Below are 72,089 nucleotides of genomic sequence, written 5' to 3'. Positions count from 1 at the left end.
GTTTAATAAACTGTAATCTTAAATTAAACTTGAAAGGGGTTTTAATCTCAAGCGAATATATTCGATGGTACGTCAGTAACAATATAAAAAAATTGATCTTAACGTAAACGCGTAGTTTTGCACGTTGAAGTGCACTGGTTAAATCAAGAGGCCACAATCATCGCAGAATCACTTCCGCTTTTTCAAAAACAAATTATTCACTGAGGTATTTTATTACTCGTAAATATAAGCTCATAAAAGATGTTTTCGAAGGTAGATCATACCGTTGCTGTACAGCATGTTAATGTTTAAATGTGGAATGAAATGTTAACGTAAATATTCATCATTAATACACCCATTATATAAAACAATAAAAATTCATTTCTATACCAGTAATAAATAGGCATTTCTTAAGAAAGTTGCATTTGTTCTCTTGTTTTGATCCCGTTTTCTATTGCACGTTAGCCTTATTCATCCTTAACGCGTATACTTGCTGACATTTATCTAACTTCTACATGTATCATCTACGCGCATTTTTACACATACGTCCGTGCCGTAAGCGCAGTATTTTACCAGATTCTGTGCAAAAGAATGACACAAATACAAAATTGGACAAATCACATTTGAAGTGTCAACAAACGCCGCCATTTTATAACTGGAAGATGTTAAATTTGTTGACGCTATCCCATTGGTTTAACATTACGTTGTGCGATTTTTTAACCAATTGATACCGCTATTATCGTATTTCAATGGTTAATACATTGCACATTTAGGGAATAAAATATGTATGGAATAAAGATATCTTTATATACACCAAAGTAAAAAAGAAAGGTATATAATACATGCTGTAAACTCTAAATATAGAAGAGATCCTTGCATTTTATCACAATACTATTGAAAGTTTGAATAATGAATTTCTGTTTATTTAACCTTTTTTATACGTATACAACCATACATATTGAAGTCAAATCAGAATACTCACAAGTTACAAAGTTACAAGTTGTGAGAATTTACATCTTTTATTAACAGGAATAAATGTGATTGCGATATTTTGATTTAATAAGTTATAGTTTCCTTTTTAAAAGCAATTATGGCCAGATAAGTTAATACTTAATTATTACATTAAACAGTAGAGAATAGAAATAACTTCTAAGCTGATATTTTTTCCGAAGATTCATCATGCTTATATCGGAAAGGCAACAAAGACACGCGCGCGCATACACACACATTCACACGCACAAACGCGCACACACACATACTCACACACATACACACGCACGCACATTCACAAAATATTGGCAACACGGTAACCATAACTTTGAAAATATAAATCCGTAATATTACAATAAAAAATACGTAATTATAATACCTTCGGAACTTGAACTCCCAGGACCTGGGTTTGGTTCTACGCCGGAAATCATTAAGAGTATAAGAATGCATCTTCGCGGCAACATGTTTGCGGATTTGAGCGCAAGGTCCAGCTCGCTAAAGCCTTAAACAAGAATACATATATACGGATTTAAAGTGGGATGTAAAGGGAAATCATCGCAAATAGGTTGCATGCTAGCAATGCTGTCATTAAATGCATTAACTTGATAGATTTACCAAAATTTACGGATTTTTTAAGACACACAAGGATTCAAATCGCGGTCGTCAGTATAACAAAAATATATGCCGTTTCATCTCGACCATTTCGATAGCTTTAATGTGTAATGGGTATTTAAGTTTATGTAAGCGATCTAGGTTACGTGTTCAAACAATGCAACGAAAAGAACAGAAACAGTCCAAATTATTCATTCGTTTCTAACGTGTGTAACGCTTTATAATTTGATCCATTCCGAATTTTGATTTCCTTTAAATGAACATGTATTTTCAGTAAATGATTATTACTGTAGTTTTATTTGCTCCGTAATGAACACGTTTTTGTGTTTAATATGTCACTCAAATATTTTAAATTTAGCAATTCGTCAATATGTGCTCATTTATTAGTATATGGGGTTACTCATCAATGTAAAACTCACAATTGAAAAAAGAGAATTTTCCATTCGTTGCATACTTTGTGTTATGATATACACAAAACTCAACACATATCCTTTGTATTGTATCACCAGAGGGAGGAAATTATTAAAACTTCATACAGTCACTTTTTTCATATTTCGGCCACAGGCCTTCTTCAGTAAACGAATATCCAGAAATTGTTACACAGCGTCAACAACAAGGAAACGCTATGTTACAATTTCTGGATATTCGTTTACTGAAGAAGGCATGTGGCCGAAATATTTAAAAGAGTGACTGTATGAAGTTCCAACACATATCACCTGTCATGAGAACTAGAAAACGATTTCAATACAACAAAGCGTAAAATTGCAGTTAAGCACTACTGCGCTTCGGAACGGAAGGTCTTCACAAAGGACCATCGACGTCTTATATATATTGTATGTTGTAATATAAAATGCTGTTTTATATTTATGTTTTTGTTTGTTTTTATTTCATGATTTCTTTACACAAATTGCTTTCTTGCTTGCTAAACGAACAAAAACGTATCATAAAATGTTTTCACATTGACGATGTTTGCGTACACGAGTCAATGGTTATAGAAACGCATTCATTTACTTATCCACAGGACAATTATTTATTGCTTGTTGATGCTTGTTGAGGTATAACCAGGGCTGCCATGTGTTTGAATCTGTTTGACCAGAGAAGGCACAAGGCATAATTTAACAATTACAAAACGGTAAAGGCGTGACAAGTTTAAAACAAAACTGTAAACGCACATGCTTGTTCTGAAAAGGATTAATGATGTATTTTTTGTATATATATTTATTCCGAAATGCCAACGTAGTTCGCGTGGACACTGGAAATGGAATAAACGATGGCGGACATGACAACCCTGAGCCAGTACCATTGAAACATTGTCGAACAGTTACCATGGCTTAATAGAGCTGTGCGGACGATAGATTGTCAACTGCAAATGAAAAAAGGGGTTATCTCAAATAAATCGATTTGTGTTGACATAATGTGTTTCACGCAGTTTTTAAGCAGGAGTTTCTCGCCGATGATAGGTAAATCGATGATATAAAACAGCCAGGAGCCTAATAGCAATATGTAACTGGGCATAGACTTGCGCTTCATGTTTTGTTAAACCCTTTATACACATCTGCGTTACAACAACTGAAACACAATTACAATTTTGTATGATTGCGAAATACATCACACGTTAATCATCATATAAAGAAGTGAAACTCCAGCTGCTGGAGCAGAATTGAATTCTTACTATATACAATTAGTTGGTCCGTTATTTTAGGCAAGTGACCGATTGCCAAAACAGTACAAAACAGCACAAAACAGCACAATACAAAACAACATAAGCACATATAATAATTAAGCTGGGGTCAGCCCCTTAAACGGTCAATGCAAAGCATTGGGGGTTAAAACCGGTTTTAGAGCGCTCAACCTCACACTTGGCCCAGCAATATTCATGACACATTTAAGTGTAAATAAAATTTAACCTCATAGCATTGTAACTCAAATTAAACAATAATAAAAGGGAATTAAAACGTATTCAATTTAATTACCATTTAATTACTCAATAGTAAGAAAGATACCAGAGTAAGGGAGTAACAACTTTTTGAGGAACGATGAAATGAAACTACGAACAAGTGTCAACTATATTCCTTCTTTATAGAACAAGATTTAAGAATATAGCGTCATGAAGTTAATATTTCAGCTCATCATCGCGCAAATACAGGAAGAAGCAGCAATAATGGGCGTAAAAGATCCATATTACATACCTTGGTTGTTTATGTGACTTCTAAAAAATAAATTAAACAAGAAACGCCTGTCAGAAAGAAGACACAATAAAAATTGAACGCTTTAAACTCAATGACCTATGCATTTAGATTAAAATAGTTAAAGAATGAAGCGATGACGTCACAAACATCTTTGTAGCCACGAACAGTGCATGTTTTTTATTGATTCGAAACACACATTAAAGATAGCAAACCTTCCGAAGGCCTATGGCAACCGTGTGCTAGCGTACAGCGTACCTCGTTCAAGAAAACCCTACACTATTTACTACTTAAAAAATCGCGTAAACATTTGAAGAGAGTTTTTAACACTTGTTAAGACGACAGTAACTAAAAAGTATTTTGTTGCGTTAGCAATGAAGTTAAATAAATGCATCTGTCTTAGTACGTGTATATTTTCGGAGAATAAAAAACACATGTATATCATAGCTTACTATTCATGTTCACGATATCTTATCGTCCACACTTTCCTAATACGACCGAAGAAGAATCATAGCCGTGTGAATGTAAATGTTAATGTTCCTGGTTTAAAACATAACATATCTGCTCTATTCAATCCAAAATAATGGTTTCCCGTTTAAATAAAAATAGGTTTAAAGAGTTTTAAAAATAGAATAAAAAAATCCAACTTTAATCTATTTTTAAGAGTTTAAAAATAGAATAAAAAATCCAACTTTATCTATGTTTTACCTGGTATTTCCACTCATTTTTAGTCAAAAATCACAGTAATGATCTTGTATGTTTACATATGCGAACGACCGTATCAAAACATGATCATTGATAATATAATATTTGTATACTCAATTTTCGGTTAACGGTACGTGTTCATCGAAAGAAAAATTGACAAAATTCAAAAAACAAACATGTTTTAGATGTGCACATTTAGGAATTTGTTGTTAATTGCGATGAAACAATGCTATAAAAATCAATTATATGAATCTTGTGATGCTTTGAAACCTGAAAAGTATAAAGCATTACAAACGCTTTTTTATTTCCACGGAATCCCAGCTCATATACACACTAATATATAGTATTATTTTTTTGTTAATTAGGTCATGTTTGTTGTTGATATACTTGGTTAAAATAATAATAGCATAACAAAACAGTGAAAAGCTTGTTACTTATTGATTTATTATTAAAAAAAACACAACAAAAAATTACTTCAAGAATGTGAAGTGAACAAGCTAATTAACACTATAACATGTTAACTAAATCCCATCAATCGAACATTATTCATCTTTAAAACCGAATCATCATATATTATTACATGCAAATACACCATGATGCCATCATATAGACGGCATAATCTAAATAAGCATGTATTAATGTATTTTTAAACAAAATATTAAGCATTCCCATATCAAATTTATTTCAAGAAACTCAGTGAAACATTTTGTATTAATTGCCTACGCGGGACAATACGTAGTTCTTGTAGTAAAATTATGCACGAAATGTACATGAAGTTCCACGCTTTACTTCACGACACTTTAGTTTAGTATAAACTTCATAGAAGTATGCGAGGTTTTATGAAAAGTTGGAATATGCATTGTTCGAATACATGTCTTTACTTCAGAGAATTGTCCCTTTTATGGGAGAAATACCGTCCGCCCCTTTAAAAGTTCTGACAAAAGAACAATACAAATAAATAATGAATTATAAAATCGTGCCCTTTTTATTGTGTATACAAAGGTAAATTGGCATAACGCTATTATTAATTACACTATAATGCAAGTAATTAAGAATAGATCTTAAATAAAGCAAGCATCACTAACGATTAAAAATCGTAAGAACCATTTCTCCATTTGAATGTTGCTGATATGCTTCAAATAAAGTCAAGAGCTATGTAAACAAAATAATGATATTGACTGCTTTCTGTGAAAAAAGAACTGGACATCACTAAAAACGTACGATTCAAACACATGTAGTTCAAATTTCACCACCATATTCCTCTTCCTGGAACACATCTTTTTAGTTCCCAGTTAGATTTGGATATCTAGCACGGATTACCTTCTTACAACCAGCAGGTACAGTTCTTATTCTGGTTCCCGTCGTACTATAATATTTTGGTACGTCAGGCAATAGTGGAAAATTGCGGCGCACTACGTATGTATTAATTATCGAAACATATTAAAGAATGGAGTAAGTGATACACCTTCAAGCTTTTGTTAAGGTTTAGTAATAGGTATTGATCAGTCTATTGATTTTTTCGAATCACTTATGATTTATATATAAAAATGATATTTTGGCATGTTTACCTAATTCGCAAACAGCGTCTTTCGGATGATGAATGTGTACACAATCGAACACGAGAATATCTGTTCAATGTACGTAATGTATATGATGTTTATTTTTTATGGTCAAATAAATAATAAATTGCAATAGCATTCCAATGCTAATTTGTACCTAGAATACTATAAAATGGTTTTATATTGCAGGCAATTAACGTGTATCTTGGTGATAGATTGGGGATATTTTCTAACTTGGTCAATTTGTATGGTTGCAAATGTCAGATAAAGCAAGAAATCAGGTCGCATGACATTTTATGCTAGTGTTAATTGTTGATTGATATTATGTAATCATTTTAATACAATAAAGATCAATAGTTTTATAAAAAAGTTTGTCAAATATCTCATACTTTGCAGTTCTTTCACACAGCATTACAGTGTGACTTTAATTGGTTGTGTCATTTCTTTCCAAATGTATGTAATACAATCATTGCAATACAATTGAGGTAAGCAGTTGCGTTGCTGTGCACCTGACCGTATTTTAAATTAGTATATGTAGAAACTGATGGGAGGGTAAAAATGCTTGGTTTAACACATGCATCAGTGCATGTCAATTGCAGGTAAGTTTGGATATTCGGGTTCAGATCTCTACTCAGGTGCACAGAGCAAAACATTAAGCAAATGTCTAACATTTTGTATAAAATCTTACACACCTGGCATATTTTAAGAAATATTTGCATCCTTTAATATTCTTTTAAAAAATATATAGCCGCAGTGATTTCTATTGTAGCAGAATTCTGCGTTTTGATGCAACCAAAGTGCATTTTTAAGGCATCATTTTGACACATTTCTTTACCATAATCCAAGTTTAAAAAGGACAAGAAATGTTATTTTATGCTATAAATAATGCTATTTTTAACCATTATTGTGATGATAAAGCTATTAAAAACATAAAACATGCATTAAAGAATAAATGTCAAGTTTCTTGAATAATTTAACCATAACCATTTTCATTTTGACCCTTCATATTTTGAACCTTTGGGTCATTTTTACTCCTGGTTTTTGAAATCTACTGAATTCCCTGTAATTAGCTATAGTGTAACATTTTTAATTATTTATATTTCATCTTCTGTCAGGATAAATCAAAGATCTCGGATGCCTTGGTGTCATATAAAAAGACGTTTGGCCTGAAAAAAGACTCTTTAAAGCAGCTGCAGAGGTTATTCAAATACTCACAAGTAGGAAAGTCTAGATCTGTTTTATTCCAACAGGCTATGGAAAACCTTTCACATGTGAACAATTGCAATTCATTGAACCTGACTTGTACCACTCAATTCCATTATTGACCAACAGTTGAAAAAAACTTGCTGATATGGCCATGAGGTTGAAGTCAGACCAACACCAATTAAAAATGGACAGATAAAATATATTTTTGTCATTCTGAAGACATATTGAGTAACAGAAACTTCAATTACAATTTCCCATCAGAAAGTTTCAGAAAAATATAAATAATGTGTACCTTGTCATTGATAAAGCACATTGCATTTTGGAGTGGAGTGAAGAATTAAGACCAGAGTTTAAATAACTTGTACAAATAAGGTCGCATTAAGAAAATCGAAATATCCTTACAAGAATATTGTATTAAATGGTGCAGGAAGGAAAATGCTGAAATTACTGCACTAAAATCTAAATTCGTCATAGTTCCTGCTGATAAGGCTGCTAATAACGTTATAATAATATGACGAGTGTTTTATGTTCAAACTATTTCACAAGAACTTTCAGAAACTACATCATATTGTGATTACAATAAGCAACCTAATGAAATGATAACTGACCATATTGCCGAATGCAATAAATTAAATGTTATAGTTAGCATTACTGATAAGAAATTGCCATCACTTTACTGGATACCTAAATTACACGCCATATAAAAGTCGTTTTATCGCTAATTCAGTATATTGTACCACCAAGCATTTATCAGTGTATCTTACACTGCATTGAGTGCTATTAGATATCATATAGCTAAATAGTGTAATACCGTTAATATAAATAGTAATATTAACCTATTTTGGTCAATAAAAAACTCCTTAGAAGTAATTGATAAAATTGAAAAGAAAAAAATATAAGGTAGCACAAAAAAGCACTAATGATTATTCTACACTATATACAACGCTTCCTCACACTTTAATAAAATCCAAAATTGTTTCTTTGATTGAAAACAAATTTGCTTGAGAGAAATGTACATATATGGCTTTAAACACTAAAACAGCTTTTTTTACTAATCAGATATTAGATATTACATCATTTGGACTTGTCTTGACTTTTGTGCAGCACTTGATTTTCTTCTGGATAACTTGTTTGTTGAATTTAATGCTAAAATATTTAAACAAATTTATCGGCGTTCCTATGGGTACTAATTGTGCGCCACTTATAGCTGATCTTTCTTTTATATTGTTATGAAAGCGAATTTATGTTAGATTTATCTAAAACTAAACAACTAGATTTGATTCAATGTTTAACCTTACTAGTAGGTACATTGATGACATACTTAATTCAGATAATCCATTATTTGAACAATATATTCACAAAGTCTACCCAAACGAACTAGTCTTGAATAGATCGTGTCACAATACAGACGCTGCGTATTTAGACTTGCATCTTACTATTAATAATAATATGATTAAAACTAGTTTTTACGACAAACGGGACAACTTTAAATTTGAAATTGTGAATTTTCCGTTCCTCAATGGTAACATCCCTAAAGGTTCGACCTATGGTATTTACATTTCGCAGTTGGTACGTTTTGCCAGAACATGTTCATGTATTAAAGATTTTATCTTATATAAAAGAAAAAATTGCTAAAACAAGGTTTTTGTATCATAACCTAAGAAGTAAATTTGCTAAATTTCACTCAAAGTATGGTGATTTAATTTCAAAATATAATGTTTCTTTAAAATGGCATTTAACTAATGGAGTTTCCCATCCATCATTTTATGGAGATGTTTTGAAACGTATTCGCAAATTAATATATGTTAAAGAAAATGTTTATCTTAAACTTTTCAATTTAAGAAACTCGTTTTTAACAAAAGGATATGATGCTAACGTACTTAAAAACAGGTGTTTGTTGGTTTTCGATTCACTATATCTTTCTTTTCTTAAAATTTGGAATCATTAAAGTGATATTATGGGCATTTTTTACTGTTGAACATAAATTTGTCTTTGTATCGTATGAACAAATCTGCATGAAAACTACATTTAGACTCACATCGTACATCGAATCATGAATTTCGCGGACGTCTGTCTATAACACAATTTTTAATATGCGTAAATAAATAAAAACAAACAATAAAACGACACATAACTATAAAAACAGGACTGAATGCCAAAAAGTTAACCTCAATTTTTACAATTTCATCGATAGCATAAACACCGCGGGCGCCAGTATAAAGCACATGGCATACCTCAGCGTGAAGTTGTTTCCTGTGGCTGCAGGTTTTTACAAGACAATGGTTCTATTGTGCATTTACACTGAATAATCGTTTACTCATATCTGTATACACCCCTTAAGAAGTCATACGACCAACTTTAACAGTTGTAATCTACATGCAAAGGTCATTGGGTTTATAGCGTTCTATTTTCATTTTATTTTCTCTCTGACTGGCGTTTCTTGTTTTATTTATTTAATTTTTTTTTTGCAGTCACATAAACAACCAAGCAATGTATAATGGAACTTTTACACCCATTATTGCTGCTTCTTCCTGTATTTGCGCGATGATGATCTGAATTATTAACGTATGATGCTATATTCCTAAATCTTTTTCTATAAAGAAGGAATGTAGTTGACACTTGTTCGTAGTATCTTTTCATCGTTCCTCAAAAAGTTGTAGCTCTGTTGCTCTGGTCTCTTTCCTACCATTGAGTAATTAATTGGTAATTAAATTGAATGCGTCTTAAATCCCTTTTATTATTGTTTAATTTGAGTTACAATGCTATGAGGTTAAATTTTATTTAAACTTAAATGTATCATGTATATTGCTGGACCAAGTGTGAGGTTCAGCGCTCTAAAACCGGTTTAAACCCCCAATGCTTTGCATTGACCTTTCCAAGGCGGTGATCCCATCTTTATTAATGTATGTGTTTTGTGCTGTTTTGTGCTGTTTGGGCAATTGGTTACTTGCCTTGCCTTAAATAAAGGACCAAGTAATTGTGTATAATGAGAATTCAATACTGCTCCAGCAGCTGGAGTTTCACTTCTTTATACTGTTATGAAGTGCCGATTCATCGCTCTGTCAGCAGCTGTAACTGAACGTGGACAAAAGGAGATCAGTGATATCCTGTTGATGACAGACTTTCAATATATAGGTGCTAGCCCAGCCAAGGAAAACATTACTCTGATATTTTCCAGAAGGCCATATCCTAAATTAAAAGGGAACTGTTCTGAAACAACATACAGTTACATTTTCAGTCCAGTATTAGAGGGGCTGTTCAAGGAACAAGAATTTCCATATTACAATTATTTATTGCACATCATTGCAGTGGATTGGCTATGGCTATCAAATAGCCAGACAAACACTGGGTAGTTATTTTTTTGCTGAGGAGAGTGATGAACCTGAAAACGCACGAGTCATCATGTTCCATTCTTCTATGGACAAGGATTCTGGAAAGGTTAGTTTCAATAGTTTTACTTCTTAGTATTGCAATTTTGGAGGCTGAAGTTGAACGACAACAACAGTGGAGATAGCAGAACTGTTAACATGATTTTTTATTCGATAAGTGCGGTTAGTTAAAACCTATTAATTTTAGTCGGTTGCATTGACAACCTTAAGTTTATATAGACACACTCGAATCGGTTTCCTGGGAAGAACCGGTACTTGGTGATATGCAGGAGATGATGAGAACGCTCCCCTAGTAGGGATCGAACCCACGAACCCCTTATCGCTAGGCGGACACCACATCCACTACACCACCACAACCTTTAAGTGCGGTTAGTCAGTTATGATGCAGACAACCATAATTTACAAGGTTGTTTAAATAATATTACAATGATATAATAAAAACTTAAAAATGTAAAGTTTGTTGTATTTTTAGCTGAAGGATGTCATTCTCTTCAGTTTTCAAAAGCCGATTTCAGAATGCCCCATTCGACTCATATTTTCAACACTGGCCCTATGCATTGGAGCGGATCTAAAACATATTGAAAAGGTTTTTCATGCTGGTCCACTCACGCCACTGGAAAGTATGTTTTATTTCAACATTAAGCAATAAAAGGAATTCATCACATTTAAGTCATTACTTGTTAATTAACAAGTTATTTTAATGTGACCTTGGATTATACTTATATTACATTTTATTAAAACATCTTCTAGATTATCAGTTACATGACATAAATTTGCTCTGCACTTATCCAGGATCATGTACTGTTTCATTCCTTATTTGAGAAACATAATAATTATTATTATAAGAACTGGATTTGCGCTGTTGTATTATAGATTCTTACTGATTGGTCACCACTAGCAAATCCAAGTTCTTCTCCAACAATTTCTTTAAAAGTACTTTTTACATAACATTACAATAAATTGTTAAAATTATGATATGTGCTTTATCTAGTGACTTTACAAATAGAAATATGATTTTTTAAAAGCACTTCTGATTCAACGTTGTAGTTAAACAAATGTGCATGAATAAAACATTTGTTTTGTGTAATGTCAAATAAATAACACAATTTACAACTGCTAACAACTTAACACAAAGTATCAAATTGTCTTATTTTGTTTCAGCACATGTCCAAGAAATTGGACGAGCTGGAAGAACGAGCACAGATGCACAGGCCATCCTGTACTTCAACCAAGAAGACTTGGCGTCAACAGCAATAGGGAAAGACATGAATGAATACTGTTTAAACAATTCAATGTGCAAACGTGAAATAATAAATTCTTTCTTCGGGTTCAACACAACGGTTAAACCATTTGCCTGTTGCAGCGTTTGTAATTCTGATCTGGAACTGGAATGGCAGTTTGGAAATCTAAGAGTTGTTTGAACAATGTACTGCAGTTCTCTACTGAATGGATACGCTTAAGTGTGCCCAAAAGGATATTTTCTTTAAAAAAAACTGAAGACTTCTTAAGAATGATTATTTGTTAACGATGCTGTTATTTCATATTATGATATATAATGAATTTAATATTTCCTCCTTAAATATTGACCTTGACTTTCCGGTCCTGGGGACCGTCTCATCAAATATCATGCGACAGATTTAGAATACGATGCATATTTCAAATAAACATTATTGGTAAACACGAAATCAAAGTATTGCTAATTTCGGTAAATTAATGCATATCATACTTTTTTTTACCCATGGTGCATATTTTGAGTGCATGTTGTTTAACAGTTTTTATATTTTCATTTTTTTTGTTTTAATTGTATATTTGATTTGTGGTACGACCTTTGATGAAACGGTCCCCAGCATCTTTAAAGTGTTTGCTTCATTATGATATACCGAGGAAATATGAACCAACTTTTTTCTTAAATTACTTGCTATAACAAGAAAAAAAGATTTATCAATATTTCTTTCTGATCAATTCCAGGTAAACATAGCCATGTAAGCAATTAATATGTAAAACAAGACTCTAAAATAATACGTTGTATCCTATGTGATACCTTTAAAGTACATAAAATTACACCAAGCGAAAATTAAGTCTACAATTCATATAAAATGTTCATTTGTGATTCTCGATTCAATTGATGAATTCCTCCAAACTAAGTTTTGTCATGGGATTTCTTGGAGTCTTCTTCATTGGCGCCACTTGTCTACCTGCAGTTACAAGAAAGGGTCTTATTGCTCTTAAGCTGCTGATTATTTTCTTTTCATCTGCAAAAGCTGACAGTCTCTTGTGTCTTTGTGCCCGTTTTATGGTACATGTTTCCTGGTAAAAGTGATCTGATATCTCATTTAACCCAAAGAAAGACCTACTGCGTTTAACCAAAAAGTTTTCTGTAACATTGGAGCACATTGACCTTAAATGTCATTTGGTAAGTCTGACTTATATTCTATTTGTAAGTCAGCTGGTATAATTGACTTTCCGGTATGTTCAGATCTTTCACTCAGCAGTGCAAACTGGTGAGATAACAACCTAAGTATTTCAAGTGCATACTTTGAGCGATTGGTGTGACCCTTCAACATAATCATTAAATTCGTCATTATCTGAAGGCAGCTATCTCTGTTTGGATTGTTTTACAATGTTAATCAATCCTAACTCTATCACAATGTTGCCGTAATTATACACAAGATCAGCATTGTCTTCTTGCATGTATGTGCTATTCAATGCATTTCTTGTTGATTGCGTTACCTTCTGTATAATTGGCGAGACTTGCTCAATAAGCCAACTTCTGATCTCTTCAGCCTTCATTTGGAAAGAATTAGGAATGTTTTCAGGGATAACATCTGTATTTGGAAGTCCAATGTGTTCACAAGCTTCCTCAATAACATAGGCTATGATAAAAGACTCTGCGAGATCTTCACAACTGCCTTTGACTTAAAGGTTGTATAGAGCCTGGAAGTGTGAACATATTTTAAACACATGAACATGTTTTATCAAATACATGTTTTCACATTAACAACTAAATGTCAAACAATATAGAGCCTGAAAGTATGAAAATATTTTTAACACATGAAAATGTTTATTAAAATATTCACATTAACAAATTAATGTCAAACTTAATGTCAAACTTAAATCCGGCTAAATGTATATATGTCTTTGTATTGAGATTAGACGCAAAAATACAAGAAAAATCAATATCGTCATAATATTAATTATAATAAAACGTACCGATTATCATAAATTGAACTCTTTGATCAGAAAACAAATTAATTATCCATTTCAAAGAATAAAATGGTTACCGCCATGAATCATGTGTGCCTGACCCAACACAAAGTAACAGGGGCAGGTTATCCAGACTAGTTCAGTTCTGCGACCATCCCGTTAAGGGCCTCGATTTATCCAAATTACGTAGTGTAAAAGGCAGCATGTAGCATCGAGCTATTCGTGTGTCCTCCACATATACAGACTGATGCGCGAACTTATCGTTCCGAAACGTTTGTTGGGTGTGGAGGAGTAGAAGATCAGCCAATTCTTATCCCATTTCCTGAAAAATATAACCATATAAAAATAACAAAACATCATTAATTAATCTAGATATATATTAGTGCTATTGCCCACTTTTTTAGAATGCGGTGACATATTTGACATTGTTCGTACACCAAATAAGCTAACTTTTGTCAACTTTATTTTTTCCAAGTTCATACAAATTCGTGGGTAGTTTTCACATTTTTTGACAATGATATTACACAATTCAATATACACTTAATACAATGTTGGATCATTATTCAAAATCGGGGTCATTTAAATTATAACTGTAATAATCATGTTTGTATTTGCTCATGAAGCGACACAAACTGTTTATCCACATTTGCTCTAAAGCATCGTCCCCTCACTGTATTTCTTCATTTTTTCCTTGCTCAATACAACCGATTTTTTTAGATTAAGTGTTACAAAACAACAACTTTAGAATCGTTGTTACAAAACTTTACAGAAAGACAAGTTTTAACTGGCTTTTTTATCATAAACTACGTCACTCGCAAAACGAAATAAATTACGTAATGAGTTGAGTGAGACAGTCAGAACCGATTGCGAGTTTGGTAGTTACTTTCAATAAATATAATGCGACAATATGTATTATTAAAGAGTATTTATATACATATAACATTCAACAGTATAATTATGTGTTCGTTTTTTACAAGAACACAATAAACGTTTATGGACCATATAAACTTGTTTTCATCCAAATTTTATAGGAGCCTTTTATTTAAATGCAATTGCGAATTTCAATGTAAAACAACGATACGCATTTCAATCACAAAATAAGCAGAAGCTGTGTTTGTGAAACACAATGCCCCCGACTGCACTTTATTGCAGCTCAAAAGCTGTATGCCAATTAAAAACATATTGAAAAAGTCGCTGTTTTTCGGTATTTGACAAAGTAAGGGCCTTGGACATGTACAATTTCTCTAAAATCTCCGTTGTCTGTCCTTTATTAAGGGAATGAATACAGCCTCCCTAGAAGTTCTAGGTACAGACCGTGCAACTGAATCTATCTCTATATGAATATTGACTACTGCCTCTTTGATTGCATTTTGTCTTCCTTTTGGTGGGGCTAGAAGTTTTATGAACGGAAGTCAAAAAATCAAGCTCACCCTTGTTCTGTAATCAACTGACACATTTTTCGGAGACATGCATGCAAAATAGTTTCGTCAGTATCATTGAAAGTCAGTTTATCAACGTCTGCCATAGATTTGTTTTATAAAAATATATTACAAGATGTGCACGCATATTCAGGAAACTGAAAGATGTTGTTCGTGAATGTGTTGAAAACACATTCAGCAGATGGTGTTGGTTTGTGCTTTTGTCTTTTATTTTGCTCTAGTGCTCTCTTTTGTCTAGCTCTCTGAAGATTTTCTGCTCTGTGTTTACGCCCGACCTCTGCTTGTTCTTGTGATTTTCTAAGTCTAGCATGTTCAAGATTAATTATTTAATATTTCTCTTTTATCTTGGTCTCTACGTTTCTTCGCTTTAGTCTAGCTTTAACAAGATTAATTATATAATGTTTCTGTCTTATCTTAGTCTGTATGTTTTTTCGTTTCAGTCTAGCATTTTCAAGATAAATTCTATAATGTTTCTCTCTTATCTTGGTCTGAACGATTCCTCGCTTCAGTCTATCATTTTCAAGATTAATTCTATAATGTTTCTCTCTTATTTTGGTCTGTACGTTTCTTCGCTTCAGTCTAGCATAATCAATATTAATTCAATTATGTTTCTCTCTTATCTTGATCTCTACGTTTCTTCGCTTCAGTGCAGCATTTTCAAGATTAATTCTATAATATCTCTCTCTTATCTTGGTCCGAAGGTTTCCTCGCTTCAGTGTAGGTATGTATATTTCTGCGATTCAGTGTAGCGTTCTCAAGATTAATTATATAATGTCTTTCTCTTATCTTGGTCTGTACGTTTCCTCGCCTTTTTCTAGCTTTCTCAATATTAATTCTATAATGTTTTTCTCTTATCTTGGTCTGAACGTTTTTTTGGCTTCAGTCTAGCATTCTCATATATTAATTATATAATGTCTCTCTCTTATTTTGGTCTTTACGTTTTTTCGCTTCAGTCTAGCATTCTCAAAATTCATTCTATAATGTTTTCTCTTATCTTTGTCTGTACGTTTCTTCGCTAAAGTCTAGCGTTTTCAAGATTCATTCTATAATGTTTCTGTGTTATCTTGGCCTGTACATTTCCTCGCTTCAGTCTAGCATTCTCAAGATTAATCCTATAATGTTTCACTCTTATCTTGGTCTGAACGTTTCCTCGCTTTAGTGTATTATTCTCAAGATTAACTTTATAATGTGTCTCTATTATCTTGGTCTGTTCAATTCTTCGCTGCATTCTAGCATTCTCAAGATTAATTCTATAATGTTTCTCTCTTATCTTGGTCTAAACGTTTCCTCGCTTAGTGTATCATTCTCAAGATTAACTTTATAATGTGTCTCTATTATCTTGGTCTGCACGTTTCTTTGCTTCAGTCTAACATTCTCAACATTATTTCTATAATGTTTCACTCTTATCTTGGTCTGAACGTTTCCTCGCTTCAGAGTAGCATTTTCAAGATGTATTCTATTATGTTTCTCTCTTATCTTGGCCTGTACCTTTCTCTCTTTAGTCTCGCATTCTCAATATTAATTCTATAATGTTTCTCTTTTATCTTGGTATCTACGTTTCTTCGCTTCAGTATAGCATTTTCAAGATTAATTTTATAATGTTTCTATCTTATCTTGGTCGCTACGTTTCTTCGCTTCAATGTAGCATTCTCAAGATTAATTCTTTAATGTTTCTCTCTTATCTTGGTATGAACGATTCCTCGCTTCAGTATAGCATTTTGATATTTTCATTTCGATGTTTGTCTCTTATCTAGGCATGTTCGTTTCTTCGCTTCAGTCCAGCATTTTCAAATTGCTCTTTTCGATGCTTCTCTTTTATCTTGGCCTGTTCGTTTCTTCGCTTTAGCCTAGCATCTTCAGTTTTTTTAAGAACAATCACAATATGTAAATACACAAGCAAACAAGTGTAAATTGTTTTGTTACAGCGAATGTGAGCATAATTTTGATATGAGCCTCCATCATCTGATATTCTTTTGTTAATTAACTGTTAATCAACTGGCCTCTTAGTCTAACCATGACCAGACAGATTTAACTATTGTATTTCGGTTGCACGCGACATACCCTTAAGTCATATAATGACCAAGTCCAATACATCTGTCAATGTATCAGTCGTCATGGTGGAGTTGTTGCTGAATTAACAATGGAAATTGTTCGAGAAAAATGTATCTAAGAACAATCAGGCCGATCGGTCAACCCACTCACGAGTTGTCAATCGGACATGACTTTCACATTCAATGTCACAGTGACTTTGATCATTGACCAAAATTTCAAGGGATTATCTACTGTTCAAGGGCAATGCATCTGCGGAGTATGGGCAGGCAAATAAAGCAAAAATTTGCCAATTACAAGGAAAATGTTCAATCTTAAAGTTTCTTATTATCGAAAAGTCAAAAGTCATTTGCAGAAAAGAAACGACGAACAAAAACAATACTACAATCAAATTGCCTGAAATTTGCCTACTTTAAGTATAGGGGATCCCATCAGACTCAGGGAGGATAACACCTGGCAGCCAGCCACTGTCGTGGGAAAGTACAGCGACAGATCTTAAATGGTACAGACACCCGATAGGCAAAGTACTGTAGGAATAGAAAGCACTCAATGAAAAAATAATGATCAGCCTTCAACCTCCAATGACACAAATGTTGAGCAAGAGTTAAACTTATCAGACACACCACTTAGTACAAATGATAACAGCTTATTACCTTCGGAAACTCAGACCAACACAAATGAATGCAAATTAGCCTTCATCAACCAGTGCTGATAAGCCAGCAATTTCTAGTGAAAGGCAATGCGATCATAAGTTCAATATCACCCGTGCTGGTCGTGTTTCAAAACCACCAACACGTGGGTCTTTGTGAAATAAATGTGTTCTGTTAACCTGTTTCAGTTTCAGCGGCAGACCTTCGGAACAGAGATAAAACAGACACTACAATGAAAATGGGACAGTGAAATTCTCTGTTTATAATCACATGCAGTATCATGTTAAGATAAACATGTTCTGATGAATATTTGTTAAAGTGTTAAAGCGTTTATAAACTGTTTTCATGGTACATTTTAATAATGCTGATATTTGATTTATGTTTCATAACTCATTATCTCTATGATTGTTATAAGGATAATACAATTTATAATTTAATAAAAAGGAAGATGTCATGATATTAAGATGATTAACTCTTGATCCATTTGCTCATGTCATATGTCTACCATGTAGTAGTTAATTCCCTTGATATATTTGATAATGATTGTTTTAATGTATGTTTGTTTCACTTCACATGTAGCCATCGAACCAGTACCGCGCAATACAAGTATATTTAAACTTATGGAGTTCTTATGATTGATGAACACATTATTATAATGACCAACATCATGGCAATTTATCTGTATCGTAAAGAAATCTATTACATATCACCCATGTTTGAACCAGTCCAATACAACCTTACTACATTAGTTTATCGTAATACAATTAAGGCTATATTTGATCAACTTCATGTTAATATAAAATTAGATTTGCATAATGGTTGCATTTTTTATTTTATTGATCTTCCTGAAATTGCATATGCATTATAAACAGAATAATATACTGAAATTGTATTTATATTTATCAGTTATGCATTATGAATACACTACATTATGCATTATGAATACACTACCGCCAGAAGCTATGGCGCATATAGAATGTAAATGCATCTATGGGTCCGAGAAGTTACATTTATCGTAGTCCTATTGTATTTTATTTATAGCATAATATCACAGTTTTAACATTACATCGCCCATTGTTTTTGTATACATCAATTATTTGTTGCCTGAAGAAATCTGTCAACCATTTGTGTCGAGACCTCTTGTGATCAACTTTATAAAGTTGTTTAAGTGATGGACGTATGCGTCATTTCGTGCGTCCATGTTTCAGAGCGTGCCCGGACTATTAGTAGATAGAGATACCGTTTTATTCTCACCATATGGAGGCTGGTGTGACGCGTGAAAGACCGTTGGCCTTAGCTCAAAGTTCTAAGGTCAAACACCTGATATCAAATTTGTCCTTAATATAACTCGCCGTACTGTACATTCATCATTCACCATGATGTTAAAAATCACAAGTATTCACCATGTGGAGACAGCGTTTTGCGTGTAGGAACTGTTTTCTGAGCTCTAAGGTAAAGGTAACAACCAAACGTTAAAGATCAAATATAGGCATATTACACTTTGTCCGAACTGTAACCACAACCTTCTTCAGGCCATTTTGAACGAGTATACCATAAATGTTCCCCATGTCATGGCGGCATTGGGTGTGTAAGACCCACTGTCAATGCGGCATTGGCTGTGTAAGACCCACGCCTCAGCTCAGATATCAAAGTTTAAAATATGACATACTCTCCAGATAGTAACAGCACCATGCATCACGCAATTTTTAAATAGCATTCAATAATTGGTCACAGTGTTTAAATGACATGTCGCGTGTAACACGCATGTATAAACCACGCCTGGGGCGAAAGGTCAAATGTGTATATTTATATAGCTTGCCCGGAATAAAGGTTCTTTATTTATCAGATAATTCAATATTACATGACAATAATATTCCTGTAATCCGAGGTTGTTTTGCTATGCCCTTAGTTACAATGTCAAGGTTGCAATTAGAGACTGAACGTCATTAAAAAAAAATTACAGGGCTTAATCATTTGTCATGAAAGTCGACAATAATTGCCCACAAATGTTCACCACGGGCAGACCGTTTCGTGCAGTGTCATTAAAAAAGTGTAGCCCTAGCTCAAAGTTAAATGCTAAAATATACCATACAGATTGTTTAGACTGTTTCTTCATCATTCGGCGGAATATTTTCAAATAGTTTTTAACAAGTGTTTATCAATTGGTAAGGACGTGTTGTGTTCCTAATTTATTGTGAATGCACTGCTTATGCTCAGAATATTAGCGTGCTACAATGTGTTCATATGGTAATTTTATCATAACCTACAATTTAAAATAGCATGCCTCACATGTTAACCCTATTCAGAGAGCGTGTAGTGCACATTGCCTGTGCCCAGAGCTCAAAAATCAAAACCACATTTTTGTTTAAATAATTACTTTTTGAATTTTACCTTAAAGATCAAGGTCACACTTATTGGTCAGAGGTCAAATTTAGCCATACAACAGCTTGACAATTCCTCCTGCCTCAGCCATATATTGATGTGTTTTAACAGCAGAAATGCACACCATAATAGGACGACGTGTCGCGTGTAACACCTGTCTTCCTCTCTCAAAGATCCAGGTCTCACTTAGATACCAAAGGTCAAAGTTAGCCATACAAAGGATGGGAAATACCAGTATCATCCATATTTTAGCCATATATTCATGAAATATAAAATAAATAACTTGGCACACGTGTTAACCATCATAAGATGACGTGTCGCGTGTAACACTTATGTCGCGTCCTTAAAGGAAATAAAACACCTTCTCTGGACTCAACTTAGTCATGTATCATGTAAATTTTAAACAACTAACCACCAATGACCATCATGAAGCAGATTGTCGCCTGTTTCACCAGTCTCTCTACCACTTAGGGTTAAAAATAATCACATTTAGCCATAAAACAGATTACTGTTCACATTAGTGGAGTTTGGAGGGAAAGGTGGATTGTAGCAGAATCCATGCTCTATGGTCAAGTGTATTGATTTCTTATAAATGCAATCGCAAATGCTTACAGTACTCTTCTTAATAATGCAGCCGTGGCAGTGATACACAGTATGTCTTAGCTTCTTGTCATTTTAACATGAATTAATAAAATGGCAAAAAGTGCAAAGTGTTACTGTAACAGTTTGATGTAATCCAGGTGTGGGCCTTCAAAATCTAGTCAAAGTTATATGAGTAAAACCAGGGTTCAAGTGGGATCAAGTCCTAGACAAACCTTAAAATTTAACTTCCAAAGTTCCTGTGAACATCAAATACGTCGCTGGAAAGTGTACAATTTCGTTCACAAAATAGGCTATATAAAAACTAAATTGCATGAACAATAAATTCATTTACTTGTTTGAATACATTTCCATCGAAAAATGTTTGATTTCGGCAGCTATTTACCGTGGTGCTCGTGATATTTCGATCAATCGATTGCCTCCATTAAAATTGCCGTGATTTTACAGACAAAACACACTTTTCTTATTAATGATCTTGGAATGTAACATGTTGTTTTCAAATTCTTCAATCATTACTCAAAGGTCATTGCATACATTTGAAAATATATATTCAGGGTTTGTATCGATTGTATGAGAAAAACTTGTCCAATATTAGGTTTTCATGAACAAATAAATATTTATAAAAATGAATATAATAATCAATCAAAATGAAAATTTAAACGTCCTTATGATAACACAATGAATAAAACGAAATAATCTTTTACACATTTACAGGTTAGGTACGCTCTCAAACCATTTCGCATAATGTCAGATTATAAACATTTACTCATTCATTGTCATACATTTCCAATGATCACACACCATTGAAGGTAAGGTGTTAAATATATTAGTTTTCAAAACATTAGATCAATTTTAAATCTCTGTGCTTAACGTTCGTTTTAATCAAGTTTATGTTATGATTTAACTTCTGCTTATTGATCTGGAACGTGAGCGTATATTGTAAAACGTATTAATTATTTTCACGTTTAAATCAATGGAATCCCATTGATACCGCACTTTCATATCGGACGTTGAACCTTCAACATATTCGGAAATAGAACACAAATGAAGTTTCAATTTCTGTAAAGCAATAGGTTATTTTTTTAAAACTAAGTGACAAATCATCCTTAAGGAAACGTTATCCAGTTTTGGTTTAATAGTAACAAAGCCTGATTTGTAATTCGTTTTGAGATCCTTTTCAAATGATCATAATTATAGATTGGTGTTTTGAAATTTCAACGAAGCCTCATTGTTTGCAATATGTAGGATCACAATTAAAAGGAGAGCAAAGTACAATGAACTAATGCATACATATTAGTTCACCCGGATTTCACACTATCGACCTGGGTTCCATTCCCCACACAGGCTCAACATGTTTCCTTTCAACAGTTACTGTGTTGAACATATTCTTTGTATGGAATATAATTATCATGTATATTCATATTTTAGGCATTAAAGAAATAATGCAATGAACAAATGTTAATCAACCAAATTATATGTACATTATAATCTCACCTTTTGGCAAGCTATTGCAATTTAATGTCGTTTTTGACATTCCATGCATTGTTTATATATGACCTTAATTACAAAAACCCAACCACAAACCGCAAAATTACATCTTAAGACAGGCATTTCCTAATCAGTCGCCAGGTGCGATATTTCTGTATAGTAATAATACAATTGCGTATTGAATCATAAACTGCATTTGATGAATAGCGTATTGTTTAAATAACAAAGCATGTATGGTCTGCCTTATTTGTATATTGACCCGTACGGCTATCTCAGTTGGTAAAGATCTGGACTTACTGGGGATAATGTGTTCGACACAACGTTATGACTTGAGTGGTGACTGCAAATAGAAACCCAATTATTGCAAATTCCCCTACCTCCGATTCAAATGGGCAGTTGAAAACGGCGATAAACCCAAACAACAAACACACACATACCACAAACACTTTGTGGCGATGCAGCTTTAAATAACCAGTTACATCAAACATAGACAATGATCTTCGTTGTGTATTCCTTAAATGTCTAAACAATACGACTATACAGATAACATGTTAGGTATGCGTATTTGTCGAAATAAATGTTTCAGTTTCAGCGGCAGACCTTCGGAACAGAGATAAAACAGACACTACAATGAAAATGGGACAGTGAAATTCTCTGTTTATAATCACATGCAGTATCATGTTAAGATAAACATGTTCTGCTGAATATTTGTTAAAGTGTTAAAGCGTTTATAAACTGTTTTCATGGTACATTTTAATAATGCTGATATTTGATATATGTTTCATAACTCATTATCTCTATGATTGTTATAAGGATAATACAATTTATAATTTAATAAAAAGGAAGATGTCATGATATTAAGATGATTAACTCTTGATCCATTTGCTCATGTCATATGTCTACCATGTAGTAGTTAATTCCCTTGATATATTTGATAATGATTGTTTTAATGTATGTTTGTTTCACTTCACATGTAGCCATCGAACCAGTACCGCGCAATACAAGTATATTTAAACTTATGGAGTTCTTATGATTGATGAACACATTATTATAATGACCAACATCATGGCAATTTATCTGTATCGTAAAGAAATATATCACATATCACCCATGTTTGAACCAGTCCAATACAACCTTACTACATTAGTTTATCGTAATACAATTAAGGCTATATTTGATCAACTTCATGTTAATATAAAATTAGATTTGCATAATGGTTGCATTTTTTATTTTATTGATCTTCCTGAAATTGCATATGCATTATAAAAAGAATAATATACTGAAATTGTATTTATATTTATCAGTTATGCATTATGAATACACTACATTATGCATTATGAATACACTACCGCCAGAAGCTATGGCGCATATAGAATGTAAATGCATCTATGGGTCCGAGAAGTTACATTTATCGTAGTCCTATTGTATTTTATTTATAGCATAATATCACAGTTTTAACATTACATCGCCCATTGTTTTTGTATACATCAATTACTTGTTGCCTGAAGAAATCTGTCAACCATTTGTGTCGAGACCTCTTGTGATCAACTTTATAAAGTTGTTTAAGTGATGGACGTATGCGTCATTTCGTGCGTCCATGTTTCAGAGCGTGCCCGGACTATTAGTAGATAGAGATACCGTTTTATTCCCACCATATGGAGGCTGGTGTGACGCGTGAAAGACCGTTGGCCTTAGCTCAAAGTTCTAAGGTCAAACACCTGATATCAAATTTGTCCTTAATATAACTCGCCGTACTGTACATTCATCATTCACCATGATGTTAAAAATCACAAGTATTCAACATGTGGAGACAGCGTTTTGCGTGTAGGAACTGTTTTCTGAGCTCTAAGGTAAAGGTAACAATCAAACGTTAAAGATCAAATATAGGCATATTACACTTTGTCCGAACTGTAACCACAACCTTCTTCAGGCCATTTTGAACGAGTATACCATAAATGTTCCCCATGTCATGGCGGCATTGGGTGTGTAAGACCCACTGTCAATGCGGCATTGGCTGTGTAAGACCCACGCCTTAGCTCAGATATCAAAGTTTAAAATATGACATACTCTCCAGATAGTAACAGCGACATATTAAATAGCATTCAATAATTGGTCACAGTGTTTAAATGACATGTCGCGTGTAACACGCATGTATAAACCACGCCTGGGGCGAAAGGTCAAATGTGTATATTTATATAGCTTGCCCGGAATAAAGGTTCTTTATTTATCAGATAATTCAATATTACATGACAATAATATTCCTGTAATCCGAGGTTGTTTTGCTATGCCCTTAGTTACAATGTCAAGGTTGCAATTAGAGACTGAACGTCATTAAAAAAAAATTACAGGGCTTAATCATTTGTCATGAAAGTCGACAATAATTGCCCACAAATGTTCACCACGGGCAGACCGTTTCGTGCAGTGTCATTAAAAAAGTGTAGCCCTAGCTCAAAGTTAAATGCTAAAATATACCATACAGATTGTTTAGACTGTTTCTTCATCATTCGGCGGAATATTTTCAAATAGTTTTTAACAAGTGTTTATATATTGGTAAGGACGTGTTGTGTTCCTAATTTATTGTGAATGCACTGCTTATGCTCAGAATATTAGCGTGCTACAATGTGTTCATATGGTAATTTTATCATAACCTACAATTTAAAATAGCATGCCTCACATGTTAACCCTATTCAGAGAGCGTGTAGCGCACATTGCCTGTGCCCAGAGCTCAAAAATCAAAACCACATTTTTGTTTAAATAATTACTTTTTGAATTTTACCTTAAAGATCAAGGTCACACTTATTAGTCAGAGGTCAAATTTAGCCATACAACAGCTTGACAATTCCTCCTGCCTCAGCCATATATTGATGTGTTTTAACAGCAGAAATGCACACCATAATAGGACGACGTGTCGCGTGTAACACCTGTCTTCCTCTCTCAAAGATCCAGGTCTCACTTAGATACCAAAGGTCAAAGTTAGCCATACAAAGGATGGGAAATACCAGTATCATCCATATTTTAGCCATATATTCATGAAATATAAAATAAATAACTTGGCACACGTGTTAACCATCATAAGATGACGTGTCGCGTGTAACACTTATGTCGCGTCCTTAAAGGAAATAAAACACCTTCTCTGGACTCAACTTAGTCATGTATCATGTAAATTTTAAACAACTAACCACCAATGACCATCATGAAGCAGATTGTCGCCTGTTTCACCAGTCTCTCTACCACTTAGGGTTAAAAATAATCACATTTAGCCATAAAACAGATTACTGTTCACATTAGTGGAGTTTGGAGGGAAAGGTGGATTGTAGCAGAATCCATGCTCTATGGTCAAGTGTATTGATTTCTTATAAATGCAATCGCAAATGCTTACAGTACTCTTCTTAATAATGCAGCCGTGGCAGTGATACACAGTATGTCTTAGCTTCTTGTCATTTTAACATGAATTAATAAAATGGCAAAAAGTGCAAAGTGTTACTGTAACAGTTTGATGTAATCCAGGTGTGGGCCTTCAAAATCTAGTCAAAGTTATATGAGTAAAACCAGGTTTCAAGTGGGATCAAGTCCTAGACAAACCTTATAATTTAACTTCCAAAGTTCCGGTGAACATCAAATACGTCGCTGGAAAGCGTACAATTTCGTTCACAAAATAGGCTATATAAAAACTTTATTGCATGAACAATAAATTCATTTACTTGTTTGAATGCATTTCCATCGAAAAATGTTTGATTTCGGCAGCTATTTACCGTGGTGCTCGTGATATTTCGATCAATCGATTGCCTCCATTAAAATTGCCGTGATTTTACAGACAAAACACACTTTTCTTATTAATGATCTTGGAATGTAACATGTTGTTTTCAAATTCTTCAATCATTACTCAAAGGTCATTGCATACATTTGAAAATATATATTCAGGGTTTGTATCGATTGTATGAGAAAAACTTGTCCAATATTAGGTTTTCATGAACAAATAAATATTTATAAAAATGAATATAATAATCAATCACAATGAAAATTTAAACGTCCTTATGATAAAACAATGAATAAAACGTAATAATCTTTTACACATTTACAGGTTAGGTACGCTCTCAAACCACTTCGCATAATTTCAGATTATAAACATTTACTCATGCATTGTCATACATTTCCAATGATCACACACCATTGAAGGAAAGGTGTTAAATATATTAGTTTTCAAAACATTAGATCAATTTTAAATCTCTGTGCTTAACGTTCGTTTTAATCAAGTTTATGTTATAATTTAACTTCTGCTTATTGATCTGGAACGTGAGCGTATATTGTAAAACGTATTAATTATTTTCACGTTTAAATCAATGGAATCCCATTGATACCGCACTTTCATATCGGACGTTGAACCTTCAACATATTCGGAAATAGAACACAAATGAAGTTTCAATTTCTGTAAAGCAAAAGGTTATTTTTTAAAAACTAAGTGACATATCATCCTTAAGGAAACGTTATCCAGTTTTGGTTTAATAGTAACAAAGCCTGATTTGTAATTCGTTTTGAGATCCTTTTCAAATAATAATAATTATAGATTGGTGTTTTGAAATTTCAACGAAGCCTCATTGTTTGCAATATGTAGGATCACAATTAAAAGGAGAGCAAAGTACAATGAACTAATGCATACATATTAGTTCACCCAGATTTCACACTATCGACGTGGGTTCCATTCCCCACACAGGCTTAACATGTTTCCTTTCAACAGTTACTGTGTTGAACATATTCTTTGTATGGAATATAATTATCATGTATATTCATATTTTAGGCATTAAAGAAATAATGCAATGAACAAATTTTAATCAACCAAATTATATGTACATTATAATTTCACCTTTTGGCAAGATATTGCAATTAAATGTCGTTTTTGACATTCCATGCATTGTTTATATATGACCTTAATTACAAAAACCCAACCACAAACCGCAAAATTACATCTTAAGAAAGGCATTTCCTAATCAGTCGCCAGGTGCGATATTTCTGTATAGTAATAATACAATTGCGTATTGATTCATTAACTGCATTTGATGAATAGCGTATTGTTTAAATAACAAAGCATGTATGGTCTGCCTTATTTGTATATTGACCCGTACGGCTATCTCAGTTGGTAAAGATCTGGACTTACTGGGGATAATGTGTTCGACACAACGTTATGACTTGAGTGGTGACTGCAAATAGAAACCCAATTATTGCAAATTCCCCTACCTCCGATTCAAATGGGCAGTTGAAAACGGCGATAAACCAAAACAACAAACACACACATACCACAAACACTTTGTGGCGATGCAGCTTTAAATAACCAGTTATATCAAACATAGACAATGATCTTCGTTGTGTATTCCTTAAATGTATAAACAATACGACTATACAGATAACATGTTAGGTATGCGTATTTGTCGAAATAAATGTTTCACATTCCCAAGGGATGCGTAATAGCCAAATAACTGTGTTCACAGTCATATGTTGCTATGAAGATTGAAAAACATTATCGCGTTTAAATCACATTACATTGAAATGAACCATTATGGTAAGTTTAACAGCCAAAGTATTTGTTACTGAGAGCGCTTCAAACATATTACAATGTATCCCATTACTAAGCTGAGTTTATATTTCTTATCTTTGCTCAATCATGCTGTTTTAAAATATTGATTACACCATTTGATGATTGTTCAATATATTCCATAGTTTGGCTTAAACTATTAACATATTTGGTAACCAATTTAGCCTTTGCGTATCATTAAATAAAACAAATATCAGGACATTTTGGAATGTTTTGTACTGTTTAATGACAGTAATTCCGAATAAAACAGTAAGCTGGCTTCCCAATTGTTACGACGTAGAGTATTCTGTTTTACGCAGTGTTCATCCAACTTAAGTCCTTCACGTAATTAGATGTTCGACAAATCCTTAAATTACATCCCAGCGCAGTTTTTTCTTCATGAAGGTGTGGGCGCTATGTGAATACGCATGTCATTAAGTCTCCGAATATGTTTTTGTCAGTGTCTTGTGTGTTGTCACTTTTCTAGATAAGCAGAGCATCACGCAAATAAGGAGACTAAAAAATTATTTTTAAACAATGATAAGCTGAAAACGTTCTTATTTAATGTACCCATATAACCTTCCAAAATGGTTTTACTTAATTGAATTTGTTTTAAAACATAATTATGACAAAACTGGTAAGCCGTATTGTGATATTCAAAGCGACACACGATGCGGCAAGCGTCATTTTAAACGAAACGCGATATTATATCGCGTAATAATCATGCAATTGTCGACTGTTGACCCATGGAGCGCGATTCACGATATTCTAAGCAACGCGCGATATTTCAATCCATGCGCGACATCATTGTCGAGTATGTATTGTGCGTCGCTTTGATTGTCGTTTGTCTACCTCGAAGGTTAACAAGCGACATTCAATATTGCCCTAGACAGATTTCATAGCTAAGCAAACACACACATCTTGTCGTTTTATGTTAGACACACAATCGCTGAATAATATTCAAGAAAGACAGACAGGCAGATAATGTATTAATATCTGTACATAAATTGTTTATATGCTTCAAACATGAGTCATTTAATAAAATATAAGAAAAGATAGTTTAGTCAAAATAATTACAATAACATGTACAAAACCACTCAATTTGAGTAACAAGAGACTATGGGCAGATTTACCGTGATATAAACACCATTAAAACATTTAAAAAGGTACAGATAGATACAAGTGTAAAAGTATCATAAATATAAACAGTTTTTACGATGTATTAAAATGTCATTGCAGGCTTTGTCGGTGTATTTAACAAAGGATCCATAAGACATTAGCTGACAAAATTGTTATGATGTATCTAACGATAAGAGAACAGGTTCAATATTCATAATATTATCAAACGTATCTTTAACGCATTAACACATGTTCTTCATTTTTATATATGTGAGGCAATGAAGTATGTTCATATTCGGATACTCCCTCGTATCTGCCTGTTTCTATTATAACACAATACATTAATAACTTATACTATATAAGACTGTTGTATTAACATCTTGTCTGTCATTTACATAAATATATTTTCAACAATAAAATTCTGTTTTTATTTGGGTAGTCAGTCAACTAGAAACATCTTCAATCTATGGCAAATAGAATTATCTAGCGTTCGACATGAATATTTGTTAAAATAACTTTTGCATAAACTGTAAATTCGAAATATCAACAGGGGAAATCAATCACAAATATATACAAACGATACAAAAAATTCACTAACAACATTCAGAGATAAACAGCTTTAAAATATGACAATAATGATTATATGGTTCAGTTGCATTAGCACAGAACAGTGTGTTTTGAAAGGTAATACACTAACATCTCCATATGCATTCTTGTATAATATACATGTTTGAGTCGAGAACATACCAACAATACAATATATGGCGTGTTCGTTTTTAACCGTACGTTGTTAGTTTGCGTTATATTTTTGATTTGAGGAGATGATTATTACATCAAAGACAAACATCTACTATGCTTTAATGATAATACAAATACGGTGTACCAAGAGATTACCATTGGTATGCAAATATGGCACAAGTATTTTCAAAATATAGTATCAAACTAACTTTTATAAACGGTTATAACTACAATGTTATGCAATACATGTTATCGAACCAATATAAAACTGTATTTCCACAAACGAATTCAGAGCATAGAAAGTGCTAGTCTTCGAATACGATTGTATGTGGCTTTACCTCGGCGGTTTGTTAACCATTACCCAAAGACAGTCTGATATATCACGTACTACTTTATACTTCTTTTACAAATCAAAGCTTGCATTATGGCTACAGCTTCAGTAAGTTACCATGTGTTTAAAGAGTCTACATACTAAGATAAAAAGTGATGTAATAAAATAAATCCCATCAATAATATCACAGAATGATAACCGTTTAGTACACATAATGTTCATGGCAATATTATATAGATATTTACTTCATTACTGGTGAGAGTGCGTTGTGTACCACCAGTTTTTATCAACTTTCAACATGTATCACAGTGTATAAACCAATTCAACTTTCTACCAGCTTTTGCGAATACGTCCTGGATCGATAACAAATAAATTGTATCATCCACTTTCTAGTTCGCAAATTAAACAAATAAAGATCATATAATGGTAATGGCGAGAAAAGTCAAACAAACCACACGTTGCTATGTTACGGGTACTTTTTATCACATTTAGATGTAGTAGTTCAAATAAATTTAAGGTGTAATCTGGATCTCCACAACTTTAGAAATACCAATCTAATCCTTTGGTACAAAACATTGCATTGAATAAGCTTGCTTCGTTCTCCAAGAATTGTATTTTTCAAATGTCATTTTCAAACCCAAGCTCCAATTTTCGAAATAACACGTTTTAATTGACCGTTCAAATGTGGTGATCCTTAGCTAGTGTTTATCATTTTATGTTTATAGTTTATGTGCTAATATAAAGTAGTTGATAAGGAAATACTTTCTCTCCTAATAGAGTTTCTGGAGTTTAATAGTTTTGAAAATGTTAAAGAAGCCAAGGTTGACGATATAGAAAGGATCACTGAAGTATCTGTCATTGTAGCATAAGTGTTGTTTCATATTTTTACTTATAGCTCACCTATGCCCAACGCGCTCAGTGTTAGCTGCGTGATCGCATGTTGTCCTTCTTACGTGGTGTGGCGTCGGTAAACTTTTCATACCAACGACATCTCCTAAACCGCTGCGCAGATTAAGTTACCTTAACAATATATTTGGTAAATCCTCTTTCAATGTTTGTTAAAATCGTTCCGGTCTGCTTCATCTTTGGGTCAACAGAGCCCAAAATATACTTTCAAATGTAAGCTTTTTAAATTCCTTTATGAGACCACACGGGTCAGGGATTTAATATTGTGTTTAGTCCTGTATAAAGTTTGTACAAATCATCAAAACTTGTCACGTCACATAATACAACATATTATATTGTCTTGTATCAGTTTTTTTTTCAAAATATGGGTTCTAAATGGCCACGCTTTCCTTATATGTATATAGTGAAAACTCATTAAACCGCAAGGTTAAGAAGTTCGGTATGTGGTGTTTGGTATCATAGTTTAGTATACGTTCAGTGAAATCTTGCAATTGGGGTCAAATCACTCCCAGAAATCAAATTATGTATAAAGCCTTAGGTAAAAAAAGCAAAGGAAACGGATTCAATATTTTGTTTGTAATATTGTTACGTGGTTTTCATTCCAAGTTTGTTCCAAACCCTGGGGTCCAATATGCAGCAATTCTTCAGATACGCGTTTTGTGCATGTTAGACTATCACTGAATACATACATTTGTTGTATTGCAAAATATGTTGCTCTTAATTTAGATATTATATATAAATGGCATTTATTCTGTTGCTATATGCAAATCGATGTTTAATTACAGAACTTCGTAAACCATACCCTCTAACCTACGAAAACAAAGTGTCATTTGAGATCGGCAATTGGATAACGTTATAGAATTTCGAAAAAAAATCTAACTTTACAAGTTCCGGCATGTTTACGATACAATTTGAATAGTTCAATCTCTTAAACAAAAAAGGTTTCGAAAATGTATCCATACTCCTTGCTAAAAGTATTCCAAATGTGGTTGATAAGGTTGTTAAGAGCGTATACACTTTACAAGTCGTTATATCTGCAAAATAATTGCAATCCTATTAGCGTCGTACCTACCAATACTGTTTAAGGCTTTTATAGTTGGCGTTACCTATGCATGCAGTATCGTATTTATTTATTTTTTAAATGTTTATCGATATCAACGTGAGCGATCGTTTGTGAATAACAGAAACTGTAACGTATACTAAGTAAACGTGCTTAAATGTCACTGGACAAACACAAATGAGAAGAGCAGAGAAGGTCTTATCAGCCAATGTGTGTGCTTTGTGTTTTTTTCCTATTTGAAATACAATCGTTATGATTTGTCACATTAATTTTACAACAACGGGAATCTAGTTACATAGTATTCTTTATAATAAATTTCAAAAACATTTATTGTATGCATTTAGAAATGCTCAATATAAATTACTAAATATGTATCGTTTCCTTCAAAACGCAATATGTCAATATGTGTTCATTTGTTACAATGTTAAGTTACCAATTTTTATTCTGGAAACTTTCAAAATTATCGAGAAAAAGAAACAATGGTTTGTAGTGTGGGTTAAATATCAGACGACAATTTCTCTTCTAAATATAATCTTCTAAATAGAGTATTATAAACTTCAAGATCAATATTCTTACACTTTAAAACTAGATGTTTGTGAGATACATACGTTAAAAAAGATGTAATTATAATTCTGGATATTTATATATACATTTTATACAAGTGTACAGCTTGACGAATCTGAACTTAAGATTACAAAACATGTAAGATTCGAAACTTATATTTTAACACCAAGAGTTTAATCAATATGAGGACTATGTACAAAACTATACTGTAAAAATACAAAATACGCGTTGAATATGCATAAGGCGAATATACTTTTCAAATATCTGTATACTAATTATGCTTTTTACCATGAATATTTTCTAGCAAACCATAATAGGTTACATGTAGCACATTTATTATATATTTTTTTGTGTTTGTTTTTGTTGGATTGATAAAATGATATACATTTAATATTATAATACAACTAACGGTAAAAAAACGAATACAAACTATTTACAAAGATCTTGGTGCTAAAATATGAAATCATTTCAAACAAGTATAGTCAAACGGTAAATGTGTCTACACTGTATGTAATATATTGATTAAATGTAAAACTGCATGTGAATATTGTGTATGATTCAAATATAAATTGATGGTTTAAAATTACAATTAAACTACATAAACTAAAGGTATATTCTTTACACCGTACCTTTTATATGTTTATTGCTAAAATAAAGATAATTGCACTCATTATCACAGAACCACTAAACATGTTTTTATAAAACAGTCCGTATGTTAAAGTTCATGATCATAATGTGATGTTTTAAAAATGGCAGAGTACATCAGAAGCCGATATGCATTAGTTAACTAAAGCCTAAAATAGTTAATACTGACAATACATACATCATCTATATTGCAAAATCATACTTTACAAATCAAGTTGTAATTTACTTTCGATCGATTATTAAGCCATACATCCTACTTTTAAGCTTTGTTTCAATACGTCACCTATTCTACACGTTATTTTAAACGATAGCGAATTCTAGAAAAAAGTTATTCACTGCGTTATTGTTTATTCACGAATAATGTACATATATCGCTCACATTAATCGTTCAAATATGTTTCAATTAGTTCATGATTAGTACTCCAGTTGGTAAATGTCTTCACATACATTAATATTATACACTTGCATATGTATGCTCTTCTGTCAAGATTCCAATATGCATTATTTATTTGTGTATTTACTACACTAAGTTGATTGCAAAAAGTTTACACAAACTTTCTCTGTAGTTTAAAACGTTGATTGAAGCGTCAGGGCGTGTAAGTCAGATGTTTGCAATCATCTTTCTAATAAACAGTTCTGCGTTCGTGTCATTTGCGCACAGCGAAGCATAGTTCCTTTGCTCAAACCACGTTCTACAGCTCAGAATTTCTACTTTGGTCAGCACAACGATTACCGTGAAGGGCAGTTAATTGCAAACTTATGTTGGCGATGATACGCGGCTGTTCCAGTTTGAACGATGATTGTCATATTGTCTATATGCGTTGATCTGTAATCATTACAAACGTTTGACAGCTCTATTTTTATCAACGGACGCGTTGAGTATCACACCCATACACTCCGATAAACATTCCAGTTTCCTAATCAACATAATACAGCGTGGTATGATTCTCTGAGAAATACTTATGTACAGCCTGTTCATTGGACGGCACAGGAAAACTCCCTTTACGGATGAGTTTATGTTTGTTTCCTTCTTGTGTGGATAACAGTAATAAATAATTACCAAACGCGTATGAATTATAACAATTATGCACACATTATCATTACGCCACACTTTACACAATAACATTATCACTATCCATTTCTAAGAAATCGATTCTACGATTACCTTATACGATATATACGGCTAATGCAAAGCCAATTTAAGCACAAAAGATATATACATTCGGCGTTTAGTCGAATATTTTTGTTTACAAATGTATCATTTTGGTATTGGCAAAGCATTAACACACGTGTAGCTCAAGAGCGTTGCATGCGTATTCCTTGCTAACTGTAGGAAAATATAACCAACACATTAAGGTATTTTTCGAATCCAGCAGATGTATGTGTTGTTCATAGACTCCTTAAAACCTGACATGTATTGTGTTTATATGACACTGCTCACATGATTACGAATACGCTTTACACTATTGTAGAAATAACAAGTAGACGTTTGAATATGATAATTAATAAGGTGTTGAATGCGCATCAAACAAAGCAACATAACTGACTGATAAGAAGACTACTTGACTACATCAACTTACCTGTAGCGACCCAATAACAGAGGAATTCAGTCCGAATAATCAATATGTTTTAGTAAGAGTTTTTCGTAGTAATGAGTTTCGTTTAGTTTTATCAACTTTGGTATTTAATTCCGGGAGTGCAATCACTTTGTGAACAAATCGATACGGATTAAGAACCGATCCAGGGACCACGTTCATGTTGATCTGTCTCGTTAATGCCGATCTCTTAAACTAGCATAGATGTCGCACAATCCAGTACTGAGGTTTTTTTCTCCTGAGTTTAATATGGAGAAAATGAAGAACCAGAAGAATAGTAATCTTATTATATTCCGATGTTCTTCATTTATGGAAAGCGAGCAATTGCCCAAGAGTCTGTCTTGGAAATGCATTGGGAGTTTAACAGGTAAATATCAAGTATCATCACACTATTCAACACGTGTTGCCAACGACTTTTTATCACTCAAAAATGTGACAATTGATGCCAATGCTAATAAAATGATCATCTATTAATTTGTCTATATTCCAACTGTTTGCGTCTTACAACATGTAAGTACGAATCTTGTCTTTGATGGTCCGCTTGCACATTGGACATGTTTGAATATCTCTCGAGCATTCAAGACAAACTTTATGATGGGTGCATGGTAGGAACAGAATGTTCACTTGATTCTTTCTGCAAAGGCAGCACATCAGAATTCCTTTAAGGCGGGTGTTTTCTACCAGTAGCCCATCTGCAATTGATTACAAAGAACTTAAAAATAAGGGCGCACGGAGGAAATTCGTTAACGATGTTCGCCATTACATGTAGTGTCATTGGTTTAGTATGCTAAAGGCTAAGAAGGGTGACACCTTTGAATTATTTCTTGTTGAGATGTTATAAACTGTATCAAGCCTTTGGTTACAGAATATATATGCAAATACGCCCCAGAGAACCCTTTTTAGACATTACTATATATTTAATAATAATTTAAGTTATGATCATTTAATTTTTGGATATATATTTTCAGTGAATTGCCCTTACACATTATTCAACATACATTTAAACAATAGCAATTATTTTTATATAGTCCTATATTTGTTATCAACACAGTATCATTTGTTTTAATTATTCCTATTTTTGTTATCACCACGAGAATCAGCAGCATGTCTTTTACCTTCGGTTTGTTCGACATTATTGGACGTACGGACCTCATGCAGGAGTGTGTTTCTCTCCGTAATTATTTCAATTTGTGTGACGATGTCCTCTACGTTGGGAGCTTTATTGCCTGAATTCCAAAAGCATGTTTAAGATTATTAAGAAATTTGACAATCAAAAGTCCCGTTTCATTTAAACTGTATGCATGATCAAGAGCCAATGCAACAGCTTCGAAAGCAATTTGATAGTGATTATGATTATATATGCTATATAGAAGCCAACGTCCAAGTAATATTTAAACAAATATTTATATTTGGATGTTGCCAACGTCAAAATAAAAAAGAAGATAAAACGGAAAACAACAACTGTTTCTATGAGATCTTCCATTTCAATCCCCGTATATATATGTCATTATATCGAAATACCTTGCTGAACGAGTTCTAGTACAGCGTTTTTGATTTCTTCTTTAGAAAATCCCATGCTTCCATTCAGCATACTGTCATATCGATCAGCTATTCTCTGTACAAGAGTTTCCTCTATTGACATTCGAGCCATGGAGGTTGTCATTTCTTCCTGTGGAGCGGATGCGTTTTCCTTTTAAACACAAAGATACAAAGATAGAAAAATGTGTTTACATAGTATTAACACAGCTCGTTAACATAATTACATGTATACAATATTATGGTTCTATTCCTTTTCTACAAAATATTAACACTAAGCATAAAAATAAAAGACTCAAATAATATAATTATTTTCAAATAGTGTGTTTATGAACATATGCAATGCATTGGTAAACAATTAAAGCTAAAGTAGTGTTTGTTTTTAGTACATGTAGTCTTGTAGTTGGACAGTTGTATTGTATTTATAAATGAGATGTAAGTGTTGAACGCTTCCAAACCCAGCTCGTGTTCACCCAACTGGGTCGATGCAACATCTTGACGGGGATATGTGATTAAAATACTAAAAAGACATAATTACGTCGGCAGCCTGATCCGCTGAAAGTTGTATAAGGTCAATAAAATCGCGCCCTTTGGTTTCAATCGCATGTGGACAAGCCGGAAACCATCTGCAGTGTTCTATCCAGGGATCATCTCCTGGCTCCCATTTCCTCAAACCACCGTCACACGCGAAGCAGCGGCAGTGGTCGTCAACTCCTGAACAAAAAATGTTATACAAGTTATATGACTTAGTATTATAAACTCAAACCACTAAGACTACTAAACCAAATATTGTATAGTACGTTTGTTTTGTGGCTCAGTCTTGTTGACAAATGGTTCTATGGACACAATAAAGAACCACATCTTGTGCTGGTGCAGCTTAGGTTCCATATTGGAAGTATTTTCAGAGTGTATCCCTTTGTTTAGAACCATTAATTTCTAGTTGATGCATCATAAATTTGTTCTTAATAAACGTCGATGACGAGCATTTCAGTACAAGTTGTATATGTGTAATAGTGTATGTGTTTGGAAACGCCTTTACTAAATTAATTTACAATTTGGACGCTTGGTAACAATTTAAGGAATAAGCTGAGTTTAAACACTCGATTTACCAGTCATCACTAGCTATCGAAGGTACATAATCAATACGAAGAAACATTTCCAAAGCTTTATTACTTGGCAAATGTATATGCCGTGTTTTAAACGAAAAGATGCCGAATACAAAATCATTCTGCGCCGTTTCATCTTTTAAGCATATCAGAGGCTTTAAATATTATTCAATACTGTACACACCGGTGTAATACAGTCCAGCTGCGGCAAGTTGATAGGGTCTTTGAGCCAAGTGTGATGGCCAGTTGGTGAACGTGTCTAAACGAGCTTGAAGAGACCGGAGCCGCTCGTGTCTTGCTCTATATCCATTGACGTTAAGACCTGTTCAAAAACAAAATAACATAATAACATGAGCAATTATACTGGAAATAACACCAATAATGATAATAATAATAATAATGTTTTAATTATTATTATAATTAATGTTATTATTAATGCGGATACGGTTTATAGCACAAACTAAAAATATACCACTCGCACGCACGATTTTATTACTGTATTCTTACTCGAAGTAAACAAAGTTTATCATTTATTAACGATTATTCGCACAACAATATTGCGTTAAAAGTATGAAAGGTTACTCACTATTCTCGTACATACCTTGTATACTGTTATATCGCTGCCTCTGTTGACGCCGGATCTCCTCGGGTTCTTGGGTTGAAATACTTTGCTAAAATGAAATAGAATGGGTTTGATTACAATAGGCCTTTCCTAAAATATGACAATCTTGGAAATTAGTTTCCGTTATTATAAAATATTTCAAACGCACAACGACTTTGCTAATCAAATGGTGTGATAAATCATTAAGAAATATCTCGTGCAATGAGGAAAAAAAGTAAAACCCAATTAAAAAAAAAAGCTATTCTTATTATATTGGAGTTCCGCTGTTTGTTTTTCTAATGAGAAGCAAGTGTAAACCTATATTTGTCTGACGTACTGATGATATCGATCATTTTCACCTCCTTGGTTACAAGTTAACTTTCATAAATATAGTGGGTTTAGATTTTGGTACACATTAATTAAACATGCATATTTTCTCTTATGCAACTTAGTCCTATTTTAATTAATGAGCTAATTTTAAATAAACAGGCTGACGTTTTGTTTGTAAATACCCGACATTGTCTTTAACTAGAGAAAATGATTTTTATCGACATTCAGAATATAAAATTTACGCTTAAACAGTTTTGCGCATTAAACAGTCACTAAGGCCTAATAACGTTGTTTGTTTCAACTAAAACATTCGATCCTTTTGTGTTGTGCCGACAATAAGGTTATTTTTTGAAATTCCATGTTAAGTTTCGTGTATTGTTTGCAACATTCTGTAATATTCACTAAATAAAATTAAGTACGGAACGAAATACAGTTAAATGTATATGTTCAAGCGTTCTGGAATGTATAATCCTTATTACTTTGGGATATAGCTCATGAATCACAAAAACTTAACGACGTTTGACTGACCTATCTTCCATAAGTTAAGTTAATGCAAAACAAATCTGTTTTTTGCCTAACCATATACAGATTCACTTTTGAATAGAATGGTTCTCGATGAACAGGTTGTTATAGCCTCAAAACCAATTTGAATATGCGTTATCTGCATTGTGAGATTGATTTCGATTGTAATATACATGGTCAAAATATAGCTGACTTAATGATGTACAAGTCATATTAAAAACACACAGAATGGAACTCTAGATACATAAGCAGGAGAGAAACTTTCTTATCACTTCGCATGTAAAACAAGTCACCCGAATACATCAAAGACGCAAAACTGATGTCTAAAAATCAAAACTATGTTTACTGCGTATTGCTGTATTTCTTCTCGGCTACCAAAATATTCTAAGAGGAAAGAACAGTTTCTCGAGTGTTTGACATGTTCCATAAGCGGATTATCAGTGTCCGAGAAGTCCTTCAGTCCAATCCCACAGCAGAAACATCTTACTAGGTCACCGTTCCCTGCGGTTTAGAAACGTATGAATATCGTACATTAAATGTAAATTCGTGTTGTTGATGCTATATTTGAAATGGGTTGTCGCAATCCACGTATACTACAATCAAATGTAAAATCGTGTTGTTGATGTTACAATTTAAAAAGGTTGTCGCATTATACTAATAAAACAATTCAAACTTAAATTGAATAAAAAAACAGCATTAATGTAAATTTAAAATTTAGAATATAAACTCATTTAACTGTCAAAAATGATTTTAAATGCGGCTGTCATATTCAAATATGCATTACCTGTATAGAAAAATCCCGCCGAGACAAAATCGTGAGCTGACGGCAACGCCCTAGGCCAAGTAGAGAACGATTGACGTCTGTCTTCTTCATGTCTAAAGTTGGGATACTTTGCTGTCTGATTATAAATTAAATGCATGTACTTGCCATTAAATCCTACTGCAATATTAATTATGCATGACTAAAGACAAACAAACTATACTTATTTACTGTATTGCATTGACATGATGCTGTATTGCATTATTGATGTAGTAAAATAAAGTATATCTAATGTTATACATCTTTGATTACTCTTGTATTAACATATATACTATTTTGTATCATTTTGCGTGCATTCATACCGGGTAAATGGCCTCTGGGTTCTGTAGTATTCTGTTTCCATGTCGAGAATAATCGTTATGATGCGGTAGATCGTCGTGTTGATTCTGACAATTTAGTACAAGTGAGTCATTTGAAACAACAGCGGCATTTCCTACTGGCTGGCTGTTGAACTCTCGACCGTCAAATCGTTGATTTCCATCACTATTATGATTACCAACACTCAAATTATTATGGCTATGTGAACGAAACGTTAAATGACTGTGATTGGAACTAGAATAATTACTGTGCACATTTGGAAAATCTCTTATGCTAGATGATGGAGCTATCGAACTTAAAGCATCGGCATCGTCTTCAGCCTGAACTGAATGTGATTCCTGTTCGGAATCCTCGAATTCTTGAGCAGGCAAATTATGTACAGGTGGGTTGGATGGACAGACGTTCAATTTAGATCCAGCATGCGTCTTAAAACAATCAAAATGCATTTTGTCTAAATTTTCTAGAAACGCTTTGCCTTTGCAACCACACACTGAAATGATGTCTGAATATTCTAGAAACGCTTTGCCTTTGCAATCAGACACTGAAATGTCGTCTGAATATTCTGGAAACGCTTTACCTTTGCAATCAGACACTGAAATGGATTTCTTTAAATCGTAATAATTGATATAAAATACATTTTCAGGTTTAAGGAAAGAATCTAATGTAGCGAACGCAGATTGTACGTCTTGAGAGTTGTCGCGAGATTTTCCGCAGATCTTCAATTCGCCTGATGTGCCTATGAATCCCATGAATGTTGCTGGAAGTCGTTTGACATCCTTGAACCAGTGGTCCTGCCACTCCAACATTCCGTTCGTAATTAGGTAAATAGTCCTGTGACGACAATATACTCTCATCTCACTACAATCACTATTTGTTTGTAATTGGGCGATGGTAAGAAACACGTTAATTGCGGATCTTCGTCTTTCTATTGGCGTATTTTTATTATGAACACTGGTGTTAAGTTGTGAATCCAATTTGATGGCACATACAACGCTGTTTTCCAGTTCGGTTGCTTTAAAACATTCTAAAAATAAGGAAACACATACATGCGTAAGGTAAATTGATTATTTTTTCACTTTACATGTTTTGACGTCTCAGATATACCGGTACTAATACTATCAACTAATTGTACTCGTAAACATGAAATTAATTCAATCAAGTATCTTTGTTCGTTTAATATAATATTTTACCTGATTAGGAAACTACAAACCTGGATGCCCTGCTACAGAATTAGTGGTTGTAGACGACATCATCAATAGTTTGCTTTCAAATTCTAAAAATAGAAACTTTTTGTTGTTCAACAATATATATATATATATATATATATATATATATATATATATATATATATATATATATATATCTTGGCGTTTCGTTGTCGCGATATTTTTGTTTTACTGTGTTTTGTCCTATTAAATAATTGAGATAAATAAAGATAAACATAAATATGCAAACTTTCAATTAATAAATGTATACATAAAATATTTGTTTTGCTTGTATACACAATGTAAACAATAAATGCAAAATATGCCAGCGATTTTGGCATGTATAGTTTAATTTAAATTAAAGAGCACAGCAAAGGTCGCCAAACAAAGAATGACAATGATACCCTTGGTCGGTCTTAGACGAGTAAGTTTTGTTGCTGGATATTTGACAGGATACTATTTGAATTAATGCCTCCAAATTAAAGTAGTATATGAGCAATTCTTGAAGCTATATCAATCATTTTTCAAATAGTGTACATGAATGTAGCCAAGACAACACGTATGTACAAAAGGGTGAGAACATTTATAAAAACGCTTGTTATAGCAAAAGAGGTATGGAAACTGTACCTCTGATCAACGTGTAATAATACGCATGTAATGAAGTTGTTTTGTTACATTGCATTTATAACAAACATTTGCTAAATGTTCTTCTCATGAATTGTTTAAATAACTTTCACCCTTCAAATATGTTCTAACTCTAGCGACTTATAAATGATATTGTCAGCAGAACCTCCCAAACAGCAAATACTTACACATGTGGTTTACACATAGATCATTACCGTTGTATACAAATACCATATCTCATAATCCGTTTTTGGTTAAAACTTATGTTAAATAGACACTTATCTACTTATAATTAATGGTATCATTGATCACCTAGATCACCTAGAGTTCAACAATATTCCACAAATGTGTTAATAAAATGCACTATTGTCATAGCATTAAATGTAAACTTAGAAATCGCAATATACAAAATGGTATAGCATGTGCCTATACTTAACAAATATTCAATGTTTGCAAAATATTTTTGCTTAAAATTAAAAACAAAACTGATACATATCAACAATGAGCCTAATTAGACAACCATCCAATCAATTGTAGGTTAAACGGTACTGACATAATAACAACAATTATTCCGTTGTCGTAGAATTAATGTAACAGATTCTGAGTAACTCCTCTTACTTTGCTGTGATAATTTAAGATTAAACACATCGCAAATATATATCTTTTCCTATTATGAACTTATTCACATCCGTAATGGCATCAATAATGTTACGATAACTTTAGGAATATGTAAAAACCTTTAGGAAGCTATGTCATCCAGGAATAATACCCTTTCTGGGCTATCTGTTCCTTGCAATTTTAAGGAATGCATATCTGTAAATGTGTACTTGAATTGTCCTTATTATCTATTGTTTTATGACCTATTTAAGACATGCGTTCTTTCCATACCGTTGTGATATATGTTGTTAATGGCTAAATGCGTTTTTGCCGATCGCGAACAAAATTTGAACTGTAATACGAATACCCACTGCATTGGACAATAATTCATGGAGTGCAACTTATATCTGTACATGACATACCAATATAACAAACAAATGTATGTATACCATGTTTACTATCTAGATTTACTCTTAGACTGTATACATTCATATCAAGTATACCAAAACGGACTCTTTGTTAAAACAATATACATGTGATCAATTTCGTTATACTAGAACAACCACAAAATACTGAAACCAAGCATTTTATACAGCATTCGACAAAGAAAATTACGATTTATTTTGTTGCGAGCTGCACTATTTTTTAAGGAAATATATATTATATATCAATGTGTTATGTGATTTCATGATTTTACATATATATATATGCGAGACAAGAGTAATCAGTAAAATCAGGGCCCTATCAAACACTGTGTGTTTAGGTCCCTGGTTAAGTTCACCACATGTGATTTTGGTTACTGCATCTCAATCATCTGCTTAAAAGATTGTACTATAAACGTTTAACATGATTGTACATTTTTTTAGAAACATATTTTAATAAGATAAAGCTTTTTAAATAGCCATGAACACATTTTATACATGTGGAATTACGATGTGTTCATAGTTATTTTGAGATCTTAATGTCCGTCATGACGAAGCTTTTACAATTACACTGTATACTGACGGCTTATGAACCTGTGGATACCTAAGTCTTATTTAGTCTCTTTGACAATTGTTCCAAGCTATGATTTACTGAAATAGTTGACGTGTTTTGGGATTTTTCTTTAAGTGTCATTGATTTTGTTTGAAATTAAAGGTATCCATTGTTCTTTGGTTGTTAAATAGGCCCGTTAGTGTGGCATTACAATTCAATGGCTCTTTATTTATTCTTTGACAATGGATGACAGATGCGTACATAGGCCTCGTTCAAATACAAAAGGTGTTGTGAAACTTGGGGATTATAGGCGTCTCTCTGTAAGCCAATCCATTCCATATTTGGAACGCAATTGTCGATATAAACGATTTAACATTTTGCTTGGGTAGACATCAATTGCCAAAGGATCAAAAGTCAATGGTTTAGATGATTGATAAACACAGATTGTTTATCAGCGCTCGTTTCGCAGTTTAACCCTATTAATGCCTAGCGGACTCTCCAATCCTTCGAAATTTGATCAATTTATTTCCAAAGTTAGGGATGTCTAGTGTTTTTATCTCTATATTTAGAATGATTCTTACAGACATTCCTTTAAGAAATCAGCGCAGACCCTGATGAGACGCCGCTTGATGCGGCGTCTCATCTGGGTCTACGCTGTTTGCTAAAGCCTTTTTTTCTAAACGCTAGGCATAAATGGGTTAATACTACACTGCGTAGATCTATTGCCAGATGTGTGTTTGCCCTTTAAAACACCATCTGAAACAAATGCAGTTACGAAACCAATACATGAACACTGTAATTACTTGTAATATAGCATATGCGGCGCATGTATGTTATAGAGTTATATAATGCGAAAGTAAGGGAGGCTCATTACCTTTAAAGAAATGTGATGTCGTCTTTAGACAATGCAATTCAATGAAGTAAATATTCAAAGATTTGTGTATTTAGGATAGTGAAGAATAACCAGACTCGACGGCACGTTTCTTGTTTCATAACCTTTTTGAAGGGTTATTTGAAAGGAGAGATGTGAACGTGTTGCATTTTGTCTCATGAATAATAATAATGTAGTTATATGATTGCTAGGGTTGTGCAATTAAGTCTTAAATGATTCCAGAGACGCATAGCTTTAACCTTCGATTTTAGAATATTTTAGCAAAAATGTTGCCTCCAAATGACGATGATTTTGACAGAATACGTAATTATTATCATGGTCCGCTTTTGGATTATTTGTCGGAATGCCAATGACTTATAAACAACCTAGTTAGTTAAACAAATAGTGATATGAATGTGTTGAAGAATGTTATATAAGGATATCGTGAACACAAAAAGAAATTCAAGTAGCACCGAAAAAAGTTTGAACATCACACTTCAATACCTTCCGATTCGAAAATACCACAGACTGTTTACTGCTCCTTTATATTTTGTTAACACTGTGTAAGTTATTTCGGGTATTTTTGAGACACCAGCATGACGAACATCAACTTCACTTTATCCAGACGCGCTTTACAATACTAAGTAATGTGTATTCCAACTTATGATAAAACTCTGCAGCATTTATAAAGTCCTTTATGTAAACGGCTCTTTAGACAAATTTGAGGAAAGTTTTAATTCCTCATGTACAAAAACAGCTACAGTTAACTTAGTTGTGTTGTTTTTTATCTGAAATTCTACAATTACTTTATAATCAAGAACACACTGTTTGTGCGATCGTCCAAAACACAATGAAGTCATCATTTAGCCAAATTGAATGTGCGCAACAAATTTTCATATTCATTTCATATTTATTATAACAAAGCATTTTTATTTATTAATTGTTGTTTTGTTGTTTTTAATTTGCTCTTAAAACTATTTGTCCTTTCAGTTAATCACGAACGTTTCACCAAACATCCTCTCAATAAGGTCCTAGTATACAAGTTCTGCTGTGTTTTTATTTTATGAAAGTCCACAAATTGTTCATAACATGTTCAATAACAGTGTGTTTGCGCGATTGTCCAAAACACAACGAAGTCGTCAAATTGCCAAATTATATGTACGCAACACAATCGTATATGGAGTCCATATTTATATTTACAATATAAAGACGTGAAAGTCATTTTGGTTTATAAATTGTTGTTTTTTCGTTGTAAAATTGCTTTAAAAATTATGAGTCCTGTTAACTAATCATTAATAGAACTTTCACTTAAATATCCTTTAAATAAGTCCCCAGTATAACAGTTCTGCTTTGTTTTGTTTTTTTATCTGAAAGTCCACAATGTTTGTGTGAAGCGCGACTAGTGTGATCGATATTCAGTACTGACGTCAAACCAATCTCCAACAGTTACACATGTTTGTATCGCGACATTACGTTATTTTATATATGGATAATGTTAACGAGTCAGCAAACTTCTTCTGTGCATTGCGTTGGTATGTCGTTGTGTTTATAAATAAAGCTTAACTTTCAGAGTATATTGATTTTCTCGTCATAGCTCTGTATTGAATTGTTTGTTTTAAATCAGTCTCAAACGCATGTGTATGGTGGTAAAGGACGGCGATATAGAACGTGTTCTCAATTTGGCAAAATGATAATTTTCAAAAAAAAAATTCATATAATACAAATACAGCATATGCATTATATTCAAATAAGCGAAATAACACTTCTGGCTTAGTAACATGTTAAAAACATATATGTTCGTTCATTGATAGTTATCAATCAAAATCGAAAAAAATGTGTACAGATGTTCATCGATAATATTAAAAACGTGTATTACCCACATGAAGTTTCAACAATCAGTAGAAGCTTGCTCGCTTTGTTTATAAGACTTCTCTGTTTCGAGCCCCAGAGCTGGCACATGTGTGTTATTCGATCTGGGGTTTTTATTATAGTTATTCATAACTAATCAAAATAATAAAAGAATAGATACATTTTTCAAAAATACGAAAATATGTGAATGATTCCCTTAAATAACCATTTGAGATTCATGAAAAAAACCTGTTGGTTGACTACACAAAAATCGTGTCATTATTATATGACAGTATAGGAATTATCAGAAAGGATAATATTGGAATCAAGCATTCCGTCTGGTCTTCGGATTGCATGCCTAGGAAATAGCTCGAAATCTATCAGAGGACTCACCATGAAACTTTATCGGTAAATTGACTTCATTGAAAGGATGTGCAGTGTACAAGAGTCATAACTATTGATACCATAATTGCAAGCTTATTGCACTTTGTTAATGTTCCCTTCATAATTGCTGCCTGTGACCTAACTGTTTTAACATATGCACGATATGATTCGCGCATTTTCCGCTAAATTTAACTAATAAAACATAAATAGAAAAGCCCTACTAGCATATATGTATGGGAGATCCAGGTTATTTCAGGCGGTTCCAAATGTATTTCATTCATATAGCGGCGGTCAATGTTAACCTACTCAATCTTTCTCTAGTTCATCAGGTTAACCAGTACTAAGTGCTCATACTTACTCTATTAAATGACAACTGCACTTTTTGAATCAAAGATAAGGACTTAATAGCCGTAAATATTATTTCAATATAAAAAAAACACAAACGTAATATGGACAGTTCAGACTCCACGCACTTATAAGCTAAAATCATTTATAATGTATAATAATTAAAGTAACAAAAAACAGAAAACACACACAAACACACGTATTTTCTGTAATGCAGAAGACATCGCGCACACCTTATAAAGTACAATAAATATTTGATAACCCAGTATATGTAAAGTATATCAATAGCTGGCACTTGTATGTAATTGACGGTTTAACCCATTTATGCCTAGTGGACTTTCTCATTATTCCAAATTGGATCAATTTATTTCAAAAATTAGGGATGTCTGGTATATTTATTTCTATATTTAGAATATTTCTTACAGCAAATTCCTTTAGGCAAACAGCGTAGACCCTGATGAGACGCCGCATCATGTTTGCCAAGGCTTTTTTTAGACGCTATGCATAAATTGGTTAAACAGTTATAATAATACAGATATGGAACATTATTATATAAGTCACAAGTAGTAAATCTTGTTATAACTGAACTTCCCAATAACTGTTCATGAACCGAAGTACTATGTCACCATACAATTGATGTTTATTTTGATCAAAGGTCAGGAATTATGCTTGTTATCAAAGTTTGTGAAATAGGTTTAACATTTTCGTAATAAAATATATATACATTTTATTGCAATGCCCTGAGGGCTAAGCAACGAGGGATAAATTAAAATATGGTAAAATTAAAATTTAATTAACCATATAAGCCAATACAAATTCAGCAACGTAGTGGCTCACGTGTAACTATATTCTGATAGGATAATAAAGCTGGAAACTACGCATGGTTTATTTATAACAAATTTGGTATCCCGCGGTGATATCTTCCCTTCTAGTGAGTTACTTTGCAGTAGACACACAACAATCAAAGCGACGAACATTTTTTTATTTGTGGTATCCACAATATTTTTAGAGGAATGTTGGGTTGTATTTTATTTTTCTGGTATTTCTTGAACATGCAATCATAATGTAACCATTTGTCACAATGGCATAGTAAATCTTGGTATTTAAAAATATGCCAGACACAATGAGTAAAAATAGTCCTTTTGTTCCTCTGCGATATTTGAAGCCGATAAAGTAACGAAATTGGCAAGTAATTTTAAAACTATTTATTATGACACAATAGAGTGTTATGCTTATTAAGTTAAATGTATATAACCATGTTCCCATTAGTTTAAATTACGGCTCGGCATGGGACCAACGTGAAGCTCTCCGCGTTGTAGATAAACCACGCCGCGTGGTCTTTTCGAACACATTTCCCCGGTTTGGTGGTTTTACAAGAGTGCGCGTGTGTGTGTGTGTGTGTGTGTGTGTGTGTGTGTGTGTGTGTGTGTGTGTGTGTGTGTGTGTGTGTGTGTGCGTGCGTGCGTGCGTGCGTGCGTGCGTGCGTGCTTGCTTGCGTGCGTGCGTGCGTGCGTGCGTGCGTGCGTGCGTGCGTGCGTGCGTGTGTGTGTGTGTGTGTGTGTGTGTGTGTGTGTGTGACAGAAAGCTCGAACGCGTGCGTGTGTGTAAGCGTGTGCGTATATTTGTGAATTTAAATGGTCTGTAATCGCAAACAATAGCGTAATTTTCATAAACAGTAGATAAGTCAATATGGCAATTACATGGCTATTACTGTCTGAGTAAAAACAATAAAGCAAAAATGCCTAGCCATGCTGCAACTTTTTCGTCGGTAAACCGATCCACACATGTAAGATCCAGACGAACATTATTCCAAATGCTTAATCTTTTAGCAGCGAACTACCATAGACGCGAAATACATTAAATCGATCGTTATCCACACAAACACACACATTCTTCTTTTGTTTCGCAATCCAGATATTACCATGTGGTATGGTTTAATTGACTACTATTGAACGCTATCATTGCTCAATAGGATAACATCTGTATACGCTGCTCATGTTTCATTCTATTGTTTTCATTTTCCATTATTCGATGGTAATATGATCACATACCGTAATGCTCATATTTATTTACACATGTTGCTTAAATAACCCGAGTTGAATTACAACACGCATTAATTTAAAACATAATTTTAAAGCATATTGTGTTTTTTATTTATTTAAACTGTCATATAGTCTAATAAAGTACCAACATCGCGGTTTGCCTCACGTGCCACTTATCAGTAAAAACAGTTGTGGAGGAACATCAAACCTTAAAACACATTGATCGCCATCATTCGACTCGTAATACATCCATTAAATTCACTCCGCAATTTTCGAAACAATACAACATCTGCGAAAACGTCCCTTTTAATTCTTTACTTATATTAAATATATATGCCATGTAGAGATAATCCAGTGTAATACCAGATTTAACTATTTAAAGTTCTTCTAACATGCGGACTAAGACACTATTTTTAAAATGGCATCCTATTAGATGCATAATTTTTTCTGATGACCCTTATTTCAAAGCAATAAAAACTTACTTGAAAATAAGATTCTAACAGTTATAAACAGAAGTTACAGAAGATAATTAAAGGTATAAACTTATATATTTTTTTGTTTTCTTCAGTAATATATATTCTGTAAAATATCATGATTCGTATCGCCAAATACTGTTACTGCATAGCGATGTTTCGTGATTCGCTTATGGAACATCTAATACACTGAGATCTGTAATAAGCTTTACCTTATAATAGTTTGGGCCTTAAAGCACACTTTTATTTTCGTCAAAACGCGGAAAGAATTTAAATAAGACGACTTGTTATATTATAAATTCAGCACGAAAACAACAAATCTTTTTTTACATCAATGATGACAAGCACATTTGATACTGAGGTTCACAATCATTCACTGTAAGTTGATTCGTATTCTTCTATCCCAATTGGCTATAATAAGAATGCTATTTCTTGGTAATCATTTTCCTCATCACGTCGAAACTATAAGGGCGCGCATGCCGATTATACATTTATCAAACTTGGATTTAAGACACTGATTTTAACTTCCTTACAGAAGTTCACAGTGTTTCCTTCCATTCGTGTCATTGTTAAGTTTATACCCTTCAAAGAGCTTAATGCATATCTCTCAGATATAAAGACCATTGTTTGGCCAAAGTTTACATTTGTGCTGTGATGTGCTCGTCCCACCTTTATCTCCCAGAAACTCCCTTTCGTACGGTTTAAATAAATGGCCGTGCTATACACTTATCTCGAGCATTTGTAGTCATCGTGGTCTCGACGACGGAACGGTTTCCACTTGTATCGCGTTCCTCTATTCCCTACAACAAGCATATCATATATAAGCGGCAAATTATCTGCACGGATGCAGCATCAACGATATCCGTGAAACCCTGGGGGCATGTGCACGTTTTCTTTATTATTTCTATATTACAATCGGCGGACTTAGTGTCGTTTTCGAAGGGCTTTGTCCCTACTTGGTTCCAATAGTCTCTTCGAAATCGCACGCACATTAAATACAATGAACATTATATGCAATTATGCATGAATATTGCTGCACCTGTGGTTAATGTTAACCATGCATAGTGCGTTTAATATTTCGGTAAATACTTAAACCGCTCCTTCTACCAACAATGCGGTTTACCTGTTACTGAGCAGAATCTGCTTTTTCGTACACAATATACTTGGGATCCCGTTTTTTCGTACACGAACATAGTGTGTATTGAAAAACAAATAATATATACGAGTGCTGATTTGCATGGTAATTTTGATTAACATAATTTGTTTTAAGAAATTTTAATATAAGCGATATTTGTCAGCACACACCATTTAAGTTATATCAGGCCCACAATAAGTCAATTAAATGTATCATTTTGGCAGACTAAACACCGGTTATCATTTTCTCAGTAAAACACAGAATTGAAAGATGCCATTATTAAGAAGGAAACGTATATGTTTCTTGAGCTAGTTTTGTTCCATTAGTCCGTTTTAAGGTGTAAGTTAACATTTCAGTCACCTTATCGACGTCGAGTTTCACTTTGTGTATATTTGAAATCACTCAACAATTATAGTGAAATAACGCACCCGATACGACTCGAGTTAGTCTGTTCAACAGGCCTTAGGTTAACGGAGTTAGCCTGTACGGACAGGCAATGGTATTACCATCATACCATTTGGTATGGGGTTAGCTTCTAGATAACCTGGCTCAAAGATATATAAATAAATAGTATATTTATAGATAACGAAGGAAAGGGGATTAGGCTACGGTATCTCGATCTTCTTGATTATTTATTAAGAATACTGAAATAAAAACGCCTTTTAGGTCTTAAACCAATAAAGAATGGAAATATTGGTTATATATTTATTAAATGAATTTAGAACATTTTAAGATTGAATATAATAAATGCTAAAGTGAATCTTGTAACCGCGTGGTTTATTTGTAATACCTATGAAATGTACAAACGATTCATAATATTGAAAAACACTATGCATTTGTTGATACATGTAGTTAAATTATATTTAAGTATGCAATAGCAAAAAAAAAAGAAGTGTGAACGTAATTTTATTTAATTATTTTTTTAATTATTTACCCATCAATTTATCTAATTATTAATTAATTCATTCATTTATCGTTTTTATTCGTCCGTCCATTCATCCGTTTGTTTGTTAGTTTGTGCGTTCGTTTGTTTGTTTATTGTTTGTTGGTCGGTTGGTTGGTTTGTTCTTTGGTTCGTTCCTCGGTTCGTTCGATTGGTTTGTTCTTTGGTTAATTCTTGTTTTCGTTCGTTATTTCGTTCGTTCGATCATTCATTCGTTCGTTCGTTTATACATTTATTCGTATGTGTGTTTTTTTGTATTTAATTATTTATTCGTTCATTCACATTCATTCATTAATCTTTCCATCCCTTCGTCCGTCCGTTTGTTTTTTCGTTACTTTGTGCGTTCGTGCGTTTGTTCATTGGTTCGTTCGTTTGTTCATGAGTTCGTTCGTTCGTTCTTCCATTCATCCATCCATCCTTCCTTCCTTCCTTCCTTCCTTCCTTCCTTCCTTCCTTCCTTCCTTCCTTCCTTCCTTCCTTCCTTCCTTCCTTCCTTCCTTCCTGGAAGAGGAAGCGGAAGGAAAGAAAGGAAGGCCTTCCTTCCTGCCTTCCCGCCTATCCTTCCGCCGAAGGAAGGCGGAGAAGGATGGAGGGTTTTCTTCCTGCCTTGCCTTCCTTCCTTCCGAAGGAGGCCTTCCTTCCTTCCTTCTTCCTTAATTCCGTCCTTCCCTCCTCCTGCCTTCCTCCCTCCTTCCTTCCCAACTCCTCCCCCACCCCTCCCTCCCTCCCTCCCTCCCTACCCTCCCACTGCTCCCTCCTCCCTCCCCCCTCCCCCCTCCCTCCCTCGCCTCCCTCCCTGCCGTTTCATCTATCCAGGCCAGCCCAGCCATTATGCATTCATTCATTTTTTAAGTATTTAAGAATTTCTTGTTTCTTATTTTGTTGTTCAAATTTTTTCAGCTTTTTTAGTTAATTAAATGCATTATTTTCTTTTTAAATATATTGGTGTAACAAACATACAAAATTAAATAAAGTTATAAAACAAACGTTCTTAATTGAATAGTGTATATTACTAAAAATATATATTTAATAGAAAGGCGATTAAACCATCCTGGTCATTAAGTAAGATGCTTGATAAATATTACATTTATACGATTATTTGCCATAATGTATGTCTATGTGAATGTGTGTACATTCAAAACTTGTCCGTATGTAAAAGTCTTAAGGGAAATAACATCGGTGAAGTACCATGGGTGCTTTTCACAGTGTAATACAAGTTTAAACTCTCACAGACGAGAACAAATTCAAGGCACGTTATTAAATAACTTATTAATAATGTATGCCAAAGACCTATAGAATACAAAGACCTATAGAATACACAGATTTGAAACTTCGCGCCTTATCGGGCTATCTCGCGGCGGGGTCACGTGGTCGAGAAACTGATAAGAACACTTTGGATCAGCAGACGATTTATTCCATAAATCAATCGGAGGAGTCCAAAGATGGCCGATGTATCACGATTGCGATAAGATAGCGACGTGTCCAGTAGCAACGGCTACGATTATCGAGCAAAGTTATGCGAAAATGTTACGGCGCTATAGAAAGGCGGCTGTAACTTGGTCAATAATGATCCGATTTTTATAAAATAAAGTTTCATAGAAACATGAGTAATTATGCTTTTACAAAATCTCGATTCTATTAACCTAAAATAAGAATTTATAATGCCGCGATCGTTGAAGTAATAGCGCTATAAGAATTTCCAAATCGCAGCGAGAATGCCGTTGAATAATTTATTTGAAAGGCTTTTGCTGATAAAATTTTCTTGTATACATTTTTAATTCAAACATTTAAAATCTTATAAAATAATATTACAATGTATTTCAAAGCGGATAGATATATGTGGACACATAGATCTAGGTCTCTGATAAAAACAACATTACAGTATAATAAATGCTATGATCGTTCGATCCAAAAACGGTTTCAGTTAGTCTTATTTCAATATTGATTTTGTGGATTTTTTCAATTTTTTAATTCTCTATTTTTTATTAAGATCTTATTCATGAGTTATAGGTTATTAAAGTTTTGTTTGTAGCCAAGTTTTTTTTTTCTATTGGTAATTAATAAAAGCTCTAAGTGTCATGGACTAGGATTTCGCGAAAAGAAAAAAACATTTCACGCGCGTGTTAATTGTCGGATCAATTAGCGAACTGAAGGAGATGTTATGTTTGTATGAAAAATGACAAAGGTTTTTACAATGAACCAAAGCACGTTTGACGACAGGTGTGTACAATAGGGTATAAGAGCTAAAAATTGTACCAACTTTGTACAAGGCCAAAATCCTTTAACATGAACATTTTTTTCTCCAGTTTGTTTAATTCAAACCTAGATAAACATATCACCAAGCATAAAAATCTGACTTTATCTATTTAGGATGAAAAATGAAAAATTTTATCAAAAAGAACAAAACACGTTTGACAGCAATCGTGTACAACAGAGGAAAAGAGCTTAAAATTGTACCAAGATTGAATAAGGCCAAATCCTTTAAATTGAACATTTTCTTCTACGTTTTTGTAATTTATACTAAGATTAACATCTCTCCTAGCATAAAAATCATACTTCAACGATTGAGGATGAGAAATAGAAAAGTTTTTTAAAAAAGAAACAAACCACTTTGGCGACAGGTGTGAAAATGATTGAATGAAATAACAGTATAAAATTGTACAAAGGCAAAATCCTTAAAAATGCCTTATTTTCGTCTACTTTTTATAAATCATACCTAGATTAACATCTCATCTAGCATAACCATCTTACTTAATCAATCTGTGATGAGAAATGAAGAAGTTTTTGAAAAAAAAATCGTTTGGGCCTTTCAATTTTTCAAAAATTGTCGAAAATGAACAAATCTATTGTTCTCTTTTAAATTCCGATAAATTAATAATACATAAGAATAATAACTACCAAAACCTGAAACATTATCAACAAAGAACATAAAAACTTTTTTTATTTACACAAAAAATATTCAATATGTCTATTTGCGGCGACCGACTTTGCCCATAATTGATTGCTTTAAAACAAAACGGGCGACAGTAGCTGGAACAGGGAAGAATCTACAGGTACACCGGCATCTCCAAAATCGATGTCACGTGACTCGCGTCCGTCGTTAGATATTATCGCATATCGCTATCGCGAAGACGAGAGTTTCCAATCTGTGTTATCTATAGGTCTTTGTTTATGCGCAAAGTTGGTTTCTATCACAGCACATACTACATTTGAAATAAACATTCACTTGCAAGACATCTAATCGGACAGAGATGCAATTATATTCCTTTATAAAATACGATTTTTAGCCTGAACTTATCTGTTGACTTTTAAGTAAGATATTATCTGCCTCCATGGGATGCTTATAAGCTGTTTTATTATTTAATTAATTGTATGTGTCGTCCTCAGTTATCTCAAGGTGTCTAGAAAGTCACTTCTTTGATGTCATCTATACTCTTCAATTAAAAAGTCAACGTCGCTATTTTCAGGCGATTTTTTATTTCAAAATTAGATTCCATATTATTTTGCCTATGCTTCCTAAGCAAACATGTTACAACAATAAAACAGCGGAAGTCTAAATTGTGTATTAGCCGCCTGCTGTGGTGATCCCTTTCTTATCCATTTGAGCGTCAAGTTATCTCATATAGATCAGACATCGGCCGGCTCCCTTATGTATTAGTCTGACTTAAATTTTCTGTCGTAAAGTATTGTGGTTAGATTGTCCAATTAAGAAACGCAAGTAGTCATAAATGTGTGATTAAAATGTGTGGAAAAACAACTGCGTCTAAATGAAATACTTAAATACCATATAGTTCAATCGTTGATAACAGACGTATGCTACATACATAATATGCCATATGAGCATACATGCCAGACGCCCTGATCATGGCGGGACAGTCCTGCTTTTGAGGTGTTTGTCCCGATGTGGCACAATTTGTCCAGACATTCGTAAAAATCGACCTATTTTCTATAAGTTCACAATAAAATTCGCTAATCAAGCTCTATCTGGCTGAAATTACCATTGCTAATCCCTGTATTGCCCCTAATTAACAAACCATATCTACTAGTCAAGTGATCCAGTGTTGTTTTACACCTTACCAGCGATCTATCGGCAAATTATTGATTTTATCGCGCTTTCACACCATGGTGTATTTATGATAGGGGTCACTAATTGCTAGCGATAGATGCATCGTCGTGAAATAAAAGCAGACTGCTTTTGTATTTCATGGTCCATCTGATGTGTTTGATATACGACTTAAAATCAGTGATTTAATTATAAACGTTTTATTTCAACCTTAATTTACACGATCGGGATATGCACCGAGCATCTTTACAAAAGGATATTTCTTGCTACCATTATCGTAGTTTCAAAAAAAACATGTAAAAGTGTCAATTGCTTTGGTAAATTAACAACTTTTTAAACAAATGTAATTTCGTATTAAATCTTTAAACTAAAGACAGTCACACTTAAGATAATCAATACACTTTAAATATAAATTGAAACAAAGAAAGAGTCAAGAAAATAACCTGTGGCATTTGTTTTCGCAGTCTCGTATTGTTAAGCAATAGAAGTTACCGTTATCACCATTATTTAAAGCGGCTTTATCGCATAAAGGGTCCAATAAACAGGACAAGCATGACACACCGACATCAATCACCCTGTCGGCATGAGATGTCATATAGTACCCAAGGCACCCTTCCTCCTGCTATGTGACGATATCACCAATTGATTTATGTGACTTCATTCAACATTTATTTTGTTTTAACGTGGCAGCATTAACATAATATGCATTTAATATAATACAGTACAAATAATACAAAATATATAAAGAAATGAAATAAAAATAAATAAAAATGTTGATGATGATGATGATGATGATGATGATGATGATGATGATGATGATGATGATGATGATGATGATGATGATGATGATGATGATGATGATGACGATGATGATGATGATGATGATGATGATGATGATGATGATGATGATGATGATGATGATGATGATGATGATGATGATGATGATCACGAACGCAGAAAAGCTCTGACGCACAAACGAACGAACGAACAAACAAATTGACGGACGCATGAACGAACGAACAAAATAACAAACGAGCGCACGACCAACCGACGGGCCGGCCCGCTCGCTCGCTCGCTCGCTGACTGACTGATTGAATGACTGAGTGACTGAGTGACTGACCGAGTGACTGACTGACTGACCGACCGACCGACCGACCGACCAACCGACAGACCGACCGACCTACCGACCGACCGACCGACCGACCGACCGACCGACCGACCGACCGACCGACTGACTGACTGACTGAGACTGACTGACTGACTGACTGACTGACTGACTGACTGACTGACTGACTGACTGACTGACTGACTGACTGACTGACTGACTGACTGACTGACTGACTGACTTACTGAATGACTGACTGAAAGAAATTACGAACGAACGAACGAACCAATCAACAAATGAACAAACTCACGTACGCACACACGCAACTAATAGATAAATAGATAGATAAATAAATAAATTGATGAATAAATAAAGAAAGAAAGAAAGAAATACATGAACGAATGAATAAACGCACGAATGAATAAATTAATAAATAAATAAATACATACATACATTTAAAAAAATCATTAATACATACATAAATACATTAGGCCACAATTAAAATATTGTTGGTTTGCCCTTTACCGACCCTAGATTTTACAGGTGTGTAGGTAGGTAGGAAAATTATTTTATTTTATTTTAGAAATTATATTGTAAATACACTAATAGTCTATGAATATTTATAACACTGGTATTAAAGCACTGTTGCAGTGTAAGAAGTCCTATGTAGCTTAACCATATCTTGTTTGCCGTAGTCTTGCATATATTAATATCAAATGCATGCTTGTGTGTTATTACATCAAATATGTGTTCATTAAATGATGTTAATTGCTCTGAATGCAAATAAAAAATCTACAATAAGAAAAACATCAATACCACTTATTGTAACAAGATATTTATAAATTATGATATGCCAATGTAATTGTATCAACTATCATGCATGGGTTTTGGTTACTTCGGTTTGCAGTAAGTATAAAACTAATTAAAATCAGTTTTTACTTGAATGAATTAATGAACAGTAAAGCAAACCGTTTAAGAAGCTATAGAAATCATTTAACTGACTGTGACAACCAACTTTAAACAAAATTAATCGTTTCAATTTTTCATCTAAGTTCTTACTTCAGGTTAAAAGCGAAAGTAGATTAACATGTGCAAATATTTACTTCATTTGAAAACTGTTATCCATTTCAAACTGAAATCTTCCGTTAAATAATAATAAAAACAAAATGTTCAAAGCACAAGAGATGCTGTGCTTTTAATATGTTTAGATCGTATTCACAATTGAACAGAAGTTTACATGTTGACCTTCATTGAAGATTAACACTGTCCGCCATCTTCATGATTTTGATTGTTTTGACAGGAAGCGAAAATCTCTTCTATTTCCTGTGCAAAACAATTTTAAAAACTCGTAAATTAATTTCTTTTTACTGAAAATAGTTATAAAATTTATGTTTAAACCATATGTGATATGAAACCATGCATGACATGTCTTTAAAAAAATAATTTTGAAATCGGAACCACGTGTACTTTATTGTTTTTAACAAAATGGCGGACTAAGTTGACAGTTTATAGACGCTTGCATAACTGCGCACCTCCTATTATTCCAAAAAAGACTACAGTATATGTCATTCACAGCTGTTGATAATGACTCCTAACACTTCCCATATACATTTGGTTTAAAATCATATCTCGCAATATTGAACGCTTAATTACAACAACCAGTTTTGAAAAAAGGTCGCACATAAATCAACCTTTACAACAATAATTGTTGTGCAGACACTTTTTTTAAACAGAAAATTACTCCACGAGGTAGGATATTCACGTAAAAACAGTCATTTAATGAGCGAACGCATGCAATACATCATTAAGTCCATGTATAATTAAGAGCGGTGTATGCACATATTCGTTATTGTACATATTCCTCTTAATTAAGCACAATATATTTAAAGAACATACTTTTTTCTCGTCGATGATAAAACTTGCTACCGTTTGCCAACCAATTTCACTCCTCTGCACTTAACCTACTGCAAGATGGCTAAACTTGTCGAACGCTTCGCACGTACACCACTTTGACGGTTGGGATTGGTGGAATGTTTAAGACTTCCTAGTCAAAGATCCTAGTAACAAGTGGGCTGTAAGCGAAATAAACAGTACAGCCTTGTGCGTTCCGGCCGTTGTACCATTTACGCCCTTAGTCTTAGTTGAAATGACAAGTGGTACTTGAACAAATTGCGATTGCTATAAAGCGGCCCGTACATGTGTAGAAACCGCGCTCTATGAAATGGTTTTATTGAATGTGCGTGAAGTGTCGTCCCAGATAAGCTTGTGCGGTACCCTTCGTATGTGTTTAAATGCCTGTAATTTAGTATATTTTTGAATAGATTTTAACAGAATTAATTTGTGATTACAGGTTTTCAAGTTATAATGTTAAACAAAAATTTGCACATTCATCATAATTTTCATTATTTTTGTCTTTATTTTAAAATATGTGATTAAAAGCGGGTGCTGTTTAGTGTACATTAGCTTTTTGCACAAAATGGAATTGATATCTACCTATGGGTTTGTGTGGGTTTGTGTTCGAGAGTGCAGTAATTTTCATGGAATGAATACTGGGTATAAGGATAATTTATAGAATGTAAAGAACTTAAAAGCCGATTCAAATGAAAGTATATGCTAGATATTTTATACGGGTTCTAAGATATCACATTACACTGAAACATTTTACTGTGAGTGATTCAAACTTTTCATTCACTTGGTGACTTTTATTAAAATTTGTAAGCAAACAAAATACAACACCAATTTCACTTTTTAAGTAAAAAAACGACGCGACTTTTCCCAATCTGAAAGGCCTCGGCCCTGTTCTCGAAATGGTGAAAAATTAAAAAAAAAAAATTCTAACTTAGCTAAGTGACTTGCGGAAGTAAGTAAACGATGGACAATTTAAGAAACATATACTTCGTTAAAATGAAAGCAATTTAAAACATGAGTGTTCCCATACTGCTCGTCGGGTCCAAGAAATATATCCAAATCATCCCAAAAAATTAAATGCTGCAAGCTACAGATCCCGCAATTACGTATTTGCTGAGTGTTCTTATGTCATTTGCGAGTTTTCATTTGGGTAAATACATTCATATTGAACTGTTCAGTACGACTAAAGTTATAGTCAAACATATACATTTTCGTGAAAAGAGAAATAAGTGCGGATACTTTGTTAGCGGTGTAAGGGCCTCAGCAAAAATAGATGTAAGTAAAAATAAATAGGTTGTACATGAAGAAACATCTGTTTGGACTCCGGACCATTTTAAAGGGACCTGTTCACGTTGTGATAAATTGAAAAAAAAAGAAACATAAAATGTTTCAGATTTGGAAATGTTCGTTGTAGTTGTTTGTTTTTTAAAAGAAAACAGTAATACGAGAGTTGCCTTCAAAATGAACAAAAGGAACCCGTGTTTTTTTCAAGTACATCCACGGTTTTCTCGAACAATTGTTGTGTTAGCAGATGTGTTAAATACTATACTTCAATGAACATGCAATATAATTTAACATGCCTTATAAGAACATTAGTGAAGCTGTGAAGGGCATTGTTTTAGGCCTTTTGAGATGCAAATGCAGTTACAGAAGCATTCAAATGAATTAAAATAATGGACCATGCTCTTTCTTTGGGAAGTATTCGGAATATTCGACATGACGCTACTGTATAGCGCAGAACAACGCCTGGTGGTGCTACACATTCAACTTCAAGTAGACGTCCATATAAGGTCACGCCTGACGTCGTATGCAAAATTTGTCGGTGGATCTCTAAAATCAATCCGCCGATCCAGAGAAAAAAGGCATTGGACACAGGAATGTTCAAGGAAACAGTATACTCCATCACTAGGCATGTTGTGAAAGTAAAACTACGGAAAAAGTTCAAGTCTCATCAGCTCAACATGGCACAGATTCAGAAGCGCAGGGCCAGGTCTTGGAAGCTATATGTTTAAAGCTTAAATGTGGCAAGTGGAGAGATTTTGTTACATCTGACGAGCGATGTTTTATCTTGGTGGAAGTTATGGAAGAAAAAGTGTATGTTATGTCAGAATGGGAGAAAACGTTGGCGATAAACTGAAGTTTGTAAAACGTGATGCGTTTGCCCTAGGCTTCATGGCGTGTGCTGCTTTATCGTCCAGAGGTAAATCAGTGATCAGAATAATTCCCAAAGAGACCAAGGTAAACTCAGAATACTATATCAATAAAGTTCTGAAACAATTTATACGAAATGATGTACCGAGACTCTTTCCGGTGGATAAACACGTCATGACTTTCCATCAGGAAAGTGCATCTAGCCATAATTTTAAACACTGTTTTCTAAAAAAAATATCAAAACATTAAGTTCATAACACCCGAAGAATGGACTTAAGTCTCTAGATGCGGCCAAAATGGATTTTGGTATATGGGGATACTAATACGACGCTTACAGAATCGACACGTAAACTCACTTTCTGGTCTAAAAAGAGCTCTGAAGGACGAATGGCGCAAATTGGAACAAACAACCATCAGCTAGACGTTGAAATCTTGGCCAAAGCGTTGCAGGATAAGTTACAATTGCCATGAATCTCATATTGAGCATTTGTTACAAAAAAAAAAATGTATTTAGATTATAAATTATTCATATTTTTGTTTTGTTCGTCATGAAATTGGGCACCTCTCGTACTGAACATTTATGATGCCCTTAAATATCCATTATATGCATCTTTTGGCGATTTTAAAACCTGAAATTTATAAAGAGTTACAAACGCGATACGATTAAATAATTTGGAAAGTTGAATTGATATCGTTATATTTTGTGACATTACGAGGAATGCTTATACAAAGTATAAAATATGCCATGAATTATATCAGCATGGATGAAGGAGTGGTTAATGCGCTAGACGTTTACTCCAAGTGTCAGTGGTTCGGGTCCAGGTAAGGATTTTTGTTTTATACTGGAGCTCTTTAGTTCCGATGTTTCCATTTATCAATTTAAAGCATTTAATTACAAACTTCAAACCAGGTCAAAAATCAGTAAACAAGCCCCTTTAATATATACAGATGTATCATATCCGTTTTATGCGGCGGCCACTAAAAAACGGAAACCGTCGCTTGCTGAAACAATAACAACATTATTGTCCTTAATTCATGACTCACTGACTCACTGTTCTTTTTCCACGAATGGTGTATTTTTAGATTGGTTTTGGAATAGTTTGCAGACGGATAAACTGCACGATGCTGAGTGTTTATATCGTTATTCAAAAACGTTTTCCTGCCAACAAGAAGTGTCCATATTGCAAATTACTAGAAGTTGGTATACACATGTTTTAATAAAACGTACTTAACCCACCGCGAACGACAACGAAATGATGGTCATAACATTTATCATTTTACTCAGTTATATACATGGTTAATTTGTAAATTCACACATTTATTAAAAAAATATAAGAAATTACTTGACGTACACATTATTACCTTTTTATAAATTATTCACTCGAAATGCATTCAAGTAAGAGTTTACAATAATTAATGAATCAAATTAACTTAATTGACTCGCGTCATGCGAAAATTGGTCTTATGCCATATGCGACCAGCGTAGCTTCAGACCTGCCTGCACATTTGCGCAGTCTGGATAGGCGATACCCAATCCGGTAATGAGACCACGAAACCTTAGGTGACATTATAGCGGACAGCGTAGATCTTGGCCGCCCGTAGTTAAAGCCGATGTTCGTATGTCCGTGAATATAACGAATACCCATATAACATAATCTAAAAACCACCAAGAATTGTTTAATGTCAGATATTGCTGACAGTCAGATCCTCGAACCTGCCTAATTTACAAAAAAGGCGTAAAAAAGTTGTTTGTTTTCACCAACCCAATTGCACTAACGTCCATACGTGTTTGTAAGAACCACATCCTGATTTTCGGTATTGTAATATTAGTTTTCGATCATATTCACTAAAATAACTATAACATAAAAGAAAACAATCGATCAACTTTACTTAACTGACTTCAAATTGACCAAAACCATATAAATATAATGTTACATACAGAGTGGGAAGATTTCTGCATGTCATGGCATATTCTTATTAAGGGTACTCAATCGTAAAAGAAAAATTTAGAAAACAAAACTAACGTTTAGTCGACCTACCTACCATCATGTTTGGCTTTGTTAGTGAAACTTTCTTATGGACTAACTACACTTCAACACCGTTATTTCGAACACCGATAAGCCGAAGTCACCGTTATTTCGAAGTATTATTCGGGTCCCGATTTTGGTTCTTCTTTGTTTAATGTAAAATTTCATTGTTAATCCGAACTTCGTAAAACCGAAGAAATCGTTATTTCCAAGCGATTCAGTCGGTCCCAACACTATAATTCGCACCTTATTATCAATCTTTAATCCGAAGTCAAACTGCAAAATACTGAGCGTAATTTCACACCTTTGTCGTGGCTCGTCAAATGCCGATAATTACACCTTTGTCGTCTGTGCGAAAGCTGGTGTTCAGAGAGACATTGCGTATTGGTAAAAAAAAGTTAATTCATTTCCGAAAATGTATTCATATGTTTGTATGTCTGATAATTTGTGCTATTCGTTATATTTTATATGTTCTGTAATTAGACAAAAATAAAAACAAGAACAAGAATCTTTTTATTCCTCCGTTTGTTACAAGTGGAAATCTTTTGCTATATGACTAGTTTACGCTTTTATGTTAGCAACGTTCTATTTTAACAGAATCAAAAAAGTCTTCTGTCAAATGTTTATTTCGAATTATCGTTAATCCGAAGTTTTTTTAACGGTCCCGACGACTTCGAAATAACGGTGTTGAAGTGTATACGAAAACTTTGTACTTATGTGCTCTATAACCTCTAGATAATCTAGCTTTCACCTGCCAACATTTTTTGCTTAATTGGTAATTGTAGGCTTAGGTACTTAAAAGTACCCCGGGTACTCTGAAGTATACTACCATGTACCCCGGGTACGGAGAATACGCTTTAAGGCACCCGGCCATACTCCGGCGTACTTTTAAACATATTTCAACACATATTAACACAGCATGGATATGGACCTGTTTGTGTAGGTCCCTGGCATGAATATTTAATAAAGACATACGTTAAGAGAAATCTAGAGAACACAAGTGGAACTATTTAAGTTTATTTATGGCTCATTATTGTTCATGTAGAACATTTCAATCGTGAATTATGATGTTATTAAGAAAATTAAATAAATAATTAAATCAGTTAAGTAAATATTGAGAACAGCACAAACAACGTTTATTTAAGGCAATAAACTTTGATTTTACATGTAAAACGTTATTTAAATAAAAAATAAGAAAGTTATAGACAAAAGCTGATATGTCCTTTTCAATAAAAAAGTATGACATGTCCTGACATCTTACACAGTTTTGCAAACGAATAACTGCGGTACTTGTTCATTTAAAATTACAAAATTCATTTCCGGCTAGATATTTTTGTATTAGCTTGAGAGCGATTTTTAAATAAAAGATTGCTAAAAACCACTTTAGTTTTAGACTTAACTAGATACATAATTTTAATTTAAAAACAACTATACCTGAAATCTTAAAGAGTTCCGCTAATAAATATTTCCGGACCAATTTTAGAATCACAAACTTCATTTCGGCTATAGATGTGTTAATTACCTTTAAAATGACACTTACAAGGGAAATATTAAAAACGAAATGGTAACTGTTAAGGCAAACAAAGATATGTACTATTCAATACAAAAAGCCACCATCGGTCTTTAAGTACTGTTTATTGGAATAAAGCGGGTGTACACTATGATAACGTTGTAATCTCCCGAATTCTTCAGTACCGTTTTAATAGCGGGTGACGTAATAGTCAATGTGGCGGCAGTCAATTTATGGATTCTGGGATTGTCTATCGGGGCATATGAAATTCCGACCATCGCAGCGACCTAGATCGGTCAGGGGCGATAAGAATGGACAGGGATAACGTGCACGAATAAATATTGCAGTCGGCTCTTTTATGATCGGCGAATACGAAAAAAAAAAGTTTTCAGAAATCGCAATAAAACTTTTTTGAGTCGGGGGGGTAAAAAGTGGGTCGGTCGGTTAAGGGCAAACAAACTTAATTTTAATTTAGGCCTTAATACATAAATAAATGATTGAATGAAACCCTGTTCTGTTTACAATTATTGATTATTACTTTTGGCATTTCATACTTTAATATAATTAAACTGCAAACAAATTCTTAGTGTTATCAAAATTATTAATCTATTTACTATCACTGTGCAATATATTAAATCTTAAAATGTTCTATTATTCATTGAATAAAATATACATTTATAACCAATATTTCCATTCTTTATTGGTTTAAGACCTAAAAAGGCGTTTTTCTTTCATTATTTTTAATACATAAGCGAGAGGATCGAAATACCGTAGCCTAATCCCTTTTCCTTCGTTATCTACAAATAAACTATTTATTTATAGATCTTTGAGCCAGGTTATCTAGAGGCTAACCCCATACCAAATGGTATGATGGTAATACCATTGCCTGCCCGTACAGGCTAACTTCGTTAACCTAAGGCCTGTTGAACAGACTAACTCGAGTCGTATCGGGTGAATGACGTTATCGTTTTGCGCTTAAGTTTACGATGACGTTATCGTTCGACGGAACTGCAGGCCGTTTCATCGATATTTTCGATTTGCATACGATCGTGAATTATGTATCGAGATTAATGTAGTTGTTTACGATTGTACATCAACTCCGTTTTACCAACAAAATTGTAAAGGCACCATACATAAAAAACGACTACATAAACATACGTATTTTGTTACCGATAAAAATAGTGACGCAGTGTGAGAAAAACATGCATGACGTAATTTTCGAGCGTTCTGTCAGCAGACGTTAACATCGCATAACAAGGCTAGACTAATGATGGCGGCTGTAATTGTCAAGCGAAACAAATATACAAATTGGAATATGTGGCAGTCACTCACCTTCCGTTACGGAAGGCAAAAATAAGTTAATTTGGAAGGAGACGGTTGAAATGTGAGTTGACAACTTGCAACTAAAACATGATTTAAAAAGGTATCATTATTCACTGTATGACCAGTCTGGAAATTTGCGCCTAATTTAAACATAAACGTGTTTTCATTATGCAGTGTTGCATTGTATCAGCTTGTATTAGATGTCGAGATCTACATGAGCTTGAATAGTGTGATGATAGTTGACGTGCATAAATGACATAAATTATTATTTTAATAATAATTATTAATATATTATGCTTTTCGGTGGTTTACAGAGCAATATCAGTGACATAAAACGGATAATTCGCTGTTTCAAACAATGAACAATAACAGTGAAACTTATCGATAATGTTCACTGTTTTACTGCGAAAGGATGTCGTTTTTACGTCAAGACGTTAATATTCAAGCGAAATTCAAGATTTACGCGAGATTCAAGCATAATATGCTGCGCCACTCGTGAAAATATTATATTCTATGATCACTTGTTCATTAAAATCGATATTCCACCGAATCCAACACATATCCTTCAAAAACCATAATAATCATAACCGTCATCATCATTAGTATCATCAGCGCCTGCACCACCAGCAGCGGCATGGTGTTGTTTTTACGAATTGACATTAGCAAAGAGACATTTTTAAGTCTAATATTAAAAGGTTCCTGATAAATTCTCGATCCTAAAGATCGTGCTAAAACCATGGTTGATCATCTTACAAGGACAGCCTGTGAAAAGCAATTTGAACATTGCAATTACCAGGATCATGTAATATAAATATTATGATCATATAAAGCATGGTTTAACCATGTGTGTGCATGGTACTTGGGTGGCAATACACCACGTTGTCCATAAAACCTGTGTAACCATTGTTATAAATAGTACCACTTAACATGATGGGCATAATAATAATTGTAAAACCCGGATGACTATGGTACTAGGGCGGCAATAAACCATGCGGTCTATTTAACAGGTTTGACCATTATTGCTGCAAATTTGTTAAGCTTTATACCATCTAACTGGCCACAACTCATAAACAGAGGGTTAACGATACAAAAATTTTCGTCAGGGTCTGTAGATTTCAGAACAAGATATTGTTTTTCTGGAAAGTGCTGGAGGGCTTAGAAATCCAAGATGGCGTCCAAGATGGCCGCCGTTTTATGATTCAATTACTAATAAAGATGAATTGAATACGTCTATTGAACACCTATATGTACTGACTTTAATATCTGATAGAAGATTTCCATTGATAAAGGGCTTCTACCAAACAGATCACCAAGGTCACCAAAGGTCAAGGTCATTTCATGGTCAAAATGGAAAAATAAACGAAAATTTGAGTATTGACATATCATTTTCTTTTTTAATTCAAATGCTTTACATTTGCTGTGATAACTAACCTCTTATTATAAAGCCACATTAACATGCTTCATTTTAAACAAAAGTAAATGCCTAAAATTATGTTGGCAACAATGGTTACAAAGACTACACAGCTATGTGGCCATTTTCCTGGGTCGTGGAAAGTCATTTGCCATTATAACCATCAAGTTTAATAAGTTTGCTTTTAATCTTTAATAAATACTTTAAGACTTATTAAGGCAAATGTAAAGAACAGCTATGCAGTGTTCCATGTATCATATTTATTCAACTATCAAATCTAACCAGTTATTAGTGCTTGATACAGACTCATAAACGTTATTTACAAATGTTTTAAGTTATGAAGTTTTACATTGTATTTACTAATACAAATGATGCAAATAACAAATTATATTTTCAAGTTACAAACACTGAAAAACAATTCCTGTAAACCAGGAAGTGACTGACTGTCAAACGTCCTACTTGTTGCTTTCGGAAGTCGTGGAATCCTAGTTGACTCGGCTGGCGAACTGCTGACCAACATGCTTGTCATCGCATGAGTCGTCCTTTTACCATCAACTGTTCGCTTATTCAGATTCCAGTTATCAGCAACTGCCGCTATAAGCTTCCCCCTTTGGTCTCTTGCTAGTAAATAGTCTGGTACAATACCACCAGAGTCTGTTATTTTGTGTAATGCAATGTTCTGGTGGGCTGCTGATGTCAAGAATAACCGAAGATCTGGATATGAGATGGAATAAACAAGAGAGTACATATCTTCAATCAAATGGCGGCTGCCAAACTCGTTGTTGAGGTGTATCCCTAAGCCTAGGTTTTTAGGGGATGGGTTTTACGTGACAAGTGTAGTTAGGTCACAAGCAACAGCTAGACATCTTGTAATGGTCCTCTCAAAAGCTTCCTTGTAGCATTTTTGTCATGTAACCAACACACTGCCTTGTAAAGAAGAGGTTCCACAAACTGCTTCTGATCTGACAATTTGATTTCTTCTGGAGCGTAAAAGAAGTCATCAAATTTAGGATTATTCTATATGATTCGTCTTCTCAAAATACCCATCGCCTTATGAACTACAGCTTCTTTTGTGTTGTCCTCTGACTCTGGTAGTTCATCGTATGAACACTCATTGTCATCTTAAATGACCTGTTCCATCTCCTTTGATTTTCTGACAGCAGCATTTATAGTCAAACTAGACGAACAGACTAGGTCAGGCTTTTCATGCTGATGAATAACGGATACCTCTGGCCATAATATTTCAAACAACCTTTTCAAATTGGAACTTTTATAAGAGTTTGCATCATTTGAACATCCTTCTGATTCAGCAATTTCAACAAAACGTTTTTTAGTGTAGGAAAGAAGAACACCTTTTTATCAACAACAATAGAATGCTCAAATTCATTTTTAATTATCTCATCAATTAGTGTGTATGAAATTGCTTGGTTTTCAGAAGTGGCCTTAGTGGGTGTCAGCCCGGAAAATGCATAAGTATTTCACTGGTAGTATTTAGTCAAACAACCTTTTTTCTATGATATCGAGCCTCACTGGCTACAAGATCACCATTTGGAACACTTGCCAATCTGTCAATAATGGCTAAATCATTTATTGCAGTCGCAATATCTAACACTTTGCGATATATAGAGTTAGAGTCTGAAGATATAGAAGTTTCAACTAGGCCAAACAAACAAAATGTGTGTTTCGGGTAAACCGACCCTACCTACGATTTTGGTCCCAACCCTACTTTTTTTCGTCTTGTAAAAAAAGATCTCTGCAAAAAATAGTGCCCGAAAATAACCGCGCATTTGCCACTTCCGCTATCGTTATTAATCATCCGATTTTACGCCCGGCAGTTATCGATTGCACACTATAATCCAGCGTAGAATTTCATAAATTTACAAGGATACGCATAGTATTGACGATTTTGACAGACAAGCTCCATTATCCGCAAAGAGTCGCTTTCGCACATTTTAATTCTTTTTGTTGAAACATCGCTGTCCACACAATAGGTCAGTAGGACCGCTAAGCGTGTCAATGGACCGGAACTTATTTCATACTCGACCTCGAAATCATTAGAACTAATGTTCTGAGCAAGTTTAATGATCATTGGACAAAATGATATGTATTTTTAAGTGTTTACATGGTTTCTCAGACGCAAAAGAAGAAAAACCAGACCGGAATCATTTAAAAACTAAGCCGAGATATCATTAAAAAATGTTCTGATTGAAATTAATGATGATTGTCTTCTAGCGCTTCCACAATATATCACTATAGCCTCGAACAACTGCCTCACCTCCTTGTTTCACTATAGCCACATAAGAAAACTGCCCTACCCAACGGTGGCCATGTTTTTAAAACGACATGGGCCATTTTCAAACTATGCTGATATATCATTTGAAAAAAAAGGTTCTATGCAAGTCTCATAATGATTGTGCAAAACATCAGACTTCTAGAGTGTCACAAGGTTTGACTATACCCGTGTTATAACAGCTGCTACCCCCCTCCCGCAGACAGCCATGTTTTTAACGAACAAAAATCGTTTCCAAACACTCTGCTGATATATCATAAAAAACATGTTCTGGGTACGCTTCATGAAGATTGTGTAACACATGTTTTTTCTAGAAGTTTCACACGCCCTTTTTTTAATCTGACCTAGTGACGTTGTCCGAAATTTCATTGCGACAAAAATGCTGAAAAAGTTCCGTTCAAATTAAGCAATCCATGTGTGCTCTGAAGTGTTAATATGGTACATGATAACGAACAGACGACGCACACAATATTGTCACAAAAGGTCTTCGTTAGCAATGTGTACTCAGATAAGATAAAATCATTGCGCACACATCAGCAGTGAAAACAAACAGCTTGGCGAAGAAATCAGAACATGCTATCAGTAGAAATCACTTGATGGGGATAATTGTCTTTACATTTGTGCAGAGTTAAGATTTCCCACACTTAATGATGATATCCTTGTTTTTGGAGAGCTTTTCAAACAAACTTCTCAAAGGCGGCCAAATTTTTTTACCGCAAAGGATAAGTTTTATGACTTTTATCACATTTTTTTGTCTGACTCAGGAATTAATTTCAAGCAAGGATGTATTTGGACACAACTTAAAATATAAGTCGGGTGAAATAACAGCAACATTTGCCGAACAGCGCCAACGAGCAGAAGCACACTTTTGGATCTATCTTAAATCCAATTCCAAACACACTTGGAAAAAAATGATTTAGATGAACACGTTACTGCAAAAAACGCATTGTAATCGGTAGAATAACGAACCATTTGCTATAATTAATTGCATAGATAGAATTATACAAGCGATTGCGCTAGAAGCCTTAAGAGTTAATCGATTAAGTACACACGCAAAAATAAGTAAACATATATATCGCACCAAGCGCTTTTGAACAGACACATTTTTTTTCTTCAAACAAAATTCGTTTCAATGAAATAAAAGACACTTTGTTTTATAAGTACTAATTATAGTTTAGCAAGACTCTTTTTTTCAAACGTACTACGTATATTTAAGCATGCATTCTGTACTGTGACACGCGTATCATCGAAGTTGCAAACTGTGACCTATTTTCACTTGAATCAGCAAGCTAAGACTTATTTTAGCTTGGGTTATCAAGCAGTAGAGGGCTATGAGTAAGCTATCTACACCCTCGAATATAAACGAGTTCACTCGCATTAAGTTTTACTATTCGAATACAGTATAACTATGGGGAAAGAAACACACACGACATAATTGCAGATTATTATGTTCATGTATATATGGCTTTTTCAGATTGAAGTCGAAGATCTGGGCAAAATTTTGCAACAATTTAATTTGTCAACCAAGTTTTACAAGCAATGCAGTTAACCGCCCTATAATAATTTTTAAACTGAGCACTTTTAGATTACAAGAAATACGCGTTGGTTTCTGTCCACTCGAACAAACGTAGCTGATAATTTGCTCCGATTAGTGCAGATTAACTGAGGACTCTCCATATCACGTATGATAAATAGTTTCTCATCTTTGTTTACTTGTCCGGATCACGGTATCCACCGACGGTTTTGATCTTAAAGTGAGTAAGAATTATCTGTAAGTATCGACTGTTTGGGAACAATATCTTGTTGAGAACATGGATGTGTAGAATCTTGCAGAAATGAACCACTTTGTAGCATCTCTTGACATCAATGTCAAGCATGTTTATACTTGGAGATTAATCTCCCAATATTAGAATAGTACCTTATTCATTATTAAATTACATGTGCTAATATATATGTATGGGGTGTCTCATTTAAAATAAATATGCACAGTGTTTGCAAGCATAATATATAAGTACACATGTTATCAGATAATTTGCAAGTAGAATTTTACAAGGTTTATTTAAAAACACGTTCAGGTGAAAAGTGGCAATATGCATTATGTTAAATTAAAGTCAATATATCTGCCCATTAAACTTTTAACAATTGTTCCATGATTTGGAATTGCGTTAAAACTAATTAAGTTTAAACTTCATGATCGTTATACGTGATGCATTTTATGTACATACACTACAGCTTTGTCACAAACATGACTTAACATACCCTCTCACCACTTTGAAACAGCAAACAAAATTGTGTCTTGAACATCATACACTTCATGTTATTGCCATATTTCAAGTTTCAATTCTATCGCTGAGAAATATGGCAAATGATCACTTCACAAACGGAGAAAATTATATACGTTTGCCATAATAGGTTTACTATCAAGGCTAAATAACTCAATAACGTGTGGATCACTGCTCATGAAAAAGTGTCTTGCACATCTTCAATTTAAAGGGGATTATATATTCCAAGTTTCGATTCAATAGTATGTCAAATGAAGTCGCTCAACAAACTTTAAACATTTGATTCGGACAAACAAACAAACCAATCAACCGACCAACCAATCGAGCGACCGCCCAACAGAGTGACTCCTACATAACTCCCTGTCAAACTTCGGTGTATAAT

General features: G+C 33.7%; 2 protein-coding genes across 6 annotated transcripts in view; both read right to left on the bottom strand.

The window, feature by feature from the left end:
• Nucleotides 1–5,721, bottom strand: part of LOC127838886 (baculoviral IAP repeat-containing protein 7-A-like) — a 15,133-nt gene extending 9,412 nt beyond the window's left edge. Inside the window, exons 1-3 of one of the 3 annotated variants that reach the window (XM_052366937.1) lie at nucleotides 4,220–4,342; nucleotides 3,771–3,790; nucleotides 1,349–1,471 (exon numbers count right to left, since the gene is read on the bottom strand). In XM_052366937.1, coding sequence (XP_052222897.1) covers nucleotides 1,349–1,433 — 85 coding nt within the window. In that variant the 5' untranslated portion in view covers nucleotides 1,434–1,471; nucleotides 3,771–3,790; nucleotides 4,220–4,342. Of the gene's footprint in view, nucleotides 1–1,348; nucleotides 1,472–3,770; nucleotides 3,791–4,219; nucleotides 4,344–5,693 lie in introns of those variants that run through there. The other 2 variants (XM_052366934.1, XM_052366936.1) reach the window with 2 other exon arrangements.
• A 27,627-nt stretch (nucleotides 5,722–33,348) lies between these two features.
• Nucleotides 33,349–58,949, bottom strand: LOC127838880 (baculoviral IAP repeat-containing protein 7-A-like). 3 transcript variants are annotated; one of them, XM_052366913.1, is made up of 12 exons: nucleotides 58,840–58,949; nucleotides 58,702–58,771; nucleotides 41,406–41,468; nucleotides 40,180–41,219; nucleotides 39,842–39,956; nucleotides 39,404–39,558; nucleotides 38,206–38,275; nucleotides 37,789–37,926; nucleotides 37,037–37,212; nucleotides 36,484–36,652; nucleotides 36,078–36,188; nucleotides 33,349–35,654 (listed from the first exon to the last, which is right to left on the bottom strand). In XM_052366913.1, exons 3-12 carry the CDS (start codon nucleotides 41,446–41,448, stop codon nucleotides 35,464–35,466), a joined length of 2,208 nt encoding a protein of 735 aa, XP_052222873.1. In that variant the 5' UTR covers nucleotides 41,449–41,468; nucleotides 58,702–58,771; nucleotides 58,840–58,949; the 3' UTR covers nucleotides 33,349–35,463. The 3 variants fall into 3 exon arrangements, with proteins under 3 accessions (XP_052222873.1, XP_052222872.1, XP_052222874.1); XM_052366912.1 differs by lacking the exon at nucleotides 58,840–58,949 and adding an exon at nucleotides 48,803–50,359 and having other exon boundaries at nucleotides 58,702–58,777; XM_052366914.1 differs by lacking the exons at nucleotides 58,702–58,771; nucleotides 58,840–58,949 and adding an exon at nucleotides 44,972–45,984.
• Between the last annotated feature and the right edge of the window lie 13,140 nt (nucleotides 58,950–72,089).

This window comes from Dreissena polymorpha, chromosome 7 (genome assembly GCF_020536995.1).
Source record: "Dreissena polymorpha isolate Duluth1 chromosome 7, UMN_Dpol_1.0, whole genome shotgun sequence".
NCBI classification, from domain to species: Eukaryota; Metazoa; Mollusca; class Bivalvia; order Myida; family Dreissenidae; genus Dreissena; species Dreissena polymorpha.
The sequence above is the reverse complement of the archived record's forward strand: the minus strand, read 5'-3'. Positions and strand labels throughout refer to the sequence as shown.

Coding starts and splice junctions, on each gene's coding strand:
- LOC127838880 (XM_052366912.1), bottom strand. CDS start 48,830: ATGTGTGGATCGGTTTACCGACGAAAAA. Junction 37,213..37,788: donor AGCTGGACTGTATTACACCG/GTGTGTACAGTA, acceptor TTTTTTGTTCAG/GAGTTGACGACCACTGCCGC. Junction 35,655..36,077: donor TAATGTCGAACAAACCGAAG/GTAAAAGACATG, acceptor AATCAATTGCAG/ATGGGCTACTGGTAGAAAAC.